The sequence below is a fragment of the Pinus tabuliformis genome, chromosome 1_2, assembly GCF_031772625.1.
Source record: "Pinus tabuliformis cultivar Carrire ecotype Pingquan chromosome 1_2, CPIR1, whole genome shotgun sequence".
Classification (NCBI taxonomy): domain Eukaryota; kingdom Viridiplantae; phylum Streptophyta; class Pinopsida; order Pinales; family Pinaceae; genus Pinus; species Pinus tabuliformis.
Window position 1 is genome coordinate 192,073,134 of NC_142298.1, and position 72,089 is coordinate 192,145,222.

The following is a 72,089-nucleotide window of genomic DNA, read 5'->3' on the forward strand; positions in this document are numbered from 1 at the left end:
TGGTATTTTGTAGATTCGATCAAGGGAATTACGGTTATGTTATAATCCAAGGTTAATGGATTTGGGTTTTTGAATGCTTCGACATGTATATATATGTATTGTAACATTGAAATGAACATAATGAAAAAACAATCTCGTAGTCCTAGTTTTGGGATCCAAGGGAAAGTCTCTATTTATATATATGTCTTATGTTTTATGTTCTCACGATTGTTTATTTTCTATTTTTTAAATTGTATTCAGATAATTTCTCTACAGGATTAAAACCTACATTTGGTATCAGAGTTGTTTTGGCTTCAAGGGGACGCCTTTGCTGCTGAGGGGTTTTGCTCGGGCTTGTGGTAGACCCTATTTAGTGGGAGATTTGTAGGATCGATTCTTGTGGTGAAAGAAGATGGTGAACAGTGGAAAGATAGAGATCAAGAAATTTAATGGACAAAGTTTTGAGTTGTGGAAGCTCAAGATGGAGGACCTGCTAGTGGATAAAGATTAGTGGATCACAATAGATTCGGGAACTAACCTACGACAATGTCAGCAAAACATTGGGCAAAGTTGGATCATAAGGCAAAGAGCATAATATAGTTGTGCATCTCAGATTCAGTATTGTTGAATGTATTAGGGGAAGATATGGTGAACGATTTGTGGGTCAAGTTAAGGAATTGGTACCAATCTAAGTCTGTGGTGAACAAATTGTTCTTGCGGAAAAAGTTGTATCACCTGAGGATGAAGGATGGAGACTCAGTGACAGAGCATCTGAATACCTTTAATATTGTGGTAAGCCATTTGTTATCCATTGATATAAAAAATTCAGATGAAAATAAGTGCATCAGTTTGTTGTATTCTCTACTAGATTCGTGGGATAGTCTGGTTGTTGCAACAGGTAGCAATACAACTACCTTGAAGTTTGGTGAAATAGTCTCATCCTTGTTGTCGAAGGAGATGAGACGAAAAAATATGGAGAGCCATAATGGAGATGCCTTGCCTGTACGAGGACAATCCCAAAACATAAATAAAAATAAGTCCTCGAGTGAGAGATCTAAATCTCCAAGAAAACTTGTAAAGGTATGCTGGAAATGTGGAAAGGAAGGGAACTTCAAAAATGGCTATAGATCTAAAGCTCTTGAGAAAGGAAAGGGATCTAATGATGCTCCTTCTACAGAGGTGAAAACCACCTCACATTAAGGTGGAGATGTGTGTTTGTCTTCTTCTTCAAGTACGCATGTAGATCATGAGGCATGGTTGATTGACTCAGGTGCATCCTATCACTTCACTCCCCATAAGGAGTGGTTCTGCGAGTATGATAAATATGATGGTGGTGATTTCTTTTTAGGGGGTGACAAGAAGGATAGAATCATTGGACACGGAAAAGTCAAGCTGAAGTTGTGAGGTGAAAGGATTAGAACACTTCCGGGTGTTTTGCATATTCCTACATTGGCCAGAAATCTGATTTCTATAAGCAAGATGGATGATGCAGGTGTAAAATAGTGTTCGAGAAAGATACTTGCAAGATGGTTCGGGGAGCATTGGTATAAATGCGGGGAGTTCTGATTGGAACTCTGTACAAGTTTCTGGGTAGCACTGTTATTGATGTGTGCAACAGTTCTATGGTTCCTGAAAGTGGAGCAGAAAATCTAGTGGTCTTTGGAGAAAATACCATGCTATGACATCAAATGCTTGGACATATTGGAGAGAAGAGTCTTCAAATACTTCAAGGTAATGTTTTGGTAGAAGGTATGTCTAATTGCTCTCTGGATTTTGATTTTGGTGAACATTGTGTATATGGGAAGCAAAATTGGTTGAGTTTCCCCTCTGGTGCTAAGAGGGTGAAAAGGATATTAGAGCTTGTGCACAGTGATGTGTTCAGACCTATGTCAATTCCATCACTGTGTAAGTTTGTGTACTATGTATCATTTATAAATGAATTCTCAAGGAATATATGCATATATTTCCTCAGGAAGAAATTTGAAGTCTTTGATAGGTTAAAAGAATTTAAGGCTCTGGTGGAAAACTAGACAAAGAAGAAGATAATGGTGTTGAGGACAGATAATGGTGGAGAGTTCTACAAGAAGGAATTTGAAGAGTTCTGTAAGAAGTGTGGTATATCAAGACAAAAGACTACTCCATATACACCTCAACAAATTGGAGTTGTAGAAAGAATGAACATGACGTTGATGGAAAAGGCAAGAAGCATGCTCAATGGTGTCGGGTTAGGACGAAATTATGGGAAGAGGCAGTGGATACTGCATGTTACTTGGTTAATAGATCACCTTCATCAAAGTTGGAGCATAAGACTTTACATGAGGTATGGACTAGTAAGAAACCCTCTCTTTCATATCTGAGGGTATTTCGCTATGATGCATATGTACATGTTTGAAAGGAGAAAAGAACCAAGGTGGATAATAAATCTGAAAGGTGCATATTTAGAGAGGTGAAAGATGTTATTAAACATGAAGTCCTATCAAAGGAACCTGAGAAGATAGAGTTTGAGCTAAAGGAGGAAGAATCAGACTCTATAGCAGAACAAGAATTAGAAGATGAAGAGCCACAAACTCCAGTTGTGAGAAGATCAGTTCGAGAAAGAAGGCAACCAGAAAGGTATAGTCCATCTGCTTTCTGTTCAAATGTTGCTTTATCTATTACTGATGATGATCCTATAACTGTAAGGGAGGTAGTAGATTCAGAGGATGGAAAATTCTGGAAAGAGGTTAGGGTTGATGAAATGACATCTTTGGGAAAAAATGAGGCATGGGATTGGTGGAGTTATCGGTTGCAAGGAAACCCTTTAGAAACAAATGGGTGTTTAAGAAGAAGATGAATGCAGAAGGCAAGGTGGAGAAGTACAAAGCTCGATTGGTAGCAAAAGGTTATTCCCTAGTGTTGGGAATTGATTTTGGTGATATTTTTTCTCTTGTTGCCAAGGCAAATTCTATTAAAATACTATTATCTGTTGAGGTTGCTTCTGATTTTAAGGTAGAACAACATATAGATGTGAAGACAACATTTCTTCACGGGGATCTGGAAGAAGAGATCCACATGAAGCAACCTGAAGACTTTGTGGTGAAGGGAAAGAAAGAACTAATATGCAGGTTAAAAAAGTCTTTGTATGGGTTAAAACATTCATAAGGATGTGGTATCAGAAATTTGATACATATATACGGGGACTTGGCCTCACCAGAAGCAAAGCGAATCATTATGTGTATTTTAAATTAATTGGTGGCCGTGTTATTTATCTGGTCTTGTATGTGGATGATATGTTGCTGATTGGAAATGACAAAGAAATTATCCAAGTTTTGAAGACCCAATTGTCCTCCAAATTCGACATGAAGGATCTTGGTGATGCAAACTATATTTTGGGCATGGAAATTAAACGAGATCTGGCAAAGAGGAAGCTTTGGTTAAACAAAAGGAAGTATGTTGAGACAATATTGCAGAGGTTTAATATACAAGATAGTAAATCAATGAAAGTCCCTATTCCTGTAGGAGTAAAGTTATCTGTTGAACAGTGTCCCAAGACACAAGAAGAGGAAGTTGACATGTCCCGTGTTCCATACACAAGTGTAATCGATAGCTTGATGTATGCAATGGTTTGCACTAGACTAGACATTGCACATGTAGTGGGAGTATTTAGCAGGTTTATGTCAAAACTAGGGTAGTAGCATTAGACAACAGTGAAGCGGGTTTTCAGGTATTTATGTGGCACCAGCGATTGTGGTTTGTGCTACAAAGGAAGACCAGGATTGGACAAATTTTTGGACATTCGTGGCTTTGTTGATGCATATTGGGTTGGAAATCTATATCAAAGAAGACCTACAAGTGGGTATGTGTTTAACCTATTTGGAGGTGCAGTCAATTGGATGAGCAAGAGACAGTCTGTGGTGGCACTTTCAACTACATAGGTAGAATACATGGCAACCACTCATGCAAGCAAGGAAGAAATTTGGTTGAAGAGATTGTGTTAAAGTATGGGGTTAGTACAACGAGCTATAAGGATAGAATGTGACAGGAAAAATGAATTTTCTTGGCAAAGAACCCTACTTATCATTCAAAGACAAAACATATTGATATTCAGTATCACTTTGTGAGGGATATGGTTGAGGACATAAATGTGTTGCTGGTAAAGGTGGACACTTTGAAGAATGTTGCAGATGCATTGAAGAAGTTTGTGAGCATTGAGAAGTTTTCTTGATGTAGAGAAATAATGGGCGTTGCAGGGTTGAACCAATGTTTAAGCTCTCTTGTGACCCCCTATGTGGAAAAGAAAAGAACAAGTGGGAGAATGTTGGGTGTGTGTTATATTCTTTCCACGACTAGTTGCATGCGTGGGGGGTCACAAGGGGGGCGCAACCCCCCCCCCCCCCCCCCCCTGTCAGGGGTTTTCAGGGGGGCGGTAACCCCCCTATACGGGGTCGGGGACAATGTGTCAGGAATTTTTTTGGACCCTATATTAAGTGGGCGGACCTACCTATGGTTTTGTGAATGTGTTTTGCACATGGTTTTGGGCATAATGGTTTTCTGCCCATGGTATTTTGTGGATCCGATCAAGGGAACTACGATTATGTTCTAATCCAAGGTTAATGGATTAGGGTTTATGAATGCTTCGGCATGTATATATATGTATTGTAACATTGAAAGAAACATAATGAAAAATCAATTTGGTAGTCCCGATTTTGGGATATAAGGGAAAATCTCTATGAATATTTGTTTTATGTTTTATGTTCTCGCCATTGTTTATTCTCTGTTTTTAGAATGCGTATGCAAGTAATTTATGTACAGGGTTAAAACCTACATTTGGTATCAAAGCTATTTCGGCTTGAAGGGGACACCTTTGCTGCTAAGGGTTTTTGCTTGGGCCTGTGGTAGACCCTGTTCAATGGGAGATCTACGAGATCGATTCTTGCAGTGAAAGAAGAAGGCGAGTAGTGGAAAGATAGAGATGAAAAAATTTAATGGGCAGAGTTTTGAGTTGTGGAAGATCAAGATGGAGGATTTGCTAGTGGATAAAGATTAGTGGATCGCAGTAGATCCAAATATTAAACCAACGACAATGTCAGCAGAAGGTTGGGCGAAGTTGGATCAGAAGGTAAAGAGAACAATATAGTTGTGCATCTCAAATTTAGTATTGTTGAATGTATTAGGGAAAGCTATGACAAAGGATTTGTGGGTCAAGTTAGGGAATTTGTACCAGTTTAAGTCTCTGGTGAACAAATTGTTCCTGTGGCAAAACCTATATAACATGAGGATAAAGGATGGAGACTCAGTGACAGAGCATACGAACGCCTTTAATAGTATGGTAAGCTAGTTGTTATCTATTGATACTAAATTTCAGATGAAGATAAGTGCATCGGTTTCCTGTATTATCTACTAGATTCGTGGGATAGTCTAGTTGTTGCAATAGGAAGCAATACAACTACCTTGAAGTTTGATGAAATAGTCTCATCCTTGTTGTCGGAGGAGATAAGATGAAAAAATATGGAGAGCCATAATGGAGATGCCCTGTCTGTACAAGGACGGTTCCAAAACAGAATACAAATAAGTCCTTGAGTGGGAGATCTAAATCTCCAGGAAAACCTGTAAAGGTATGCTGGAAATGCGGAAAGGAAGGGCACTTCAAAAAGGACTGTAGATCTAAAGCTCATGAGAAAGGAAATGGATCCAATGATGCTCCTTCTATAGAGGTGAAAACCACCTCATATGAAGGTGGGGATGTGTGCTTGGCTTATTCTTCAAGTAAATATGTAGATCATGAGGCATGGTTGATTGACTCAAAGGCATCCTTTCCCTTCACTCCCCATAAGGATTGGTTCTGTGAGTATGAGAAATATGATGGTGGTGATGTTTTTTTAGGGGATGACAAGAAGGCTAGAATAGTCAGACGTGGAAAAGTCAAGCTAAAGTTGCAAGGTGAAAGGATTAGAAAACTTCTGGGTGTTCTGCATATTCCTTCATTGGCCAGAAATATGATTTATGTAAGCAAGATGGATGATGCATGTGTAAAACAGTGTTCGAGAAAGATACCTGCAAGATGGTTCGGGGAGCACTAGTATTGATGCAGGGAGTTCGGATTGGAACTCTATACAAGCTTTTGGGCAGCACTATTATTGATGGGTGCAACAACTCTGTGGTTCCTGAAAGTGGAGCAGAAAATCTAGTGGTATCTGGAGAAAAGAACATGTTATGGCATCAGAGGCTTGGACATATTGGAGAGAAGGGCCTTCGAATACTTCATGGTAATGGTATGGTCGAAGGTATGTCTAATTTCTCTCTAGATTTCGAATTATGTGAACATTGTGTATATGTGAAGGGAAATCGAGTGAGTTTCCCCTCTTGTGCTAAGAGGGCGAAACATATATTAGAGTTTGTGCACGGTGATGTGTTTGGACCTGTGTCGGTTCCATCATTGGGTAAGTCTGTGTACTATGTATCATTTATAGATGACTTCTCAAGGAATACATGAAGATATTTCCTTAGGAAGAAATCTGAAGTATTTGACAGGTTTAAAGAATTTAAGGCTCCAGTGGAAAACCAAACATAGAAGAAGATAAAGGTGTTGAGGACAGATAATGGTGGAGAGTTTTGCAAAAACGAATTTGAAGAGTTCTGTAAGAAGTGTGGTATAACATGACAGAAGTCTACTCCATACACACCTCAGGAAAATGGAGTTGCAGAAAGAACGAATAGGACATTGATGGACAAGAAGCATGCTTAGTGGTGTCGGGTTAGGACATGAATTCTGGGTAGAGGCGGTGGAGACTGCATGTTACCTGATTAATATATCACCTTCATCAGCATTGGAGGATAAGACTCCACATGAGGCATGGAATGATAAGAAACCCTCCTTTTCACATCCGAGGGTATTTGGTTGTGATGCATATGTACATGTTCCGAATGAGAAAAGAACCAAGTTGGATAATAAATCTGAAATATGAATATTTATTGGGTATAAGGATGGTTTAAAAGGTTATAAGCTTTGGAACCCAAAAACAAGGAAGGTCGTGTACAACCGAGATGTGGAATTTGAAGAGGTGAAAGATGTTATCAAACATGAAGTCCTACCAAATGAACCTCATAAGATAGAGTTTGAGCTAATGGAGGAATAATCAGACTTTATAACAGAACATGAATCAGAAAATGAAGAGCCACAAACTCCAGCTGTGAGAAGATCGGTTCGAGAAAGAAGGTAGCCATAAAGGTATAGTCCATTTGCCTTCTCTTCAAATTTTGCTTTATCTATTACTGATGAAGATCCCAAAACTGTCAGGGAGGTATTAGATTCAGAGGATGGAAAACTTCGGAAAGAGACCATGGTTGATGAAATGACATCTTTGGGAAAAATGAGGCTCCGGATCTGGTGGAGTTGCCGGCTGGAAGGAAACCCATTGGAAGCAAATGGGTGATTAAGAAGAAGATGAATGCAGAAGGAAAGGTGGAGAAATACAAAGCTCGGTTGGTAGCAAAAGGTTATTCCCAGTTGTCGATAATTGATTTTGGTGATATTTTTTTCTCCTGTTGCCAAGGTAGCTTCTATTAAATTACTGTTATTTGTTGTTGTTGCTTTTGATTTTGAGGTAGAACATATTGTCAGGCGGAAAGAGTCGATTGTGCGGACACAACCAACCTCCCTAGGAGCCTAAGACTCTCTAGTGACAAACAAGACAAACAAGATCTATCCTTCTCTAAATATGCATTATAATATGAGATATCAAGTGTTTTGTTCTTACCTTTGTCCAAACGCTGTTGTAGAAGTCCAAGCTTTGTTGATCCGGATGAGCTCCTCCTTTTCTCCAAAACCTGCAATCACCAACAGTCAAACAATTAAATAGCACCTGATTATAACATAAAACAAAGCATATTCAACATGTAGACCAAGGAGCACATGAAATAACTCATAAACAACAAGTTATTGAGAAGAATGGACTCATTTGCATTAATAGGTAACAAAAGAACAAATACAACCTGAGCCTTGGTGTTGTGCAAGTCCTTCCCAGGGTCCTTCAAGAGTTCTCCTTTACTTTGACAAAGCACACCCACTTCCAAATAGAACAAGTAAAGATGGCAATCTCTCCTCACAAGCTTCTAAATGGGAGTCCTAATTCCTGCAGCATTTACCCTTAGAAAATGTATAGCTCTAACCTCTCCTCCTTCTGGCCCAATGCCTTTATTTATAGTGCTCAAGAGGAGGTTAATCAGGTCCACCATCAATGGGATAATCCCCTCTTTGGGTGGGATAGCTCCCTTATTGATGGGATAAGTTCCTCTTTGATAGGAGTGCATGAACCATCTGGAGGCGCCCAATACACGTCGAACAACCTTCTAGAATGCTCTAGAAATAACCACAAGTAACTTTTTAAAGATGAAACTTGCGCATTCTAACTTTTACAGGGGGACGCACCTGTCCCTTTACATACAGAGCGTCCAAAGACGCAGTTTTTGTGAACATAGAGAGCGTCCCCGCAGGTAAGTTTGAGAGAACCTGCGTCCCCAGAGATAAATACATTTATACAAGACTTTCTCTCTTTTTGGAGTTTGACATGGAGAGCAGAGGCATAAGACTTGCCTAAGAGGGTAGCATGACTGTTGATTGAGCCAAACTAACTGTCAATAGTCATGGTGACATTTTTTAGTGTAACAGATTGCCCCTAAAGTGCGAAGCCTGGAATAGATTAGGGTTTGTAAAATCTAGGAAGGGTGAAGTGCTTTATCATTTCAAGGATTATCCCGCGGAGAGCCTAGTCAGAACCTGCAATTTTCAACACAAAATACATGTATAAGATTATATCATCACTGAGGTAGGCATTCCCATACTCAGATAAAAACTTTAACTAACAGACTAACTACTCTGATACAGGAATGATCTTGCAGTACATTACAATCATATACTTTTGTAGACACAGTATGGACGCAGCCATCTGTTTATGATTAGTCTACTTAGATAATGAATACAAAACTCCTCGCAGCCTGGATGGTGGAAACTAGATCCAGGGTCTTCATTTCTACTTCCCGAATTGGTACGATTCTAGCCATGTGAATAAATGAGTTGATGTCGAACATGGTAGAAACCACTTGATTACCAGTCGATGATGTAAACTGTTAACAAGCGTGAGAGAGACCACCAGTAATGTCAATGGTTCTCAAAGTACCCAGTACAATCCATGAGATGTGAATGAATGAGTTGATGTCGAACATTTCACGGAATCCTTCGATCGAAAGTCAATGATGTAAACTGACGTCAAAGGCGAGAAACCTGCCATTGATGCATGCAGACTTCAAGGTACTGACGATTTCTAAGTCATCTCTCTAGATAATGTGCTGATGTCGATAGAAAGCGACCCGTTGCAGGCAAGCCCGCAAGACGAAATCATTGTTTAAGTTGAAGAAATGTTGCTATAAGGACTGACTCAGGGATGGTCAAATGGATGACAAGTATTTTGCAGATGAAAGTTTTGCTTGCAGACCTCTTGAACACATAACGACACGACAGATGGCTTGGTGACGAATAACTCAAAATTAATCCCCGAACCCGGTTAAAGACTTTCAAAGTGGTTTGATCAACTGTGAGGTAAAATATTTCCCAACCCAGGTGAATGAAAAGTGTCGTATTCAAGAGTGGTAATAAAGTTTCTTTTGAGACAAAAGGTAACAAACAGGTTCATTCTTCTCTCTTTTCCCCCACCATTTCTGGCAAGTACCTCTTTATTTTTAACAAGCTTGAGGAGGATAACATATGCTTGATTATAAGCTCATCCTTCGGATGAGTCCAACCTAGTTTTGATTCGAACCCTAGGAAGGAGTGGTTCGTTCCTGTTTGTAATTGAACAGGTCCTTTACTGTGAAATGTTTAACGAGCCCAGTATAGGAGAAACTCGGTGTTTTTCAATTTTAGAGAGTCTGAAAAACTTAAGAAGACTCCAAGTTGAACTTTTTCGTAGATTTGTGTCCCTCAAGCCCGAAAAAGTATAAAATAATACCTGGGGGAACCGCTTGATCTTGCGACCAAGGAGTACTTTCATAATTAGTGCCACTGACCTGAAAAGTAAAAAGCGATCAAGGACACGTCGTTTTATTTCCGTATCGAGTTTGAAACGACAAAAACCCGGCAATCTTTTCCTGATTTTACGGTCAGAAAAGAGCTATAAGGGGACCGTCTTTTAATTCCGTTTTAACGAGTGTAAAAGAAACGCTCGGCAATCTTTTCATATTTTAGGAGTCAGAAAAGGACTTAAAAGATGACTCTGATATTTTGGTTCGTGAAAAATGACAATTTTCCCTCTAAATCCCTTTGTCCTGCACAAAAACAACACATTACTCATACATGTTTAAGATAGGCAAAAATACATCGAAAAACATCTTTTCATGGTGAAAAATGAACAAATTCATCCAAAAAACCTATAAAAAGACCTTTTACCATGTCATTTTTACCGTTTGACTGTTGAGGTTGAAAAAGGAGCTTTTGACAAGAAACTTTCCGTGGTTGCCGCGGAAAATCCGACCGTCGGAATCGAACGCCGTCTTATCCAGGTATTTTACACATCCTACTCTGCATTTCTATCCGTTTAGAATTAATTTTTAGGTTTTAGTTTCATTTTTTGGGGGGGTTTTGGTTTTGGAATGCGCCTCTCGGCGGACGCGGGTGCCCTTCGGGTGACCCGCGTCCCCCGACTTTTTCCTATACAGGAAAACGGTCGGAAGACGCAGCCCGCCTTCAGGCCAGCCGCGTCCGGGCGCCCTGTGCTGTAAAGGCGGGGTGCGTCTTCCGTGAAACGCGCATTTCAAAACCCCAACCCCCTCAAATAACTATCTAAAAATTCCCAAATCAATTTCTAATGACTATTTCTGGTGTGCAGGGCATTAACCATGTTAGATTGGAGAGAAAGAGAGCATGTAGAGGATGATGAAGCTGCAATAGAACACCAACCTTCCCTGGATGCCCTAAAAGCATGCGGGTTATACAAATACTGGGCCATACCGGGCATGAGGGCTCAGGTAAGATTTTTAGAATGGCTGGTTGAGAGATGGAACGTTCAAGAGCAATGCTTTTACATAGGAGGGCACCAGCTCGAGATAGAGCCCTCGGATGTATACTTTCTTACTGGCTTGCCAAACAGAGGTGAACAACTCAATCTAGCCGGGACTAGGCCGGGTGGCCAATCCCTTGATAGTCTCCGGGAAGAGTGGTGCACACCTGGGGCACACCATTCGAAAGGCGTGGAGATCAAACACATCTCTCTGCGTGAACTCAAAGTGATTGCTTTCACGGTTACCAGGATTTGCGGCGCGGCCGCCTTGCACATTGCTTCTGGGTCCCAAATGCGGATGGCAATTGACTGTTACCAAGGCACCATTTTCAACTGGTGTGATGCTGTGTCGGCTAATATGAAGAGCCAACTGACTAAGGCAAAGAACGGACGACTGAAAACTTTTGGATATGGGCCTTTAGTCGTGAGCTTTGCCTTAGAGAGAGTTCCGATGCTGATCCCTCAGCAACTCACTGTTGATATCTTGGGTCCTCGGGAGCCAAAGCTGGTACGATGGGTTACGGTGATGGCCCGGCATCCTGACGAGGGCGCGACAGTTGTTCGATTCACAGATAGCTATTTTCACTGGTTAGAGGACCAGGTTTTTTCGATCCAGGACTTTCCGTACGCCAGAGTAGACTTTCGACATGATTCGGACATGGTTCTTCCACAGGGAGAACAATGGGATGACAGAGGTACTTTATTTTTCACAAGTTTTCAAATTATGTATTTTTTTTTGTTTTTTATATATATCGTCTCAAAACTGACAGTAAAATTTTCAAAATGCAGATGTTGGTCCACAGCGCCCAGCCAACCTCCGGCCTTTTGAGAGGAGACATCCAGTTGCACCGGTACCGGCCCCACAGGACGCGGCCGCAGAAGTACTAGCTGAGTTGGAGCATGATCTAGAGCGTCTGACGGCAGATATGCCTGAGACTACTATGGATGACATTCTTATCAGGCTACAGCGCTTTGTAGTCGCAGTCCCTGGACCGTTTAGGAGATTTTTGCGTAAGGTAGCCCGTGCAGTGGTGTCGTATAGAGAGCACCACCAGTGATTGACTAGTCACTTTTGTAGACACATATGACATTTTTGGCTTTTTGTACCTATCATTTTTGCCGATCATAAGGTGTTTTTCAACCTATGATCGAAGACGATGTATATTTTTTGACACACTCCTATCTATATATATATCACTATTACCGGCTTATCTTGTTTAACATATGTGATGAAATGTTTTTAAATTTACTTGCATGATTATTGTAAAAGTCTGTCCAACATTCGAGAAGCAATTGCATCCGCTAATGTATTTAAAGACCTTGGAATATGCTGATATTCAATGTAATCAAATTCACGTTCCAAGAGACGCACTCTCAAAAACAACCTTAATAACACAGGATTTCTAATGGCATAAACTCTATTAAGCTGTAATACAACAAGTTCAGAATCTAACCTCACTATCAAACGTCAAATTCCAAATGAAATAGATTCGGATAATAATTCAACCACTGCACTGTATTCTGCAATGTTGTTCGTTGTTTGACCGAGGCTTACCCCATGCATAGAAACTAACTCGTCAGAGGGCGAATAGATAACCCAAGCTGCGGAAGAGATATTCCGTGTACTACGACAAGCACCATCAGCAAATCCAATGTATGTTTGGAGAGGCGTCGACATCTGCAATATCAAGAGTAAAACCAAGATAAGCCAGAATAACGACGAAAAACACACTCTCTAAGCTAAGCACACTGACTAAACTAACAAACATGCTAGCTAGAAAGAAAATCTAACCTATCTAAAAATTTCTCCATACCCACCATTTAAGCATAATACCTCTTTAGGTAAAGTCCATTTCTGGGTTTACCCAAAGAGTCCCCATCAAAATCAACCAGCTCATAAGCCCCTTTTGCTAGCTTTCGCTTTACAATGTAGGGTCCATGCCACATAGGAACGAATTTTCCAGCACCTAGCTTATCGTTAGCTTGATCATATAATAGCACTAGGTCTCCTTCCGAAAAACTTCGAGGTGTTACATTTCTATCATACTGAGCTTTCATTCGTTTCGCGTGAGTCTCGATTGCCAATGTAGCGTCACGTCGAGTCTCATCTAATTTAGCCAAGTACAATAAACGTTTCTCCTCTTCGGAAGTAGCTGGAAGTAATTCGACAGCCATTTGAAGTGATGGGATTTCGCATTCAATGGGTAACACGGCTTCCAAGCCATACACTAGCTGGAAAGGAGTGAACCCTGTTGAATTTTTCACTGAGGTTCGGTATGCCCATAGCGCTGAAAATAACATGTTGTGCCAATTCGACCGATGAACACCAATGGTTCGTCGGATCATGATAACTAGAACTTTGTTGATAGACTCAACCAAACCGTTGGCTTGCGGATAATAAGGAGTAGAGCTATCGTGGCGCAAACCAAGCTGGCTTGTAAGCTCAGTCATCATGATGTTTCGAAAATGGCTCCCATGGTTAGTAATGATTGCTTGTGGGACACCAAACCTAGTTATGATATGATTGAATACGAAAACTGCAGTTGTTTTGCCGCTTGCGTCGAATGTAGGCATCGCCTCGGCCCACTTAGTAAAATAATCAACCGCAAGGATGATATACGCATGCCCCCCGGCCGAGTGAGGGTTACAAGTAATAAAGTCGATACCCCATTTGGCGAATGGACCAACGGCAATTATAGGGTGGAGAGGAGCAGGTGGAGTGCGCATCTTGCGATCAAACACTTGACAGTTGTGGCATTTTCTGACGGCAATGATACAATCTTTAAACATAGACGGCCAGAAATAGCCAGCGCGCAACACCTTCTGAGCTGTGGCATACCCAGACATATGACCACCACATGCTCCAGAGTGACAATCATTCAAAACCCTCTCAGCCTCTTCGTGAGTTAAACAACGTCGAAAAACTAAGTCTGCCCCCCGGCGATAAAGTGTATCTCCAATAATTTTGAATTGCTGGGATTGAAACCGAATTTTTCGACGTTCTTCCTTGGAAGCTTCAGGCCGAAAGGTTTGGGTTTGGAGATAGATGATTATATCCCCGTACCACGGATCTAAAGTACTGATAAGAAACAAAGATTCGTCCGCAATGGACTCCTCTGCCACAGTCTCTGTGTCAGTACTCGGGAAATCACACATCAATTCCGCAAAAACTAAGGATTTCTTAGACTTGGACTTCTCGAACTCCAAGTCGAACTCTTGCAGGATAATGATCCATTTAGAGTACTTGCCCCCTAGCAGTTGTTTTGTCAAAATATAAATCATAGGGTTGCAATCCGAAATAACTGTAGTTTTACGGAGAAGAATGTAGTGACGGAAACGCTGGACAGCTTGAACGGCTGCCAGGGCCAATTTCTCCACATGCGAATATTTTAACTCAGTGGGATTTAAGGTCCTACTAAGATAATATATCACATGTTCCGCTCCGAACTCATCTTCTTGAACTAACACCATTCCAATGGTGGAATGCGAAGCTGCGAGGTATAAAAAGTAGTCCTGGTTGTAGTTGGGAGGATGCAACAACGGTGCATGGGTCAACGCGTGTTTAAGTGCATCAAAAGATTGTTGAGCAATCTCGTCCCAAAAGAATTGTGCGTTCTGTTTCAACAACCGTGTAAAACCTTTAGTGACCTCGGCGTAGTTTGGGATGAATCGGCGTAAAAAGTTCGCTTTCCCTTGCAAACTTTGGAGTTGGCGCAAACTCGAAGGAGGAGGCAATTTGATGATAGCTTCAACCTTCGAGGGATCGACGCGAATGCCTGTTTTTGAAACAACAAACCCCAGCAATCGACCTGTTTCGATACAGAAAACACACTTGTGGGGATTCAACCGAATTCGATAATGCCTACACCTCATAAAGATTGCTCGTAGGTGGACAAGGTGATCAGCTCGATGTAAAGAATGAGCAGGCAAATCATCGAGATACGGTTGCACAATGTGCTTGATGTCGTGAAATGCATAAGACATCGCCCGTTGAAAAGTGGCCCCGGCATTCTTAAGCCCAAAAGGTAACTTGCAATAAGCAAATGTCCCCCATGGACAAATGAATGCCGTTTTTGGTTGGTCGGCAGGTAGAATATTGATTTGATTATAGCCCGAAAAGCCATCCATAAAGGAAAACATTTCACTTCCGGCACAATCATCAATAATTTGATCGATATAAGGCGTAAGATAGTTGTCTTTTGGACAAGCTCGATTGATATCCCTATAGTCGATACAGATTCTTATTGTTCCTTATTTCTTATTGACCGGAACAATATTCGATACCCAATCCGTTAACGGGATCGGATAAATGAAACCTGCTTTCAACAGCTTTTCGACTTCTGCTTTAATCGCAGCCGCTTTTCGAGGGTGAATCTGACGCAACCGTTGCCGGACGGGTTTAGCATCCGGGTAGGTTTTTATTTCATGAACAACAATGGCAGGATCAATTCCCGGCATTTCCTCGTAAGACCAGGCAAACACGTCGCGGAATTCTTGGAATAGGGCCTTGTAAGTTTGGATTTCATGTTCTGTACAAGCGGCACCTATATGAATGTTTTCCTCGATTCCGGGCTTCACTGAAATATCAATGGGAATAGTACGAGAAATATTCCCTAAATTCAACTCTGAATCAGAATGTTTCGTTGGATCCTGAGCGTCTTTGACATATTCAGCGGTAAAGATAGATGAAAAATCATTTTCAAATACATCATCCTTAGGTAAAAACGAAGATCTGTGATGGAGATCCTCCCATGGTAGATCATCTACACTTAGGATTTCGCGAAGTTGTTCGTCAGATGACACGACTTCGGGAAACGCTATCCGTTCTAAGGTTGAGGTGAAAAGTGATTCTTCACTGACCACATTCATTTGGTCGATTTCGGTTGAATGCGAGTCGGTAAAAGACATGACGGCTTCATAAGCAATTTCATATGGACTCAAAGGCATAGCATCACCGAATGAGTCTATCTCAGAGTCAGATGGGACAATCCAAGGATCGTCATAAATAATGTTTTCTGATGTAATCATATGAATTGTTGCAAATGAAGGGTCTACGTTGAGTGGAGGGAGAGGAAAGGTTCCCAGTAAACCGGAATCCTTAACTAAACCTACACCAACGTCCCTATAAGGGATTGTCGTCTTACCGACATGCTGGATACTCTCTGAAGAGGCTGGGTTGGATGAAAAGTATGTCAGCTAATCAATAGTCACGATCTTACCGTTATATGGAAACTTAATTACTCTGAAGACCGATGAAACGACCGTTGTCATAGCATATGACCAACTTCGACCCAAAAGAAGGTTGTAGTCTAGAGGGACATCAACCACTTCCACATCCAGACTAACGGTTTTACCTTCTACCCCTATAGGCAATTCTTGTAGAATACCAAACGGACGGAACCCACGGCCATCAAAGGCCTTAAGGATGGTGGGGGATTGGTTCAACGAAGGAGAACCAAGCGATCTCCAACATTGAATCGACATAATACACGTAGAAGCTCCCTCATCAATCACAGTCCGATGAATAGGCCTGTTTTTGACTACCACTGGAATTTGGAAAGCCATTTGATGGGGGAGACGCGGCGTACTATTTTCTAGATCAAAGATTATCAGGTTCGGATCCTGAACATCAACAGCTCTGATAGCCGACAAAAGTAATTTTCGTTGTGCTGGGCATGATTGCAGCACTTCTAACGCCGACATTGCTGAGGGTGAAACAGCTAAGTCCTCAACAATGTTGTAATTCTGGGCAGCTCTCGCATGTGGATTGAAAGCAGACCTTCGAAGTACACCCTTGGCGGGCGGTTTAATTACTAAGTCCGGGTTAGGTTTTTCGATCTGTAGTGGATCGGAACCGGGAGCTGAGGTTGATGGGTTAGAATGAGAAGATTCTGCTTCCTTACCATCAACAGGAGCCTTACTACCATAATCTTGCGATCGAGTCGCAATCCTCACATGAGACATCATCAAAATGGGTTCTTCACTGGCATTCGAAGAAGAACCTATCATCTTATTCTCCTGCTTCGGAAATGGATTTTTTAACACAACAGGAGTGGGAGAACCTTTGAATATTTTCACAACCTCGGCCCGATGAGGGCAATCTCTCGTAAAATGATCCTCTTCACAAATAAGACAAGGATATCGAGGTTTGCGCTTTTCGTCATTGGTTTCCGACTTTTCAGTTTTCTCCTTTGGAGCCTTGTCTGCTTTAGCCTTCTTCTTTCCTTTCTTCTTCCCACCGTTTTTTGATTTGGCCGTAGATGACTCTATAGCGTGAATGTCGGCGGTAAGTTCAGGAGAAGACTCTCCTGTCGGAGAATCAGGCAAAGTGATAATTGGAGTAGTTGAAGCCTTGGAAGACTTCTTCTTGCTCTTCGTAGTCACGATACCAATCATACCATCAGCGGCATGAGATCCCGAAGGAGCAGCAGCGATTTGATTCGACTTTGGAAGATCCGGAATCTTCTCGTGTAACGTACCCGACTGAGTGTAAACTAAGTCAAGGTATTGTGCCTGAGCAATGACTTGCTCCTCAGTAACTACTCCGGCCTTAGCTACATCTTCAGTAATCTTCGGTAATAATGATTTGACAAACCATTCAGCTAAGATTTGGTCCGGGATAAAAACTTTCACTAATCTCCTTCGACGTCTCCACTCATGAATGTGATCAGAAATATACGTGGACGTCGATTGTTTTAGTGAAGTTAATAACTCCGTGCCGTTATCGTATCTGACCGGCAACTGAAAGTGAGTTAAGAACGAGGTAGCTAACTGGCTAAAGTTGTAAAAAGAGGCCCGTGGTAACTCAATGTACCACTTGGCCGCGAGACCAATGAGTGTACGCTGGAAAAGACGTAAGCGGATCGAATCATCTGAGATAGAATTTGAAGCACACCAGAGGTGGTAAGTCATCACGTGATTGGATGGATCCTCTCCAGACTTACCTTCGAACTTGGGTATATCACTGGGCAACTTATTTGGCATTGGCGGCCAGAACTTAAGATATTGAATTGGATCGTTCGTTAGGCGCGTCAAGTCTGGTAAATCCAAAGTTGCGATAAAAGGTGTCGTATAGAGAGCACCACCAGTGATTGACTAGTCACTTTTGTAGACACATATGACATTTTTGGCTTTTTGTACCTATCATTTTTGCCGATCATAAGGTGTTTTTCAACCTATGATCGAAGACGATGTATATTTTTTGACACACTCCTATCTATATATATATCACTATTACCGGCTTATCTTGTTTAACATATGTGATGAAATGTTTTTAAATTTACTTGCATGATTATTGTAAAAGTCTGTCCAACATTCGAGAAGCAATTGCATCCGCTAATGTATTTAAAGACCTTGGAATATGCTGATATTCAATGTAATCAAATTCACGTTCCAAGAGACGCACTCTCAAAAACAACCTTAATAACACAGGATTTCTAATGGCATAAACTCTATTAAGCTGTAATACAACAAGTTCAGAATCTAACCTCACTATCAAACGTCAAATTCCAAATGAAATAGATTCGGATAATAATTCAACCACTGCACTGTATTCTGCAATGTTGTTCGTTGTTTGACCGAGGCTTACCCCATGCATAGAAACTAACTCGTCAGAGGGCGAATAGATAACCCAAGCTGCGGAAGAGATATTCCGTGTACTACGACAAGCACCATCAGCAAATCCAATGTATGTTTGGAGAGGCGTCGACATCTGCAATATCAAGAGTAAAACCAAGATAAGCCAGAATAACGACGAAAAACACACTCTCTAAGCTAAGCACACTGACTAAACTAACAAACATGCTAGCTAGAAAGAAAATCTAACCTATCTAAAAATTTCTCCATACCCACCATTTAAGCATAATACCTCTTTAGGTAAAGTCCATTTCTGGGTTTACCCAAAGAGTCCCCATCAAAATCAACCAGCTCATAAGCCCCTTTTGCTAGCTTTCGCTTTACAATGTAGGGTCCATGCCACATAGGAACGAATTTTCCAGCACCTAGCTTATCGTTAGCTTGATCATATAATAGCACTAGGTCTCCTTCCGAAAAACTTCGAGGTGTTACATTTCTATCATACTGAGCTTTCATTCGTTTCGCGTGAGTCTCGATTGCCAATGTAGCGTCACGTCGAGTCTCATCTAATTTAGCCAAGTACAATAAACGTTTCTCCTCTTCGGAAGTAGCTGGAAGTAATTCGACAGCCATTTGAAGTGATGGGATTTCGCATTCAATGGGTAACACGGCTTCCAAGCCATACACTAGCTGGAAAGGAGTGAACCCTGTTGAATTTTTCACTGAGGTTCGGTATGCCCATAGCGCTGAAAATAACATGTTGTGCCAATTCGACCGATGAACACCAATGGTTCGTCGGATCATGATAACTAGAACTTTGTTGATAGACTCAACCAAACCGTTGGCTTGCGGATAATAAGGAGTAGAGCTATCGTGGCGCAAACCAAGCTGGCTTGTAAGCTCAGTCATCATGATGTTTCGAAAATGGCTCCCATGGTTAGTAATGATTGCTTGTGGGACACCAAACCTAGTTATGATATGATTGAATACGAAAACTGCAGTTGTTTTGCCGCTTGCGTCGAATGTAGGCATCGCCTCGGCCCACTTAGTAAAATAATCAACCGCAAGGATGATATACGCATGCCCCCCGGCCGAGTGAGGGTTACAAGTAATAAAGTCGATACCCCATTTGGCGAATGGACCAACGGCAATTATAGGGTGGAGAGGAGCAGGTGGAGTGCGCATCTTGCGATCAAACACTTGACAGTTGTGGCATTTTCTGACGGCAATGATACAATCTTTAAACATAGACGGCCAGAAATAGCCAGCGCGCAACACCTTCTGAGCTGTGGCATACCCAGACATATGACCACCACATGCTCCAGAGTGACAATCATTCAAAACCCTCTCAGCCTCTTCGTGAGTTAAACAACGTCGAAAAACTAAGTCTGCCCCCCGGCGATAAAGTGTATCTCCAATAATTTTGAATTGCTGGGATTGAAACCGAATTTTTCGACGTTCTTCCTTGGAAGCTTCAGGCCGAAAGGTTTGGGTTTGGAGATAGATGATTATATCCCCGTACCACGGATCTAAAGTACTGATAAGAAACAAAGATTCGTCCGCAATGGACTCCTCTGCCACAGTCTCTGTGTCAGTACTCGGGAAATCACACATCAATTCCGCAAAAACTAAGGATTTCTTAGACTTGGACTTCTCGAACTCCAAGTCGAACTCTTGCAGGATAATGATCCATTTAGAGTACTTGCCCCCTAGCAGTTGTTTTGTCAAAATATAAATCATAGGGTTGCAATCCGAAATAACTGTAGTTTTACGGAGAAGAATGTAGTGACGGAAACGCTGGACAGCTTGAACGGCTGCCAGGGCCAATTTCTCCACATGCGAATATTTTAACTCAGTGGGATTTAAGGTCCTACTAAGATAATATATCACATGTTCCGCTCCGAACTCATCTTCTTGAACTAACACCATTCCAATGGTGGAATGCGAAGCTGCGAGGTATAAAAAGTAGTCCTGGTTGTAGTTGGGAGGATGCAACAACGGTGCATGGGTCAACGCGTGTTTAAGTGCATCAAAAGATTGTTGAGCAATCTCATCCCAAAAGAATTGTGCGTTCTGTTTCAACAACCGTGTAAAACCTTTAGTGACCTCGGCGTAGTTTGGGATGAATCGGCGTAAAAAGTTCGCTTTCCCTTGCAAACTTTGGAGTTGGCGCAAACTCGAAGGAGGAGGCAATTTGATGATAGCTTCAACCTTCGAGGGATCGACGCGAATGCCAGTTTTTGAAACAACAAACCCCAGCAATCGACCTGTTTCGATACAGAAAACACACTTGTGGGGATTCAACCGAATTCGATAATGCCTACACCTCATAAAGATTGCTCGTAGGTGGACAAGGTGATCAGCTCGATGTAAAGAATGAGCAGGCAAATCATCGAGATACGGTTGCACAATGTGCTTGATGTCGTGAAATGCATAAGACATCGCCCGTTGAAAAGTGGCCCCGGCATTCTTAAGCCCAAAAGGTAACTTGCAATAAGCAAATGTCCCCCATGGACAAATGAATGCCGTTTTTGGTTGGTCGGCAGGTAGAATATTGATTTGATTATAGCCCGAAAAGCCATCCATAAAGGAAAACATTTCACTTCCGGCACAATCATCAATAATTTGATCGATATAAGGCGTAAGATAGTTGTCTTTTGGACAAGCTCGATTGATATCCCTATAGTCGATACAGATTCTTATTGTTCCTTATTTCTTATTGACCGGAACAATATTCGATACCCAATCCGTTAACGGGATCGGATAAATGAAACCTGCTTTCAACAGCTTTTCGACTTCTGCTTTAATCGCAGCCGCTTTTCGAGGGTGAATCTGACGCAACCGTTGCCGGACGGGTTTAGCATCCGGGTAGGTTTTTATTTCATGAACAACAATGGCAGGATCAATTCCCGGCATTTCCTCGTAAGACCAGGCAAACACGTCGCGGAATTCTTGGAATAGGGCCTTGTAAGTTTGGATTTCATGTTCTGTACAAGCGGCACCTATATGAATGTTTTCCTCGATTCCGGGCTTCACTGAAATATCAATGGGAATAGTACGAGAAATATTCCCTAAATTCAACTCTGAATCAGAATGTTTCGTTGGATCCTGAGCGTCTTTGACATATTCAGCGGTAAAGATAGATGAAAAATCATTTTCAAATACATCATCCTTAGGTAAAAACGAAGATCTGTGATGGAGATCCTCCCATGGTAGATCATCTACACTTAGGATTTCGCGAAGTTGTTCGTCAGATGACACGACTTCGGGAAACGCTATCCGTTCTAAGGTTGAGGTGAAAAGTGATTCTTCACTGACCACATTCATTTGGTCGATTTCGGTTGAATGCGAGTCGGTAAAAGACATGACGGCTTCATAAGCAATTTCATATGGACTCAAAGGCATAGCATCACCGAATGAGTCTATCTCAGAGTCAGATGGGACAATCCAAGGATCGTCATAAATAATGTTTTCTGATGTAATCATATGAATTGTTGCAAATGAAGGGTCTACGTTGAGTGGAGGGAGAGGAAAGGTTCCCAGTAAACCGGAATCCTTAACTAAACCTACACCAACGTCCCTATAAGGGATTGTCGTCTTACCGACATGCTGGATACTCTCTGAAGAGGCTGGGTTGGATGAAAAGTATGTCAGCTAATCAATAGTCACGATCTTACCGTTATATGGAAACTTAATTACTCTGAAGACCGATGAAACGACCGTTGTCATAGCATATGACCAACTTCGACCCAAAAGAAGGTTGTAGTCTAGAGGGACATCAACCACTTCCACATCCAGACTAACGGTTTTACCTTCTACCCCTATAGGCAATTCTTGTAGAATACCAAACGGACGGAACCCACGGCCATCAAAGGCCTTAAGGATGGTGGGGGATTGGTTCAACGAAGGAGAACCAAGCGATCTCCAACATTGAATCGACATAATACACGTAGAAGCTCCCTCATCAATCACAGTCCGATGAATAGGCCTGTTTTTGACTACCACTGGAATTTGGAAAGCCATTTGATGGGGGAGACGCGGCGTACTATTTTCTAGATCAAAGATTATCAGGTTCGGATCCTGAACATCAACAGCTCTGATAGCCGACAAAAGTAATTTTCGTTGTGCTGGGCATGATTGCAGCACTTCTAACGCCGACATTGCTGAGGGTGAAACAGCTAAGTCCTCAACAATGTTGTAATTCTGGGCAGCTCTCGCATGTGGATTGAAAGCAGACCTTCGAAGTACACCCTTGGCGGGCGGTTTAATTACTAAGTCCGGGTTAGGTTTTTCGATCTGTAGTGGATCGGAACCGGGAGCTGAGGTTGATGGGTTAGAATGAGAAGATTCTGCTTCCTTACCATCAACAGGAGCCTTACTACCATAATCTTGCGATCGAGTCGCAATCCTCACATGAGACATCATCAAAATGGGTTCTTCACTGGCATTCGAAGAAGAACCTATCATCTTATTCTCCTGCTTCGGAAATGGATTTTTTAACACAACAGGAGTGGGAGAACCTTTGAATATTTTCACAACCTCGGCCCGATGAGGGCAATCTCTCGTAAAATGATCCTCTTCACAAATAAGACAAGGATATCGAGGTTTGCGCTTTTCGTCATTGGTTTCCGACTTTTCAGTTTTCTCCTTTGGAGCCTTGTCTGCTTTAGCCTTCTTCTTTCCTTTCTTCTTCCCACCGTTTTTTGATTTGGCCGTAGATGACTCTATAGCGTGAATGTCGGCGGTAAGTTCAGGAGAAGACTCTCCTGTCGGAGAATCAGGCAAAGTGATAATTGGAGTAGTTGAAGCCTTGGAAGACTTCTTCTTGCTCTTCGTAGTCACGATACCAATCATACCATCAGCGGCATGAGATCCCGAAGGAGCAGCAGCGATTTGATTCGACTTTGGAAGATCCGGAATCTTCTCGTGTAACGTACCCGACTGAGTGTAAACTAAGTCAAGGTATTGTGCCTGAGCAATGACTTGCTCCTCAGTAACTACTCCGGCCTTAGCTACATCTTCAGTAATCTTCGGTAATAATGATTTGACAAACCATTCAGCTAAGATTTGGTCCGGGATAAAAACTTTCACTAATCTCCTTCGACGTCTCCACTCATGAATGTGATCAGAAATATACGTGGACGTCGATTGTTTTAGTGAAGTTAATAACTCCGTGCCGTTATCGTATCTGACCGGCAACTGAAAGTGAGTTAAGAACGAGGTAGCTAACTGGCTAAAGTTGTAAAAAGAGGCCCGTGGTAACTCAATGTACCACTTGGCCGCGAGACCAATGAGTGTACGCTGGAAAAGACGTAAGCGGATCGAATCATCTGAGATAGAATTTGAAGCACACCAGAGGTGGTAAGTCATCACGTGATTGGACGGATCCTCTCCAGACTTACCTTCGAACTTGGGTATATCACTGGGCAACTTATTTGGCATTGGCGGCCAGAACTTAAGATATTGAATTGGATCGTTCGTTAGGCGCGTCAAGTCTGGTAAATCCAAAGTTGCGATAAACGGTAACTGCCGGTTAGGATCTCTAAAACTCTGGGTCACAATACCAGCCCCAGGAGGAGGATATCCAGGATAACTAGGAACAGGGGTCGCATTTGGGATATTATATCCTCCTGGAAAACCAGGATTAACCGGACCGTACTGGGGTTGTTGAGGTTGTTGATAAGTGTACCCAGGATACGGTTGATACTGGTAAACCGGTTGTTGGACAGCTTGCCCATGTTGGTACTGTCCCTGGTACGGAGGTTGAACAAATTGAGGTTGAGTAGTAACAACCGTACTTATACCAGGCTGACCTACAGGCATCTGGACCGTGGTTTGAATCGTAGATCCAGACAACGGTAAAGATGTCTGTGGTGTGGTAACAGGGACAGTAGAAACTGGAGCCGTCGATACTCCAGACGTAAGTATGGTAGATGTAGTGGTAGTTGCAGCAGTCGTTTGGGATGGAGTACTAGGTGCAATTGACGGCTGAGTAACTACCGAAGTTACAGAAGTTTGAACATTTGGCTGGACAGGTTGCGGTTGCTGGGTTGGACCAGAAACTACGGGTTGTCCAGCTTGAGGAACCATCTGTACACTTGGCTGCAACACCTGTTGACCCTGTGATGGATCCCACACTAACATTCCAGGGTATTGACCCGTAACAGGTTGAGGATACTGAGATCCATAACCAGATTGAGGGTAGGATTGATAATTGTAGGGTGCAGTTCCAATACTTGGAACATATGACTGACCTTGAGGCGGTTGATAACCTTGACTCGAGTATTGACCTTGAGGTTGATAACCTTGAGGTAAATACTGATACTGGGGTTGACCTTGACCTTGAGGTTGGTACCCTTGAGGTTGATAACCTTGGGGTTGATACCCTTGAGGTTGCCATCCTTGGGGTTGCCATCCTTGAGGTTGATATTGATACTGAGGTTGACCTTGGGGTACATATTGAGGCTGAGGTTGACCTTGAGGCACGTATTGCACCATAGGTACATACTGACTTTGAGGTTGCCCCCCAGACACGATTTGTGTACCTTGAGGTTGCCCCCCAGGCGTTAACTGCGGTTGCCCCCCAGGCGGTAATTGGCCACCTTGAGGTTGGGAAACGGGAACTGAACCTGACATCATGTAAATGTCTCCTACACCCAATGGTATATTACCACTGTTTCCAGCAAATAACCCATGGTCAACGGGTTGAGGAGATGCCCCCGCAAAGGTACCAGAAAGTGACTGATACCCAGTGGGAACAGAAGGACCGCCGTGTAAAAAAGATTCAGGACTTTGAGTAAACACGGACGACTGACCAAACATATTGACAGGAGTATAAATACCTCCAGGTGGAAAAGGAGTACGAGGTGTAGAAAAACCTACTGAGTTGTCTAAAAAATTGGTTAACGCAAGGTACCAAGAAGTACTTCTAGGAGGACTGTAAAAGATGGATTCACGCTCCCTTAGATCAATAGTAAGTTGACCTTCAAGGTGAGAGACACCTATATCCTCTTCTGGAGCAAGTTCTTCTATAGCAATCAAACCAGAAGGTAGATTTTCGGTGATAATTCTTTCTATTCTCGGTGAATCTGGAACACTAGAAGTTGGAGTAACAGGTTCAGATATTTCTGGTTCTTCGCCTGTATCACTAGCAGACGAAAAACTACCAACAAGTTCAAAAACTGAAACAGCTTCGGGATTATAACCTGTCTCTAAACTTTGGTAATCTGGATGGACTACCAAGGAAGATTCTCCTTCTTCAGGTGAACCTACTCTACTGTCACTAGGAGGAGTTACAAGGACCTTTAACCCTTCGTACTGACCCGGAATGTCTTCAGGAGATTCACCCCGCGATTTACGGAGTTTTCTTAACAAATCTATTCCGGTAACAATCTCAGGAGACTTGCCCCGAAGTCTACGGGACTGTCTCGGTAATTCCGCCACAGCTAAAGACTTTTAACTACTACACACGAAAACAAAGTAAAAATTTCAAATCAAACCACCTAAAGCCGCTAAAGAACCAAACAAATTTTGATGCACACGCCTAAAGAATCTAGGGCGTCAAACCACACACAAACAGTAGCCTTCCGGACCGAAAACACTAGTTGGAGATGAAACCCAACATCGTCGAATTCAGTATAGAAGTGGAGGGTGGAACAGTTACCCCGACAACCTGCTTAATGAATAGACCGGCACAAGTTCCTCCACTTTAACCGTCTCGAAGTGAAGCGAACCCCCCGGAAAATCCAAGTGAGTATAACCGACGTCTGCTCCAGGTACAGTGGGATCTTCCCTCCACCGTCACCTTGGGTAGAATCCTAGAGATTATGGTCACTAAGGTTACCAACGGCCACAAGTACACCTGGGGGAACAGTCTAAACTCTGACAGCACGCAAGGGCAGAGTAACAAGCTCAATCCCCTTACCGGCTCCTTGACAATAATCCAAGGTTTACCGATAAGTGACCCCTGTCTCCTCGACAATGGTTAATCCGAGGTTTACCGTTTGTAATACGTACTGTCTGGCGTCGTTCCCAACGAGGGAGGATTGATCCCCTCACTGGTTCGGACACGAGATCATGCTTCTCCTTTAAGAGGAGCTTTCCCAGAGTGTAAATGTAACAATTGGATTTGATTCTAACTCAATATCAGCTACTTGTTTGGTTTTACTGTCTTGGAGAGTTAAGTACTCACCTACTCCAAGACACTAGCCTAAGCTAAGTTGGTGCTTCAGAGCCCTAGTAAAAGAAAAATTACTATGTAAATTTTACTTTAAGCGTGAATTTTATGGTTTTTCTTTAACTCAAAAGGTGGCGCAGATGAAACCAGTGGTGTGTAGACTCGACTCAAACCACTACAAAAATGCACCTATGATGATTTATTCTACTTTCTCTTTTTCAATGAAATTCTTAGCTAAGAAAGTTTAGAGAATGCAAATTTATAAAAAACAACTCTCTTTTGCAATGAAAATCAAAGAAATAAAGCTCTTAATCTTTCCAAGCATACAAACATGACCACTCTTTACGTGCACGAAAAACTCTTTTTCTCTTTCAAAAACAAAAAGCTACTTGAAACAAGACTTTTAAAGAAGATGTTTTTGTATTTTTCTTTAATAAAGCAAATAAATCTAACTCAACAAAAATCAATTTTAACAACTATTAAAATCTACGAAAATTCACTCACAAGCAAACTAAAAGGTAAATTTACTCTAAGCAATCTTAACGAGGCCAAAACCTACAAAGATGTTTCTAGGTTGTTTTACTTGACCAAAATCAAATCAAGGACCAGCTATTGCAGAATCAAGAGCTGATCAAAACAAAACTCAAATCTTTTTGTTCTTTTTGTAAAATGGAAATCAAGACTTAATCAACAAGCACTTTGAAATTTGACCAAAGAGACAACTCAACAGGTTGGTTGCTCACACGGGTAGACTTACGACAGATCCGACTCTTAAGAAGGTTGACCAAACCAGAGAGATCTAAGGCTTGACAACTTCCACCATTAAAGTCACTACAGGATCTACTCAAAAATCAAACCCTAGGCTTAAATTTCAATGAAATCCACTAAAACACTTAATGCTACGAAAACCAATTCAGGTGAAGGATCTTTGACAGGATACTAATGGATCTGGGCAGCAAAATCTATAAAAAAGCAAAATTTAAGAGGAAAAAATATAAAAAATGGGATTTTCTCAAATTTTGGTAGAGGACGCAGGCGACCCGTTAGAACAGGTGCGTGCCTGCTCTGTGCGCACAGCAACAGTGCGTCCAGGGACGCACTGTGCAATACTAAGAGGGTGCGTCCGACTGTAAAACTCAAGAAAAACTAAATCTATTTTACTGCTAAGCTAATCCACCCAAACACAAATTCACACAGTTAAAAACCAGAAAAAGAAATCAATTTTCTCAGAGCAAAGTTCATTCAAAGGAAAAATCTTTTTCATTCATGGATTCCCCAGTGGAGTCGCCAATTTGTCAGGCGGAAAGAGTCGATTGTGCGGACACAACCAACCTCCCTAGGAGCCTAAGACTCTCTAGTGACAAACAAGACAAACAAGATCTATCCTTCTCTAAACATGCATTATAATATGAGATATCAAGTGTTTTGTTCTTACCTTTGTCCAAACACTGTTGTAGAAGTCCAAGCTTTGTTGATCCGGATGAGCTCCTCCTTTTTCTCCAAAACCTGCAATCACCAACAGTCAAACAATTAAATAGCACCTGATTATAACATAAAACAAAGCATATTCAACATGTAGACCAAGGAGCACATGAAATAACTCATAACCAACAAGTTATTGAGAAGAATGGACTCATTTGCATTAATAGGTAACAAAAGAAAAAATACAACCTGAGCCTTGGTGTTGTGCAAGTCCTTCCCAGGGTCCTTCAAGAGTTCTCCTTTACTTTGACAAAGCACACCCACTTCCAAATAGAACAAGTAAAGATGGCAATCTCTCCTCACAAGCTTCGAAATGGGAGTCCTAATTCCTGCAGCATTTACCCTTAGAAAATGTATAGCTCTAACCTCTCCTCCTTCTGGCCCAATGCCTTTATTTATAGTGCTCAAGAGGAGGTTAATCAGGTCCACCATCAATGGGATAATCCCCTCTTTGGGTGGGATAGCTCCCTTATTGATGGGATAAGTTCCTCTTTGATAGGAGTGCATGAACCATCTGGAGGCGCCCAATACACGTCGAACAACCTTCTAGAATGCTCTAGAAATAACCACAAGTAACTTTTTAAAGATGAAACTTGCGCATTCTAACTTTTACAGGGGGACGCACCTGTCCCTTTACATACAGAGCGTCCAAAGACGCAGTTTTTGTGAACATAGAGAGCGTCCCCGCAGGTAAGTTTGAGAGAACCTGCATCCCCAGAGATAAATACATTTATACAAGACTTTCTCTCTTTTTGGAGTTTGACATGGAGAGCAGAGGCATAAGACTTGCCTAAGAGGGTAGCATGACTGTTGATTGAGCCAAACTAACTGTCAATAGTCATGGTGACATTTTTTAGTGTAACACATATGGATGTGAAGACAACATTTCTTCACTGGGATTTGGAAGAAGAGATCTACATGAAGCAACCTGAAGGCTTTGCAATGAAGGGAAAGCAAGAACTAGTATAAAGGTTAAAAAAAGTCTCTATATGGGTTAAAACTGTCACTAAAGACGTGGTATCACAAATTTGATACATATATACGGGGACTTAGCTTCACCATCAACAAAGCGGATCATTGTGTGTATTTTAAATTAATTGGTGTCTGTGTTATTTATCTAGTCTTGTGTGTGGATGATATGTTGCTTATTGGAAATGACAAAGAAATTATCCAGGATTTGAAGATCCAATTTTCCTCCAAATTCGACATGAAGGATCTTGGTGCTGCAAACTATATTTTGGGCATGGAAATTAAATGAGATCAGGCAAAGTGGAAGCTTTGGTTAAACAAGAGGAAGGATGTCGAGTCAATACTGCAGAGGTTTAATATGCAAGGTAGTAAACCGGTGAATGTTCCTATTCATGTAGGAGTAAAGTTATCTGTTGAACAATGTCCCAAGACACAAGAAGAGGAAGAAGACATGTCCTGTGTTCCATATGCAAGTGCAGTCGACAACCTGAAGTATGCAATGGTATGTACTAGACTGGACATTGCACATGCAGTGGGAGTATTGAGCAGGTTTATGTCAAAACGGGGGAAGGAGCATTGGACAACTGTGAAGCGGGTTTTTAGGTATTTGCGTGGCACCAGTGATTATGGTCTGTGCTACCAAGGAAGACTGAGATTGGACAAAGTTTGGATATTCGTGGCTTTGTTAATGCAGATTGGGCTGGAGATCTGGATCGAAGAAGATCTACAAGTGCTTATGTGTTTAACCTATTTGGAGGTGTAGCCAGTTGGATAAGCAAGAGATAGTTTGTAGTGGCACTTTCAATTACAAAGGCAAAATACATGGCAACTACTCGTGCAAGCAAGGAAGCAGTTTGGTTGCAGAGATTGTGTTCAAGTATGGGGTTAGTACAATGAGTTATAAGGATAGAATGTGACAGACAAAGTGTAATTTTCTTGGCAAAGAACCTTGCTTATCATTCAAAGACAAAGCACATTGATGTTCAATATCAGTTTGTGAGGGATATGGTTGAGGTCAAAAAGGTGTTGTTGGTAAAGGTGGAAACTTTGAAGAATGCTGCAGATGCATTGACGAAGTCTGTGAGCATTGAGAAGTTCTCTTGGTGTAGAGAAACAATGGGCATTACAGGGTTGGACCAATGACTAAACTCTCATGTGACCCCCCATGTGGAAAAGAAAATAACAAATGGGAGAATGTTGGGTGTGTGTTATATTCTTTCCACGACTAGTCACACACGCGGGGGGATCACAGGGGGAGCGTAGCCCCCCCTGTCAGGGGTTTTAAGGGGGGCGGTAGCCCCCTTGTACGAGGTCTAGGGCAATGCGTGGATAATTTTTTTTGGACCCTATATTAGGTGAGCGGACCTACCTATGGTTTTGTGCATGGGTCTTGCATATGGTTTTGGGCATGATGGTTTCTCTGCCCATGGTATTTTGTAGATTTGTCCAAGAGAACTACGGTTATGTTCTAATCTAGGGTTAATGGATTGAGGTTTATGAATGCTTTGACATGTATATATATGTATTGTAACATTGAAAAGAACATAATGAAAAATCAATCTGGTAGTCCCGGTTTTGAGATCCAAGGGAACTCTATGTATATTTGTTTTATGTTTTATGTTATCGCCATTGTTTATTTTCTGTTTTTAGAATTTGTATGCAAGTAATTTATGTACAGGGTTAAAACCTACAAAGACTTTAAATGTATTGTTAACTGGCTATGTTGGAAATTTGATCTACAAGTTTTAAATTTATGTTATTGGAAGTCAAAGATAAAGAAGTTATTACAAGGGTTCCAATACTTATCCTTCTTTCATATCTATAGGGAGTTCAACAAGTACGCTGACGATCCCTTAAAGAAAGGACTCCATGCACAGACTAAATCAATCAACCTTGAAGAATTGATGAGAGGAGAATGCCTCTTTTATGGTCTTTATCAACTTTTTTGAGCCTTCGGTCGGTTATGATCATTTTCTTTTTGTTGTTTGTATCTACAACTAGTTATAACTTTTTGAATGAATCATATGTTGATTCTATGTATCAATGCTGTAAAAATAATGTCTTTATCTCTGTTTTACGTCTTGGACAATTTTTAGATTATGGCTGGAAGCATCTATGGGTCATCTTTTCTGGACCATCAATGTATGAATGATGAGTTAGTTCTTTTGATAGTTTCTCAAGAGCTCTCATATCAGTTTTGTGTCATGTAAATATAAACCACTGTTATAGCTAGATCCTTTGCGGTTTCGTTCATATGACAGAGCCATATTTTTGTATGTATCTTAGATTCCTTATAAATAGCAAGATACTGCTACAGTTCGCATGAAAAGCCTCCAAACACTCTTGCTAATGAAAAAACAAAAATGTTCTTAAAACACCAATCCTCCCAACAACATTAAATTATACATTATCATTAATTAATTATTATTAACCAATTGTAAGGTCACGACCAAGCCAGACACCAAATTGGTGTATGAGACCCCCTTGTTTGTGGGACAAGGGACCCACCTCCACGCAAACGATTTGACTACTAAATCTATGAAAACATACATATTCTACCTCTCTAATTTGAACCTGTAACCTCTTAAGATGAAACACATACTCTTAACCATTAAACCCACTCAAATTATATATTAATATATGAATATTTAAAAATTCCATATGAAGATCAAGCCACCTTGAAAGGCACCCACACATAGCAATAATGCTAACCCTTTTTACCATGTAATATGGTGTTACGACATATGGCATTCTCAAAGCGTCCTCCTCAATTTGTATAAATGCTTTTCAATGCAGTTTAACTAGTCATTCCAAAGCCCAATAACGTAATCAACCGGTATGTCTAATCATGGTCAAAGCGGCTCTAAGAGCATCCCTTAGACTCCCTAACCGCCTTAAAACCGAGGCAGTCGGTCGCTAACCCTACCACTGGCTCAACGAGGTCATCCGGTTCAATTCCCCGGCCACCGTACAAAAGTTGCATGAGGGCGTGCGGAGGTCATATTAATCGCACGGGATTTACCTGCTACTGGCGGTGGAATGCGGTTTTTGCGGACATTCTGCGCTGGTTATGTGCTCTGCTGCTGAAAAGGGTCGGAAGGGATTTCGTCGATGGTTTTAGAATTTTAATGGAGGGGATTAGTGCAGAGGCAGATAAGGGCAAGGAGATCTGAATACAGTGATCGATCGGGCAGGTGTGCCGTTCGTGGCTGCTGGATCCCTCGCCACCTCGTCGTCTTTCATCATTCGCAGATCGATCTTCTGTGTAGCGCTTTTCAGCAATACAAGAACCTCCACAATGAACTTTTAGGGTCTGAGCATTTTTGTTACGCGTTTCCGGTTCGAAACCGATAAAGTGTAAGTAGTTTTTGTATATATATATATTTTTTTTTTTAATTTAAAATTGTGGGGTTTCTCAAAGGGTTTTATTTGTAAACCCTATTTTTTAATGAAATTTCTTTTTTTGTTTGCATTAATTTCTGCAGAGACTCAAAATCTTTTTATATTCATTTTTCACGGCAAAAAGAGAGAGAAGGTTTTCGTGTGTTTCGGTAGGGTTTTAAAGCCTGCGCGTTATTATTCTCGAATGTTTTGATATCGGTATTTTTAGAGGTCGTTTGGTAGGTTTTGTAATGCACTGAATTGTATTTACAACAGAAGGCCTTTTCATATTTGCTAGGAAAAGGGCTTTCTTTCAGTTTTAAGTCAGCTCTGGAGAACAGTTTGGGGGCATTAATGCTTTAGCAGTTCGTGTGGAATATATTTTTCAGTTTATAGTTGTGTCGCTTTTATTTTTGAAATTGGTATTTGCGTCTCTGTCTGCGGTATGCTTTCTCTTGAAGCTGTCAATTTCATGCCTGTGGATTGTGTGTACACGCTTAATATTTTTCTTGAAGTAGTAGTAAGAAAAAGAGAGAGTCAAAGTGATTAAAGGTTGTTCATTTCTTTCTTGTGTTTACAGGGATTTGGAATGTTTATTCTTCGTGAGCTGTGTTTGCATTGATACTGGGTTGTCCGAACACTTTTTTTTTTCCTGCAGACATTGTGCTATTTCTTAGCTTGTTTCTTTCTTTCGCATGCCTGAGCTCCTTATTGTCTTGTGCATATACAGGTTGAAGCAAGTGCAAGTAGCTTTTGTTTTAGTTTGGCAGCCACTGAGTTACGATGGATTTTGACGAGTACGATTATTTGGAGAAGACCGTGGAAAATCCAGAAGCAATCACTGCATATGAAGATAATGGCAAGGCTGGAGATACGTTGGATGAAAAAGATCGAAGTAAAAGCAGCTCCAAACGCAGGAGCGATGAGGATGGTCATGGTTATGATCACCGGTCCAAAAGGGCAAAGTCCGACGAAGAAACGAGAGAGAGAAGTGAAAGAGGAGGGCAACGAGTAAGGGCTTCGCGTGACAGGGGTGAACATGATAGGTCCAGAAGAGGATCTTCACACCATAGGTCTTCCCCGGAGTACAGATCCAGGGATTTGGACAGGGTTGAAAAAGACAGGTACAGAAGTAGCAGAGAGCGCCATGAAAGAGGCTCTCGTGACGTAGAAAGAGATTACGACAGGGAGCGGGTTGAAAGAAATGGGAGGGATAAAGATCGGGAAAAGCTGGAAAGAGAACGAGACAAAATCAGGGATCGTTATTGTGAAAGCGAGAAGGAGAGTGAGAAGGAGAGGTCCCGTCGAAGCAGAAGCCGTTCTGAGCGACGCCGTAGTGCTGAACGTCATCGTACTGAACGAGAGAAAGAACGGGGCGAACGAGAGAAAAGCAGGGACCGATTGAGGGAAAAAGAGAGAGAAAGGGAGCTCAGCGAGAAAGACTCTCGGTACTCTTTTTTCCCATTTTTTTTCTTTCAATCTATTTTTTGTGTGTGGATAAAAGTCGATTTTTTGTCCTTTTTTGATGATCCAGATTAATAGTCCCGAATAATGTTTTGTTGTGTAAAGCATAGAAATTACTTGACCTAGCTATTTGGATATTCTTCTTATCATCCACCCTTTAAGTGCTCCACCTAAGTGTGTACAAAAGCTAGACAGTGGATGGAAGTTTGGGACGTTACTCGATATCTACCGAGGACAGCAGTGGGGCTTAGCATCAAGCAAGGGAGGATTTAGTCCCGGTGTCAGCGTTCTAATTTGCTAATGATTTTTTTTGTTATCTTTTATTTGGTATTATGAAGATTTTAAGCAGCGAATACTTCCAAGTTTGCGAATGCTTTTTTGGGCTAGTTTCACTAACATGACTTTGGAATACAACTTTGGGGTGGTTGTTCCGATTCCTTAGCGAACTTAATCATCGTGGATAATCATATTACGATCTACCATGGTGATGCACCCACCGATTCTTGTGCTTAGTTGAGGGTGTAAAATAGGATTTAACAACATCAGAATGTTAATTTGGCTATTAGGTTTCCCGTGCCCATAGCTTATTAATCAACTAGGACTTCAACATGTTAAAATTGTTATAGATTTCTTCTCTCTTGTTGGATTTTAGATTTGCCATTATTTTTTAAAGAATCAATGCTTAAATCTACATGAAATTACAAGTTATTCATTCTTAATGCTAATAACAATGTCACTAAGGAAGTTTAAGGCAGTCTTACTGTATGTTATTTTATATGTTCTTGCAAATAAATATAAGGCAGACTTATTATATGTTATTTGTTTGTTATTTTATTTGGTCTATTTTTATGAAAGTTTGAATATTGAATTTTAGGTTCTGGAAACGCGCAGATATATGCTAGAGCAATCGTCAGATGAGCAGTCTCTGGCAACTGAGCCAGGCCCACAAACTCAGGTCATGATGGGTCTTGAAAATTTTTGCCGGCCATTTCTGAAATCTGTTATAGGACCAATCAGTATGACATTTCGAGTTGGTCAGGTTGGATTATAAGTGGGGTGATGTGGTGATGACATATTGTGATTTGAATTATACTGTGGAACACAGTACAAATTTGTTTAATTGAACTTATTCTGTTGCAGACATGCTGGTTGGGGGCTTCTTGGGCTTTGATTCACAGAACCACATCCATCTTTTGATGCTTGTGAAGGCAGTGGGTGTTCAAGTGACTTACAATTACAGGCACGACCTTGGAGAAGAGTCTACTGTTGCTAACTCAATTGAGCAAGAAGTTTTATAATGCCATATATATGTCGGACTAGTCCATCACTGCCATGTTTAGGATATTTTGCCTTTTGACCAGCTAAATGTTCACTTGATGTTTGAAAATGGTCAATTGATTGAATAGGCTAGTGCAAGTTGCAAAGAGTCCCTTTAAATCCCAGATCTGTTTTCCACGATGCTTAGTCAATCCTATTTTATTGATGTTGCCACTTATATGTAAGTCTAGTCTGTTGCCACCATGTTTAGGACATTTTGTCTTTTGACCGGCTAAATGTTTTGATGATGTTTGAAAATGGTCAATTCGTTAAATAAGCCATAGTGAGTTGCAAATATTCCCAATAAAACCTAGCTGTTTTTTCCAGTGTTTATTCAATCCTATTTCGATGGAGTTAATTCCTGGTCATCTAGTTCTGTACATCCTCTTCTTGGTTTTATTTCCTTGTTTATTTTGTGCAGGCCTTGTTGAAAACTGCGTAATTAATCTAATGCTTTTCTCCTTTTGCGTGATATGGTTTTTTATGTGTCTTACTGGCATCTTTTGGTGTGTTTTCTTTCAATCACTGCATTTCTGTGTGGTCATGTTGTGAGCATCCTTGTTATCAGGTTTGTATTGCTTCAATTCATAGCAAGTACATTTTTGCCTGGTGATGCTGCGAGCATGATGCATTTTTTTCCCTTCTCCCATGCTTGTATTGATTTAATCTTTGTTGCGAATTGTATGGTTATTACCCGAACAATTTAGGCCATTGCAAGCTGCAAAGATTCCCAATAAAGCATCTCTTTATCTGCAATGTTTAGTCAATCCTATTTTGTTGGTGTTGATTCTGGATCATCTATATTTGTCTTCTTGGCTGTAATTGTTTATTTCATGCATGGGTTTTTGAAAAGTGTAGAGTTAATCAGATGCTTCAAGTGTCAGTTTTGCTTAATATGGTCCCTCACATGTCCTGCTGGTGTCTTTTTGGTGTGTTTTTGTTCCATTCGTGTTGCATTTCTGTCTGGTAACATTGTGAGCATATTTGTAATGAGGTTGTGTTACTTCTATACATAGCTAGCGCATTTCTGTCAGGTCATCTCACAAGCATGATGCATCTTTTGTGATTTAAATTTTTATCAGTTTTTTAGTTATTACCAAAGTATTTAAAATAACTAGGAGATTAGATTGTCATAGTTAGAAGCTAAGGGTTAGTATCCATTGGGCCTGTGCCTCGTCTCTTGCTTGTCGATTTTGAAGACACTATCTAAAATATTTAGAAGCTATGGATAGCATTCATTGTGGCTGTTGTGCCAATAGGCAGTGTAGCTTTCACTGTGTTTCAACTTTCAAAACAATTGCATTTCTGTCAGGTCGTGTTTAGAGCATGATGCATTGTCTGTCTTGTCTTTTGCTTGGTATGATTTGTTGTTTGTTAGTTTTGTAGTTATTACAAAAGCTATCAAATTTTTTAAATAACCAAGAGATTTTGATTGTCATATTTAGAAGCTTAAGGGTTAACAGCTGTTGGCTTTTTGCCTTTACACAGTTCTCACTCTCTTTGAATAAGTTGTTGAAATGGCAATAAATGATAGCTATTGGTAAGCACAATTAAATCATAAGAATTTTTCAAATGATTAGAACGTACTAACATTATTCGAAATCATTTTGTGGATGGCAGAAAATACACTTGACAATTTAATGTCTTATACTGATTTAATTCTTCAGACGCTAATGATGTAATGACATGATAAGTTCACTGGTGGTCTACCTACCTTGTGCAAATAACAAGGTTCTTCTTCAATTGATTTTCTTACATGCAATGCTAGAATATCTGAAAATATTCCATATTATGCAGGCGTTTTAAGGAAAGAAAGGAGGAAGCTGCAGAACCGGAAGCTGATCCAGAGCGGGATCAGAGGACAGTGTTTGCTTATCAGGTCTGGTTCCATTTCTTTACTATGCCTGACTTCACCATAATGGTATTGGTATTCCGGTTTGTGCAATGTATCTTAGTTCTTTTAGTGAGATGGCGAATTTCTCTCTCTGGTCTGTTTGGGCTGTTATCATATCATTCTCGGTTATTTTCCTCACAGATATGCTTGAAGGCGGATGAAAGAGATGTATACGAGTTTTTCTCAAGAGCTGGAAAGGTGAGTATATGTAGTTTTGTGATTTCTGTATCAGATGACATTTACTGGCATGTTCCCAAGTGCGTGTATGTTGGTAGGTGAAAATGTGATGTGTCTCCTTAGATGATTGGAAAAGGTTTGATTGATAATTACTTACAAACTACCCATGGTTTGACCATACACCGGCCTCCTTTTACCAATAGTTTGTACAGTAGATGCATGCAATACAAACAAATCTAAACACCAATCATTGAGATTTATTTGCTTCTTATTGCAGTAAATGCACCCATCTGCCTTCAGTGAAGCGTAGTATTATCTATTTTTATGGCTTCAGCATTCTTTGCATGTGGTGAGTGTGAATTCATGGCCTTTATAAAAAGTGGATGGCCTGAATAAATTGGCTGGCCCATCATGTTGATGGCCTTGTCATCTGTCCTGTTGGTTAGCCATGTTGTGCTGGAGTCCCCATTGTTGTAAGTTTTAGCTTCCAAAATGTTAGGAAATCAATAAATTTGTTTCTAAATGTACTGACTTGCAATTCCTACAGGTACGTGATGTGAGGCTCATAATGGACCGTAATTCCAGGCGGTCAAAAGGTGTTGGGTATGTAATTTTCTGATTAAATTCATCACTGGTTTGCTTAAGTTAAAATTACTACATTAGATTTCAATTCCAAAGTGGTAAATTGACATTTAAGAAATGCTGTGATATTGATTATAAATTAGGGAATTGGATTAATATTGGATTTGGATTGGTTTTTGAATCTAAACATTTCATTTGTAGGTATATTGAGTTTTATGATGCCATGTCTGTTCCAATGGCAATAGCATTATCTGGTCAGTTGTTGCTTGGTCAGCCTGTAATGGTGAAACCGTCAGAGGCTGAAAAAAACCTAGTTCAATCAAATGTTGCTGGAGCTGTTGGAGCTGCTGGTGGTTTTATTGGGCCCTATTCTGGTGGAGCCAGAAGATTATACGTTGGTAATCTCCATTTCAACATAACTGAAGATCAGCTTCGGCAGGTACACAAATTTAATTCTTAATTCAATGTAACTTCAGAGTGAATGAAATTGGTAAAGCAAAAAATGCCTTAAATTCTTACTTGTTGATCTGTTTCTCTTTGGTGGATCATGGTATTTACAGGTTTTCGAGCCATTTGGTGCTGTTGAGCTTGTTCAATTGCCTACTGATCCAGAGACTGGCCAGTGCAAGGGTTTTGGATTTGTTCAGGTCAGTGCTATTTTAACTTAATAAGCGTGTTTTGATGTGCTTTTTTCTCGTGTAGTAACTAAAATAAGCTAGCTAAAATTGTCTTGTGATTGTAGTTTACAAAACTTGAAGATGCTCGAGCTGCACAGAATCTAAATGGACAGCTGGAAATTGCTGGTCGAATCATAAAGGTTTGAGCAACCTTTCAGCGAAGATTTTGGTGAAGCATTGTTTTCCTCATATTTAGATTATCACTTTATTTATGCTTTGGGTTCTTGTATACAGGTGTCAGCAGTGTCTGATCAAGTTGGAATGCAGGAGTTTGGGGCTAATGCTGCTGATTTTGATGATGATGATGGAGGTGGCATAGTAAGTTCATACTGTTACCGAAATCTTAAACCAGAAGGGAACCAGAAAAATGAAGATTTTGAACCAGACTGCAACTGAGAAAAAAATCATTTAAAAATACATAAAATTTTAATTTAAAAATAATATTTTTATCTACGTCAATGAAAATCAAAACCATAGTAAATATTCAAACTATTCTTGATTATATGCCAATATGGTATGTAAGGGTGGAAATACTAATTGTAAAATAACAGCAAGAAGTATACACATTTTAACCAAAATACATAAACGTTTTAAGTTTTAACCAAAATACATAAACATCGAGACCATAAAGGGCCTTTAGAGGAATATAACACGCTACAACAAATTACTACTACATATCATCAAAATCAATGATCCACTGAAAACAGTGCAATCAGCTTCAAGCTCATGCTGAATCAACTTTCATTGCCATGGCATGGAAATCATGCTCACAAGTGATCAGTGTGAAAAATATTTTCAGTGGCCTACTAGTACTCCATTGAAATTTTGGAATAATTTTTGCCTTTTAAAAGGGTGCTATTACTGACACATTTTTATTACCGACACTAGGCATTTTGTTTTTTGTTGAACTGTGGTGTGCATTGTTGAATAGCCAGCTCAGACACCTATGCTGAATACTATTGGCACTGTGTTGAGATTGTGTCCAATCCATCCTCATTTTTGGTCTTGGTAAACAGATTCTGCACTGTACTACAATTCCTCCGGGAACCTACCTAAAAACAACTGAACTGATCAAAACTGCTCTGTTAGTAAATGCTATATTATATAAACACATGTAGATAACAATGAACAGAATTTATTGTACAACTGTCAAAGTCACTGCTTTTATTATTTCTGAACATGAAAAAAACTGCCACAGGAAAAATGCATTTAAAACTGCTCCCCACTGAACTCAAGAATGAGTAAATGAATCCTTATCTGTTGAAATTTAGTGAAGGAATGGATTCCTTGATTTGTGCCTTAATTCAAGGAATCAAATTTTGTGATCTTAGACATGTACAAGTTCTAGTGATGTGGTTGAGTTCAAGAACCAGTTTGACTAGTGTGAAATTGTGGAGGACTGAGTTATCTGTTCTCTAGTCTGAGTTAGTTTGGGAACTGAAAGATTAAGTGGGGTTAGCCTCCTAAATTTTAGGAGGGTCTAGTTAACAACTTGTGTTGTCTTTTGTTAACTAGAAAAGCTCCAGTTTGACTCCCTAAACATAGAACTTACTAACAATAGCCAAATCGAAGTGCTTATAAGGAGATCGAAGGAACAACTTGTAATCACAATTTGTGTGAGCTTGTGGAGGAACGAGCCAAGAAGTTTTCTCTTGTGCAAACTGGAGAAGGAAGACAGCCTTGTGAAGTGTGCTGAAAAATAGGAAAAATTCATATTTCTTACGAGGCTGGGAATGCGCTAGGAAATCAGAATTTCGTGGAAATTCTACATGGTATCAGAGCTGTGAACATGAATTTATCAGCACATAGTCTTCAAGATGACAACTCACATAGGATTAGGATTGCGAGAGCAGGATAGACTGGATGGCCTTCAAATTTTGGTGTTTGGAAGGTCCGAATGTTGTTCCTGCTGGACGAGTTTGGGCTGAAGGATTTGCTGAGAAAGGTGATGCAGAACCTTTAGATCCAGACGAGTTGAGGCTCTTCCAAAGGCAGAGATGACCAAGACCAAGAAGATGATCCTAGTCCCTCACGTTGTAGGTAAAAATACAGCTAAGGACTTGTGGGATGCCTTAATCAAGCTCTACCAGAATTCTATAGAGAACTGGAAGATGGTACTCGAAGATAAGGTGAGGACAATCAAGATGCAAAAGGGTGAGTGTGTAACAACCTTTCTCACTAGAATTCAAGAAGTTCGTGATGAGCTAGCAGCTGTTGGAGGGCAACCCATGGACACAGAGCTAGTTCGTGTGGCTTTGAATGGGTTTACCAAAGATTGACATACTTTTGTTCAAAGCATTATTGGACGAGATAAGTTGTTGGATTGGGAATGTCTATGGAGTGACTTCATCTAGGAGGAGTTGAGGCTCAAACTAGTTGAGACTTCTTGCAACAACTAGTTGAGACTTATTGCAACAGTGGCATGGGTTTCAAGGTTGAGAAGGAGGAGGAAATTTTTTCTCTTGCAGGATGGGGTTGAAGATCCACCGGATAGACGTGAAGACATCCTTTCTCAATGGAGCTGTTGAGGAAGAGATCTATATGGAGCAACCAAAGGGATTCGACAGAGACACACATGTGTAGGTTGAAGAGATCTCTTTATTGGCCCAAGCAAGCTTTGAGAGCATGGTCCACTCAGATTGACAATTGCCTTTGAGGATTGGGCTTCACCATGAGTGAGGCAGATGTTAACCTATACTACATCATGGTTGGATTGCTTCTGCTCATTCTAGTTCTCTATGTTGACGACCTTATGCTGGAGATGAGAGCTTGATCCAGGATTGCAAGGAGGACCTTGCAAGGGAGTTTGAGATGAAAGATATGGGACTTATGCACTATTTCCTTGGCTTGGGGGTTTGGCAGGGTGATGGTGAGATCTTTGTGGGACAGGGGAAGTACCCTACATAGGTTCTTCAGAGATTTCATATGTAAGATTACAGGCCCATGGGCACGCCTCTAGTCACAAAATGGAGGAAGGTGGATGCTAGCAGAGGAGAGCGAGTGGATCCTACAATATGCAAACAACTCATTGGGTCGTTGATGTATATGGTCAACACACAACCTGATATTACACAAGCTGATATTTGTTTTGCAGTCAATCAAGTAAGTTCATGGTGGAACCTACTAGAGTGCATTGCGTTGTTGCAAAGCATGTGTTGATATATCTCAGAGGCACAACGGATTGTGGATTGTGGTACAAATAGGTTGGAGTGAGGCTTGAGGGCTTCATAGATGCAGATTGGGTAGGGAGCTCGACAGACAGGAAGAGTACTTTGGGTGGCATCTTCGGCATTGGGTCAACAGGTGGTTCTTGGTATAGCATGAAGCAAAGATTAGTTGCACTTAGTTCAACAGAGGTCGAATACGTGGTTCCTAGTCAAGCAACTTGTGAGGCTATTTGGATGAGGAAGTTGCTCGTGGGACTTTTCAGACAGAGGATGGAGCCTATCATTGTGATAATCAGAGTTGCATTAAGATATTTGAGAACCTAGTGTTTCATGATCGCTCAAAGCATATCAAGATCCGATATCACCATCTAAGAGCGAGTGTTGTCAAGTAGCGAGGAATGGATTCCTTGATTTTTGCCTTAATTCAAGGAATCAGATTTTGTGATCTTCTTAGCCATGTACGAGTTCCAGAGATGTGGACGAGTTCAAGAAGCAGTTTGACTATTTGAAATTGTGGAGGACTGAGTTATCTATTCTCCCGTGTGAGTTAATTTGGGCACTGAAAGAACAAGTGGAGTTAGCCTCCTAAATCTTAGGAGGGACTAGTTAACAACTTGTGTTGACTTTTGTTAACTAGAAAAGCAACAGTTCGATTTCCTAAACATAGAACTTACTAACAATAGCCAAATGGAAGTGCTTTTAAGCAAGATCGAAGGCACAACTGGTGCTCACAATTTTTGTGTGAGCTTTTGAGCTTGTGGAGGAATGAGCCAAGAAGTTTTCTCTTGTGCGAATTGGAGAAGGAAGGCAGCCTTAAGAAGTGTGCTGAAAAATAGGAGAAATTGCTATTATTAGGAGCTGGGAATGTGCTAAGAAATAGGAGCCTATTTGCTAAGGAATGCACATAGATTTAGGCGCTTGGGTTTGCACAGTTTTCGAGAAGCAGATCAGCATTCTAGCAGGTGTTTCAAGCCTAGTTTAAGGTAGACAGAATATTGTATTTTCTGATTGAGACAAGCTGGTTGTAAGAGGTATGTAGCTTATTCTTCTTCAATAAAATTCTGAAGCGAGCGAGGGTTTTCTCGGTTGGGTTCCCTAGAAAATTGTTGTGTTTTATTGTGTGAATTTGTGCAATTATTTCTGTTCCTATTCCACTGCTTTTAGTAGAGAAATTCTGTGATTATATGAAAAGAAAATTGTTTTCAGATTGTTCATATTAGCAGATCAGAATTTCGTGGAAATTCTACATTATCTCTGCTCTCTCTTTTAAAGATCTGAGAAGGGTATTCTTACAGGAAACTAAAAGCAACAGAACTAAGAACCTACACAGCTCTGTTAGTAAATGGTAGAATCTGTGAACTCATGCTGTAGAAAACTATGAACAGAATTCAATGTACAACTGTCAAAACCTGTCACTGCTTTTGTTAATTCTTAACATGAAAAAATTTGCCACGGGAAAAATACTCTAACTGCTCCTTACTAGATTCAAGTCTGAGGAAATGAATCCTTACCCCTGCTCTCTCTCTTACAGATCTGGGCAGCACATACAAGGGTTTACAAAAATAGGTTTGCATGTGACAGCTCAAAAATATAACTTATTAAAAATTAAAACCAAACTGATTTTTATTTTGATTCTAGTATATCTGTAACTGGTGGCACGTCTCTAAGATTAGTTGATGGTGATATGTGCCTTATCTAGTGCTATCTGCCACTCTTCCTTATAGAAATCAAGAATGATTCACCCAGATCTGTTGCTGTGGAAAACTGTTTGTAGTTGTCAGGTGATGCATGTGCGCTGTCCCTCAGATTAGTTGATGGTGGCATGTGCCTTATCTAATGTTATCTGCCACTCTTCCTTATAGAACTCAAGAATGATTCACCCAGATCTGTTGCTGTGGAAAACTGTTTGTAGTTGTCAGGCGATGCATGTGCACTGCCCCTCTGCTACCTCTTATTGAGGAAAGTGTTCTATACCACACCAAGTTGCTCTCAGAACATCTTGAATTTCCCATTTGCAAGTGACATAGTCATGATATCAGTGGATCACTGTTCTATTGGAATGTTTTTTTGAAACCACAGCACCCTTTTGAATCCTGTCTCTGTGTGTGTATAATACTTGTAATTAATGTTACTCTCGACTAAAGGAGACCCTATGGTAACACCACCTTGTACAGGTACTTGTCCAATGTAGAGTGACATTTTTTTGTTTTTCTTTTAATAATGTTCCCAATTGGGTTGACCATGTAACAACCAGGTCAAAATTAGCGGGTTGTACAATTAGGGATAGCGGCCATCTTATTAGAGTTTGCTGCTTTGGGTTGGAAGCCCAAGTAATAAGCATGTGAGTGCCGCTGACAACTAATTTTTCATTTTTTTCCCTCCCTCCAGATCTATTGTTTTGATAATGTTCAGCCAATGATGCCAAAGACATGGTGACTTTATTACCAGCCAGAGACAAATGTATTGACTCAGATCCCACAATTCCTAGAGCCCTTTTAAAATAGAGGAGAAATTGTTCTCTAACTTTTAAAAGCAGCAGGAGTGAGACACGAGTGTGCACTCCTGACATTACGCAGAATTACAAATGTTTACAGGGCGGATCCCAGTGGGGAGCTGGATCCGGATCTGTATCTGATCTGGGAATCCGTGGACCCAGCTGCTGGAAATGGTGGATCTGGTAACATAGATCATGAAACACTGATTTTTCAGAGAGTTTGGTACTACTCTGAGTGTCATAGTAAATCACAATAGCATTCAAAGTAGATTCTGTTAGCTCAGCTAGTGACTTGAGAATCCAGATGGCTTCACAACTAGAAGTGTTTGCCATATATTCTGCCTTTTCTGAACTGAGTGCTATAGAAGTTTGTTTTCTACTGAACAAGGGAATCATACTTGATTGTAAACTGAAACAACACTTGGAATTGCCCTTCTTGAGTCTGGAGAACCTTCTAATGCCACCTCTTCACCAACATATCTCAGTCCAAAATTCCCCTTCAAGTATTGGAGAACATGTTTTGTGACAACCCAATGAACCAGATATTGACTCAAAGTAGTTATGGGCTTGCAGTCCACCATGCGAAATCTCTTTAGAATCTCACCTATGTATTTATCCTGAATGAGGGAACTTTTACCTAGAATTTGCCACACCTCTCGATCAAATATGTAGTGCATCAAGTCCATGTCCTTCATGGCACTCTTGCCAACTTTACCTTTGTGCTGTTCTGTGAGTTTCTTCAAATTTCTTGCAAGTATAAGATTGTCTACATACAAGACTAGAATAAACAGATTAGAATGATCAACCAAATAGTAAAGATTAAAATCTGTGTTTGTTTTACTGAGAGCTAAAACTGAAAGGTGCTTGTCCATCTTGTAATACCTCCTTGAACTTTCAAACATGGGTTTCGTGCCCATGCACCTTAAAGCCTCTTGGATGGTTTATGTATACGTTCTCAACCAACCCATTAGAAAATGCTCGTCTATACATCCATTTGATAGAGGTATACTTGGCTGTAGAATACTATCTGTGGTGGGGGCTTGATGCATGTGACCTGTCCCTTTGTCCAAGGAAGTTTCACTAACGCTCCTTACTGAGGAAATTGTTCTCCACTACACCAAGTTGTTCTCAGAAGTTTGAACATCTTGAATTTCCCTTTTGCAAGTGGCATAGTTAAGGTAGCAGTGATTCATTGTTCCATTCGAATGTATTGTAGAACTAGAGATCCCTTCTGATGTAGGGGAACTCAATCTCAATATGCTTGGATTGATCATGAAATACTTGTTTTTTTCAGTCTGATACAACTCTGGTTGTCAGAGTAAATCACATTAGCATCCAAAGCTTGCTCTGTTAGCTCATCTGGTAACTTGAGAATCCTGATGGCTTCACAACTAGAACTGGTTGCCATATATTCTGCCTTTGCTGAACTGAGTGCATTAGAAGTTTGCTCCCTACTCAATGAGGGAATCACACTTGATTATAAACTGAAACAACTCTGAGGTGCCTTTTATTGAATCTGAGAAACCTTGTAGCACCACCTTTCCATCACTAACATATCTCCTGACACCAGAGATGGCATTAGATGACAGGCATGAAACCATAGAGAAGTATGTCTCAAGATTGGATGAAGGCTCAACCACTCCAGGAGTTTGAAGTTTGAACACCCTAAAATGGGTGGATACATTCTTTATTATTATAAGTCAAATTGGAAAACAAGAGTGTTTTTTGTTAAATATTTTCCGTGCTTACTTCTTAGTGTTTGTGAAATTGGCTATTTAACAAATGTAAAATTGAAAATGTCTTTGGTTTGCTTTGAGGTGAGTTTCATATTGATATTAGTGAACTGATTGCAGTCTCTTGTGGTTGCAGTCACTTAATGCTCGTTCTAGAGCTATTCTCATGCAAAAATTGGACAGGAGTGGTATAGCTACAAGGTATGCTGGTTTATACATTTTTTGATCATTTTATTGATTAATTCTAAATATTATTTGTGCGTGTACTTATAATGACATGGCTGGATCATTGTGCTCTTGCACTCCAGTTTATGACATATGTTAGCGTAATATAGATTTTAAGCTTAGAGTGTATATATACTCTAAGCTTATATAGATAGACACACACACACACACAGTCTAAGCTTTTATATATATACACACACACATATATATATCTTGTAACATGTGTGTTAGGCACATATAACTGACAGTATTTGATGAGGAGTCTAGAGTAAATTTTTTGCTATAGTAAAACAGAGTTGACTACTCATGTTATGTGCCATAAAGGAAAATCCATAATTTCTGTTGTGTGGAATGTACCTAGTTGTTGAGTTTTAGTAATTGTATTTCAATTCACATCCACATGCTAGTGTCAATAAGATTAAATGACATTACACCTTATTATGGTTGGGAATTTAGTCGTGGGCTTGGGGGCATCTGTGAAATTTCAAGCTTCCTCAAAGCCGCATATCAGTGTTAGTTGGATTAAATGGCATTACATGGCTGTCCTATTACATGATATAACGCTCAGATTACTAAATTTTGTTATATTCAGATAGATCTTCATATTAGATGCCTTATATTTTATTCCCTTCTTATTTATGTGAAATAACAATTCCTATAATGGCTGGGGGATAAGCTTTTATATATATATACACACATATATATATCTTATAACATGTGTGTTAGGCACATATAACTGACAGTATTTGATGAGGAGTCTAGAGTAAATTTTTTGCTATAGTAAAACAGAATTGACTACTCATGTTATGTGCCATAAAGGCAAATCCATAATTTCTGTTGTGTGGAATGTACTTAGTTGTTGAGTTTTAGTAATTGTATTTCAATTCAATTTTTGTTTAGTATCTGTGAAATTTCAAACTTTCTCACATCCACATGCTAGTGTCAATAAGATTAAATGACATTACACCTTATTATGGTTGGGAATTTAGTCGTGGGCTTGGGGGCATCTGTGAAATTTCAAGCTTCCTCAAAGCCGCATATCAGTGTTAGTTGGATTAAATGGCATTACATGGCCGTCCTATTACATGATATAACGCTCAGATTACTAAATTTTGTTATATTCAGATAGATCTTCATATTAGATGCCTTGTATTGTATTCCCTTCTTATTTATGTGAAATAACAATTCCTATAATGGCTGGGGGATAAAGTGATTTATGCAGAATATTTGTCAAATTCACTTTAGGATGGTTTAGTGTATCTGCCCAATATGAGATGATGTTGCACCTCATTATGGTTGGAGAGTTCTAGTGGCAGGAAGTTTTTTTGGATTGATCAACTACTCATGGGCATATATGAAATTTTAAGCTTTCGGCATATGTGAAATTTCAAGTTTTTGGTATCTGAAATATCAAGCTTTCTCAAAATTGCATGCAAGTGTCGGTGGGATTATTAAATGGCATTACATAATGCCCCTTTGATTAGGGATAAAGTGATTTTTCAGAATATTCGTCAAATTTGCCCAGTGTTTCTTTTCCCATGTATATACCCTACAACATTTATCTTCACTCAGCACTGGTGCAATCACTAATGTTAGATACAAAGTAGATAAGCTGAGTTTATTGCCTAGTACATTTTAGTACATCGTTAGTTTTACAGTGTGCTTTGCATCTTCGTTTTTAGTTATTAAGAAATTTTATTGGGATATTATTTTGACATGTTTCTTTTTTCGTGATTTATTGCAGTGTTGCTGGATCAGTGGCGCCTGTGCCCCTAGCTAATCCATCCTTGAGCCTCCCAGGGCCTACTGTTCCTGGTATGTCTTCCGTGGTAGCACCTCTTGTGCCTTCTCTTGGACCAACTACTATGCCTGGCTATATGGGGGTACATGGCTCTGCAGTAGCTGTGCCTGCAGTTGCTGCCCCAGTTGTGGATCCTATTGGAGTTCCGAGTGACTGTTTGTTGCTTAAAAATATGTTTGATCCAAATAATGAGGTTTGTGCAAACTCATTCTGTTTAGCTGAGATATCTTTACCTGGAGTTTTGTTTTTCTTTGCTTCTTTCCTTTAGTCGCCCAGGCTTTTCTTCTAAGAAACAATTTCTTAAATTGCAGACTGAACCTGATTTTGATTTGGATATTAAAGAGGACGTGCAAGATGAATGCTCCAAATTTGGTGCAGTGAAGCACATTTTTGTGGACAAGTAAGTTGAACATTTATTGGAGAATTGATTTGTTCGAGTGTTTATCTTTCACTGCTTGTTTGTTGTATACCTTTATGAATAATTGCTCATTCAATAGTCATTTCTATTTGTTAAATTAGTTTTAGTACTAGACTATTTGATTCAGTTTTTGGAAGTCAGGATCTTATTTCTGATCGTGTAGTGAGTTCTTTTTGTTTTTCACATACGGATATTTCATTGATTGGTTTATCCTAGTTTGCCTTGTAAGATTCTCTATGTATTGCAACAATTGAGTGTTTGTCAGCTGTATTCTCACTTCATTCAGCTGCCGGGATTTTGTTATGTTTTGCTCATTAATTTTTGCATACCCACTTGTGATGTCAGATGTAGAGGCTATACCATGAATTCCCATGTAGTTTTCTCAATTGTGACATAAGATGTCGAAGCCTGTACTGTTATGATACAGTTATCCTGCGTAGTTTCATGCAATTAGTCAGCTAAACTAGTATTGCCACATATACATCTTCTGTTCAGGGTAAAGTACTTGTAGTATTCCACTAGGAATGCTAAATTAATATGATTCATCTCCCGCGTTAATTTCTTCGAACTAGCTGACTAAGCTAGTTTTGCCTCATATACATCTCTGTCCATGCTAAACAACTTGCAGGAACCCACCTGGAGTGCAATATATTTTTTCTATTTATATGAATTCGTCTGTTTTTGCCTATTTCTTGGAATTGGCCAGTTAAAGTAGTATCTCCTCATACTGTGTATATCTATCTTAAAGAACTTGTAGGGACAAGTGTTTTAAGAGCAGCCAAACTGGAACAGGTTCGTTTGACCCTAAATTAGGATGTTACAGACCTTGAACTGGCTTCGTTACTGGTTCCGTAGCTAACCAGCCAGTTCAGTATGGAACTGGTTTGTTCGTAAAAAGTTATTTACTGATTCTGAGTCTAATTCCGACTTTTGAAACTTGGTAGAAACCCACTAGGAAATGCTTATATGCTCTTTCAATTTATATCAACATTTTTGGTGTTCTTTCATCTCACTTAATAATTTATTCTGTTTTCTTCATGCAGGCATAGTGCTGGGCATGTCTACCTGCGTTTTGATGGTGCAACATCTGCAATTGGTGCACAGCGTGCTCTTCATGGTAGATGGTTTGCTGGAAAAATGATTACAGCAACATTCATGGTATTGTTTTTTTTATTATAAATTTTTCTGGTATTTTTTGAGTAGTTAATTTGTTTTATGATTTATTTCCATCCATGTGATTGCTTTGCTTGTTTGCCTATTTCTTTTGCAGCCGTCTTATACCTACGAGGCAAAATTTCCCGACAGCAGATGAGCTGGTCGTAAATAAAATATTTTGGGCTGAAATGTCTATTGGTGGAGATGCATCTTTAGATTAGTTTTCACAAAATTAAAGATCAATTGCCAAAGTCTCTTGTGGTATTGCGTAATGACAACAACACAAATCTACGGATTTATTTTTTTCTGACGGGGTTGCTACTTTCAAGGAGCATGTATGAACCAGTGAAGTTAGTCTGGATATACAATCGAGATTAGCTTTGCCACTTGTTGATTTTGGTGGGAGATAAATTCTTTACTTGCCTGAACTTGGGCATCCTTAGCTACCTTGTGTATATTTTTAATTAAAATTTCCCTATTTCTGTTCTTTTGTAGTGGGATTTAGTTTGTTCAATACAGTTGGGCTTTTAACGAAAGAGTGGGGGGACAAGCGTTTTAATGCCAGCAGCTACCAATGTCTGAACGCTTCTAGGCATCTATTGTTACAGGGAATGATACAAAAGTTGGTCATTGATATCTTATTTTGGATTTATTCGCAAAAGGATTTGGATATCAGAGAATTTAGTGCCTTTATGATCCGTTTCATGAAATTTTCTTCAGCCATATTTTGTGAAGATTAGAAGTCTCTTCATAAAATATCGTGCATTTTACGTCAGAAATATTCTTGATAAACATGCTATAAAAAGTTCTTGTTCCAGCATTTTGCTCTAATTTTCAATTTTACTGTTGTCGAATGACTATCTATGAAGGTGTATTATTTGGTATAACTCAGGTGCAATCAGTCATTCTATATTTGTTCGAATTACGAACCTCTAGAGGAGCAAAGTGACACATTATTTTTAGATCATCTGGTCAAAGTACAAATGGATATCTCCAGTGAATTCAATCGAATGGCATTTTGTGACGTTTTTTCTGACAACGTGCATAATACTGTGATTGGAAAATTTGGTATCTAGCGAGCACAAGTCTTTTAAGCTGTTAATATGATACTTCTTTAAGAAGGCTTACTATTTTATGAACTTTAGGAAATAGTGCAGGCTACAGGCTATATATGTATATCCGGTTCCATCAGCTGAAAGGATAGTGTGTTCTACTATTTGGAACTGTTAGATGGTCATCAGCAAGTGCAAGGAAATTTGCTAGTGAAAAACAATGCAACCTAATGCAAGAAACTACACTCCGAGGTTTCTTAAGTGCAAACCCAAGGAAAGAGGTTGTTCGAGTCTATAAACGTATGAAGGTACAAAGACATTAAACAGGATCTTGACTTCAATATTAGTGATAGAGTAGTGTACAGCTTTAGTGGGGATAAATGGCCAAATTATGAAACATATAATATGATTGCTATCCACAATGGGGTTAAAGGAGTCTGGGCTAGAAAATCACATTTGATATTTGTAGGGTGTATTACTATATATTGAATACTGTTGTGTATGCAATAGATTTATGCATTCAATTAAAGACATTTAGCGTTTGGGAGTAGGTAGTTTTAGAATTAGTGTGATATTTGACCATACGAGGTTGTGGCAGTCATTGTATTGGTCATTGTAATGAAGTGTTGGTCTTTATTTCGGTGGTTTGCTTTGAAGTTTTAGGTGGTTTGATTTAGTTGGATACGCTGCATTTTTTAACTAGTTGGCTGTTACGAGGATTACGAGGGTTCGAGATGTGAAAGGTTCAGGTGGATAAATATTGTGTATATTAAGGTAAAACATTATGTCTATGAGATGTGAAAGGTTCAGGTGGATAAATATTGTGTATGTTAAGGTAAAACATTATGTCTATGAGATGTGAAAGGTTCAGGTGGATAAATATGAGATGTGAAAGGTTCAAGTGGATAAATATTGTGTATGTTAAGGTAAAAACGTTATGTTTTTATATACACAGGTGGTAAAATAATGAAATAATGGGTGAATGTTAAGGTAAAGCATTATGTCTATGAGATGTGAAAGGTTCAGGTGGTGGTAAAATAATGTGTATGTTAAGGTAAAAACGTTATGGCTTTATATACACAGGTGGCAAAATAATGTGTATGTTAAGGTAAAATGTTATATATATATAGCAACATCACAACATTCGGAAAAATTACATTCTACAACATACATACACCCGCAACACAATATACTCTTTCCGTCTTCCATAATGCCGAGAAAAGACTTGACATTATTTCCACGCCAAAACTGTGTTATAAGAATTATGCTGCAATAATTCTGGGTTGAATATATAACACGGTTTTGGCGTGGAAATAATGTCAATTCTTTTGTCTGCATTATTGCAGACGGAAAGAGTATGTCGTGTTTCGGGTGGTCGTATGTTGTAGAATGTAATTTTTCCGAATGTTTTGTGATGTTGCTTGATTAGATAAATCAACGTATGAAAATAGAATCTGTTTGTGTCTAGTGTCTACGATGTGTCTAGTGTGAGGAGCTAGTTTGTTCGTGCTTATTAAGAAGCATTAGTGACATCGAGTACAAGACTGATGTGTTGGTCAGTGTAATCGAGTACATGACAGGTGTGTTGGTCATAGTGTGAGACATTACTTGAGTGCAAGTCAATTTCTATGTGGCCATGAGAAGGGCCAACGGAACAACTAATATGTTTGACATGTTTATTGATGTCGTTTGTCATTGTTTAAATTTAATTGTATCGAGTATACATTTATAGCAGAAGCTGGTGGACTTATTTTGTTTTACATTTATGTAATTTATTTATTTGCTTATTTATACATTTTTGTAATTTATTTATTTACTTATTTATAAGATTTGTTTGTTTTTGATAATTTTTTTTGGATTAATTACATCACAAGTTTTTGTTGGTGTTTCGAACCATCTAATGTGGTTCATCATGAGGACAAATGTGAAAAAATCAGTCAGTCAAAATGTTAGCAAGGATGCATCTGTTCCAGAGTTAGCCGGTAGGAAATAGCTCTTATAAATTAGCAGTTAAAAAATTAATTGAATAAATTTATTATTATTTTGTAAATATATAATTAAAAATAAGTCTAATATGGTTATTATTAAAAATGAATGATATTCAACAATAATATTTAAATATTATTATATTAAAAGATTGGATATGATTTTATTAGGGAGGGCAAAGAGGATATAAATTGCAATATAAAAATAAAAATAATCAATTATTAATATTTATGTTTATTTAAAATTCTTTTATGAAAAGAGGACAGGGATCGAATTTCTACTTAACATTTGTTTGTTATTTATTTACTTATTTATATCATTGTTTAAAATGAATTGTATTGAAGTATATGTTTATACCAAAGCCGGTGGACTTATTTTTTCTTTTTTACATTTTTGTAATTTATTTATTCACTTATTTATAAGATTTGTTTGTTCTAATCATGTTTTTCATGTATTTGTCATTTTCATGCAGCAGGGAATATCTCAAATATGATTGCTATATGAGTATTCTTTAGATGATTTTTTTTTTTTTTTTTTTTTTTTTTTAACATTTTTGTAATTTATTTATTTACTTAATTATAAGATTTGTTTGTTTTAATCATGTTTTTCATGTATTCGTCATTTTCATGCAGCAGGGAATATCTAAAATATGCTTGCTACATGAGTATTCTTTAAATGATGAATTAAATTATGCATCTAACGAGTGCTTTTGCTCGAAATTGGGGTAAAACCGTAGGGAGAAATTCAAAATACAAATTGATTTTTATTTTTTTGTTCCTTCCAAAAATTTGATGATGTAATTTTATTTTATTTTATTATTTTTGCTATTATTTTATAATATTTCTTATGAAACTCATTTTAGACCTCAAAGTTTTTGTAATGATCTGTCATGCCAAGAATAAAAACACCATAATTCAAAAAAAGAAGAGTTTTTTTCAATGTAAGTTTGTCTTATAAATGCAAGTTTACAACTAGCATGACTAGAAAAATCAACATGTAAAAAAGTACTGGATATATCAAACAACGAGCATGACTAGAAAAATGAACATGTAAAAAAATACTAGATATATCAAACAACGAGCATGACTAGAAAAATCAACATGTAAAAAAGTACTAGATATATCAAACAAGTGAACAGTGGAACATTAATGATTAAGAGTGAAATTTTTGAAAATTTTCAAATAAACTAAGGACTAAATTCACTCTTAATCTATCTATGTTCTGTGAAATTGAAAGTTAATTATTGAACTTATTGAAAAATAAATTGTACCAAATCTCATACTTGTACCACTTGCATGAACGCTGCAAATGAATGGAAAGAAATATCAAAAAGTGGAAGGAAAAACTACAAGCAATATAATTATTGGATACATATGTTAAAAATAAGAATGAAATGTTAAAAATCTTCGGTAGTCAGGATGCGAAGGGAAATGAACAACTTCAAAATGAAAAGGAAGTGTTAATCAAGTATGCAAGAAAATGGTTTGAGAAAAGTCCACAATAGGGGCCTCGAAAATTAATTAGTTTGTTGATGCGTCATGAAAGCAAGTTAGGAGGAGAGAATTAGTGGAGTGCTTGCGCAATAGAAGAATACAAAATGTTGAGCATTATAAAGAATTCCTCCAAGGGTTGGAGGTGTCATGGAGAGCATTGATCAAAATCACAAAGATCAAGCTTTGGAAAAAGATGAACCAACTGAGAAAACTTTAAGAGGTTTGCTGGGTGAAATATTATAAAGAGTAGTGGCTTTCCTGAAGGCTAAAGAACCCATTGGAAGCTCGTGGATTGATGAACCTACTAGATTGGGAAGAGAAACTTGAGTATTTGTGAGAGTTGATGAACTAACAGTAGTTGCCTTGGGGTTGAAGCTTTGGTGGTTGACTCAATGATGAAGTACATGGAGAGGAGATCTCTTACTCATCAGCGATTTATCCACTGATGAATCTCCCCTTGATGTCGACTCTCTTCTTTTGAAAGTGAGTTGAGCTCTCTGTACTATGGTGTCTTGGCATGGAAGTTAATCACGTTTAAAAAGTTTGGAAAGATTGAGTGGAAGCTTGTGTAATTGGTGGATGAAGGCAGAGTGACCTTGTGAGTTCTTGTTTCAATTATCAATATTGGTTAAGTTTCCTCTTTAAAGCACTCCACTTCAAGCACTGTAATCTAGTTTGGCGGTGACAATTACAAGTAAATGTGGCTATAGCTTGTCTAAGGTTGGGTTGAGAGTCTTGATGAAACAGATGCAACAATGTTATCTATTTTGAGTTTCGAGTGAGTTAAAACAAATCAAAAAATTTAAATCCTATTTCCATAATTGGATATGGAGGTTGGGTCATTTGAATAACTGTCTCTTTCTACCCCTAGTCAGGAGGGATAGTGGGGGGAGTGTTGCACATAGCTTCAACATTTAGTCTAGATATCTTGATCAACGTTGCAACAAATATTGGAGATTAGGGTTAGCCACAATTTCGAAGAAAACATATTATTTTTGGGAGGCAGTTTTACTTTTTGCGTGGGGGAGATGTTGGGTTCTTGGTTTTGTTACCTTTTTTTCATTCTCAATCACACTTTTGAACTTTAAAGAATTATTTTGTTTCCCATTATTATCCTTTTTCCATGATATCCTCATTTCCTACAAGATGTGCATATGAAAATGAATTCCAGGGTAAGCTCTATATTTCATCTATTTTTCACATTTGATTTACAAACAAGTCCGAAAATTAATTTAATAGCTTGTTGCTATAGGAATGTTCCTATAGCAACTATCTCATACTTGTAGTGGATTTGATGATCCATATGGTTGCACAAATCCAACTCAGAAACAACCAAGCTGATTCTAGAATCCTTGAAGATGGTTAGGTAATAAAATTGTTCCACAGAAAAACAAGGTGCAAAGAAGCATGGTCAAACCTCAAGATTGTCCAAGTAAATATGTAGCGAATCAACTCAAGGATTAGTCAAATAAATTGAATAAATAATTTTATGCATACTTGTCATGAAATTTTATCGATTCCATGGCATGATAATCAAATCCACCAAATCCCTTGTTCCAATTTTGTAGATTTCTGCCAATTGAAGGATTGCAAGCCAAGGGTATCGATGTAATCAACATAAGTTCAAAGATTTATTTGTAATGGATATATTATACATGACTTTATTTACCTGTGTGTCAATGGGAGAACCAAAATATTGTGTTTGTCCCAAGCTTCTTCTATGTTCAACCATGACTTGATAACTGTGCTTGTAAGCAAGCTCAAGGTCTTCTTTTGTTCGATATTTGTTGAAATCCAACACCTGCAATGTTGCATAAAAACATGAATTCTAGTTCATCGATGCAATTAAATAAAATTGTTAAATTATTATTTGGATGCAATTGATTTTTTATGTTTACAATTTGTGCAGCCAGTTGGGAGTAACCACTCAGGGCAATTTTGTGTTTCCAATGTTTTTGGATTATGGATCTTGTGGCTTTGGATGTATTTGGGAGCCTATATTGGAAAGTTTCAAGTATGTAATTAGATGTTGCAATGATGATGAAGCATCATAATTTCATTATTAGAAGTGTCACATACCTCCATGAGCCGAGTGGTGTCTTTCCTTGTTTCCAGTGTCGCTTCTACTTTGCATCAACCAGGAGGGTCTTCCACTCCCTCTTTGGAATCATTGAAGGACACTCATACTTAGGGATTTTTTCAATATGAACCCTATATTGGTCCCACATATAATTTGAATATTTACTTGCTTTGAGGTGACTCCAAACTTGCTAAAGGAACAATCACCGAATAAGCCAACCAACTTGCTATCGAGCCCATATTTTAACTTGGAACTTTGGAATTCCACCCTACGCATATGGTGGGCACAAAGATATCCAAATTTAGGTCATTCAACTTTTTATAAAATGTATCATTTCCTGCAAAATTATATTATGATTAGTTTCAAATAATCACTCATTATGCATAAATTTCAATTAGATTGTACATAATAATTTAAAAACTTCGTACATACTTGGAACCTTTTCTATTTTCACAGGAATGTGCTCATTGTATACCAAAAAAAAACCGGTAGTGATACCATGCTAATGACAAAGGTAGATCTAGGAAAGCATTTTTCAAAATGTGCAATATCGCTGTTAGCGTCTTATGCACACTTTGGCATGTGGTGTAAATTGATGTTGACCCTGGGGGGTGTACTGGTCCAATTGTCTTGTGTGTCATAGACAAAGATTGAAAATGGGTTCTAGTATGATGCTGGTGTAGGAATGACGTTGGTACCAACATCAACTTCCATAGGCATATGCTAAGGATCAAACTCATCCAAAAACTTTCATAAAAAATAGTTTTTTTTTTGAAGGAATTTTAAGAGTATAAAAATTAAAATCGTAAATAAATAAATTAGATAATTAATATCTTCATGCTTATGCAATAGTCACGATGAATCTTTTGCATCAAGGTTTTAATTCTTTCGTTTGTCGGCTATGCCTTCGGCATAATATCAATAAAAGAAGCGAGCTCATTGTTTGATCTTCTCAGAACATTCTTTATTGTTTGCATAGGGTCTCTGGAGGAATAGATTTCTTCATCCATAATCTCTTCCTTAGGATGATCTGTGGACTGTTTTAACATTGGTTCCTTCCCCTTGTCACCCTGGGACAATGGTGTTGCCAACAATGCACTGTCATATTACTGTTCATAAGCATTTTTTTACATACGAATACCCAATTTCCTTCACTTCCCTCAAATATGCAATTGGGTTGCTTATTTGTTGTCCCGGAGTGTGTATCGTTTATAAACCCTATAATAGTCCCTGATGCTTTTGGCCTTCTGTCAATATATAGATGCTCCTTTATTTTTATCGTTGTCTCTTAGCTGTATATAATTTGCAGCCAATTCGTATATACGCATGCCTCACGTATATCATACCAACTACATCCAATCTCTGTAATTGTAACAAGGTATGACATACTCCATCAATACAGTGAATTTTCCATAAAAACCTTGATGCCGTTTATGGAAAATAGCTCCAAGCCATGTAGCGATGATGGAACGATGAGATATATCCTCTCGTTGAGACAAAAATCAATGTTTACTTGAGGAAAGTCCTTGGGTACTCATCGTTTCACTAGATTATTTTACCTCAAGGGAACCTCGATGTCATTTATGCTCTCAACATATTAAAAACATGACCCCCCTTCAACAAGAAAAACTTCCATGTGTCTATGGAATTTTCTTCTAATCTTCTCACCTCTAGTTGATGATCTTTGTCTGTTAGACGCGCTAGATCTCTGACTTTCCTCCACTCTACCTGAAATTCCCTTGCTCGATGAAAATATATTTGACAGATACCTGTTTGGTTGTACTTACAACGCATTGAATGATAAAAGTAGTGAGTGGATTGATACCTTGTAACATATGCCAATGTGCACATATGATCCTCCCTTTTAAATAGATTTTAGTACTTGATATTTTATTGCTTGGGGATTTAGCGTACAGTGTGTGAATGCACAATTGTTTGTCTTAGGAAAATGAGAATGTTGGTCTTAGGAATCCAAATACCTATCAAGTCGAAAAAATTAGCTATAAAATAAGTTAAGCTTTGGCGATATTAATTGGTTATGAAAATGAGAAATTTGGTGACTAAAGAGATTCAAATACCATTGATTAAGATGAGTTTAATAATTAAATAAAAATCAAGTAATTCTTAAAGATAAAAACGTGTTATGGAAACGAGAATTTTCTGTAGAAAGAGTTAGGCATGGTTGATACTATGTACCCGTGGAAAAGAAATCATCCTTATTTAGTTGCAGGCAAATGATTTCTATGTAAGTCTCTTTTTCTATTTTAAATTATGCTAGAAAACTATGTATTTTGAGATTTGCATATTCCTATATGGGAGGAGAAAGACCCCTCCCTTGATGCCTTGTTAGGATAGAAAGACTCCTTGTGATTCTATAGCTGTTTTAACTTAATCACCAATGAGTTGTTTTCTCAATAAACATGCTTGAAAGAGGATTTGGAGAAAGATTCCTTGGGCTACTATACTTCATGGATAAGATGCTTCCCAAGGAGAAAATATGGTTTCTGAAGCCCTCATTAATCCACTTGAACATGACCATTACAAAATTCTGGAGGTTCGTTCCCTGTTCCTCACCTTGGTGGTTATCACTTGATTCTAGCAAGTCTGACATATGTCAAGGTTATCTTTCTCTTAAGATGATCTTGACTGGGAATACTTGGAATGGTGAAAGCATGCCCATCTCTGCACCATACTTATCACTTTACACTCATTAAAAAACTCCTCACATCCCAAGCTTTGGGATTGGTGTCACCTTGGATTGGTAAGCCATTGAATTCTTGATTGACCCTTGAGCAATTTGGGCAAGGAGCCCTTGAAGAGGTTTATGCAAGACAGAAAGAAATGTCAAAATCCATTGTTGTGCCACACTAAAAATAAAATCATTAGAAGGAAAAAGAGGGTTGGGAAAACATGTATATGAAGCCTCATACCTTAGCATTGATGTCTCATTTTGCCCAAGAAAATTAACCCTAAAATTTTCCTTCCCTAGCCAATAATTCCCTTGAAAAGGATTGAGATTTTTTGGCTAGTTTGAGAGATTTGGCTAGCCCTAGGTTTGAAACACTAGTTTCAACCCTAGGTCTTTTAGCAAGTCTCTTTTCTTTTATGGTTTTAAGAGAGTGACTTGGGTAGGGTTATTTGTGAGTTCATCCAAGAATCATCATTCATCATTTCCCTTCATCTTATTTTACTTAGTGGCCTCCCTTACACTGGGATTGGTTTGCGTCAATTTCAATATTCTCCTTACTTAGGGATCATAAAGTCTTTATCAAGCATTTTTAATTTGCTTTACCTTCAAGACTAGTTTCTTAGACTCAATTTGCCACTGGTCTTATTTGACTACTTACATGACTACTCAAAGCCTGTATAAATTCATCAGACGTAGGAGATGATCCTGTAAAGAAGAAACAAGTAGTGACAGTAGGTGAATATGCGAGCAATGAGCACATTTAAGAGGGATCAACACTATTGCACTTAGAGACACTGTCTCTGTTTAAGGGTGCCTATTCTAGGGTTCTCTAGCTACCTACACATTCAACAACATTCTCATTCCAACTCAAAATTTTCCTTTGACCAACCTCACTGTGAATTTCTTGACACTGGTTAGGTGTTGTTATATTGTGATTGATTGGTTCCTCTAAGAAGACAAGGTTCTTTAGTAGTGTAAACAAAACCTCTATTAAACTATCCATATGCACACAAACTTGTTCAAATAGAAATGCAATCAAATCATAACCTTGTTTGTTCAGAAAGTAAGAAAAACTAGAGTATACTGTGGGTTCCACTAGTGGAAGGTGCAATAACCTAACTGTGCAAGGAGGAAAAACTCCAACAAGAAAACCAAATACTAATTGTCACTCATATGCATTCAAAGTGTTCCTACACTATACATGTCAACATAGATCACTATGGATTGATATAACTCACTGCATATGTATCTTAATGTGCATTCAACGTACCATTATGAAAGGTACTGTGTATGCAATGAATCACTGGGCATTAATGTATTTCATCATGTGCGCAATAATTTACTGTGCACTAATACGTTTATGAAAATAGTTCTCATGTATCTGTGTGATTTGGTTGTTCATGCAAGAAACCATTGTATAAAGATTATTGTGTTTGCAAGGAGTTATTGTAATGGAATAATGCTTCAAACATTCAAGTCCTCTACACTTCAACAACTTATAAAAGAAGTCCAATTCACCCTTAACCCTATATCATATACAATGATCCAAAGTTCCATGCAACAATCAAATTTGTTGGTAAATAAAAGTTCAATCGTTCAAGTTAAGGAAAAATAACATTGTAAGAATAAGATTAATACAAAGGTATGTGATTATGGAGTAATTTATGCTAATCACTAATGCAAAAACCATGTTAATTCATGACCTCCAATATGCTGCCAATTAATTATACAAATGCTCTATGAAAATGATCAGAAAGTATAGCATTGAATCTTGAAACAAAGGAAGAGAAATGACACATAACATGAAGAAAGAGGATGGGTAGAGTGCCTTGTTCCTTCTACAATGAGCCTTAAAGAACAATTTTGCAAAAACCACAATTTTTAGTGAGGGTTTATACCATTCGATCCAAAGTCACCAAAGTTTTCATACCCAAACCAATTATCCAATACTAAACCATAAGATATTGGAATACAGGATATGTATGCTAATATTGAATCACAAAATATGTATGCTAATACCACAAAATGGCTTAAGAAAAATATAACAAATATGATTACTTAAGAAAAATATAACAAATATTAACACTGTCGAAATATATTATGTTACAAGTAAATACCTAATATGAACTAAACCAACGAGATCTCCTCAAAAACCACACATAAGCAAGATATAATGAAATACAATAACAATCAAAACGAAGTTTCCATTAACCAACATGAGATATTACAACAACTACACACTTATGCCTAATCCATAACAAAGTTTTACTGATATTGATAAGGAGTTAATACAATTCTTGTTTGTAGAGGTCTTAACTATGACGACATAACCATGAGCTTAGTTTTTTGCAGGGTTCAATACATTTTCCGTGGATGAATGATAAGTTCAAACCCTCTGATCTTGAGGATTAGAGGGCAAGCTGTTACATTTTTTTCTCAAAAAATGCATTCTTGCACATATTTTAGTTAAAACTTGGATCAGAGCTATGATATCCATCCCTGGTGTTTGAGGTCTAGATCATTGTCTCCATAATTAGTGAAACCTTCTTGGCTGTGACGCAGCAGTTGAGTCGAACCCTTCACAGGTAGGATGACTGCGATCCAAAACTTTTCAAGTTAATTGGGCTAGCCTTGTGCTGCATGTGACCAAACCCTATGCACAAGCACTGACCATGGGCTTTAAAATACTTCAAATTTACAAACAAAGTTAATATTTCTTCATTAGCAAACATATTTTTGGAAAAAGCTTATTATATTACAACCAAAACGAGATGTTGACCAATACATTCATGATCAAGATACATTTATGACAAGAGTGCTTGATTTATTATGATATCAATTATAGATTGATTTCTTTGTGTTAAAGCCTCACACTGGAGATGCATGCCAAAAAAAGCATGATTTTTTTTTACATAAGGTGAAAATGAAGGAAGTGAAACTAAGTCATACCAAAAATATCACAATGTTTATTCAAGTCAAACATCCTCCCAAACCACACACCAAAAAATCAAGATATCTTTCATACATCAATGAGAGGTAAGTAAACAAAGTTTGGAAGCTTAAAGACAAAAGGAGTTAAATGCATGAAATATATAAAGAAATGGGATCCAAGACATAGATGCAAGAAAGAAGATAGTAAAAAAATTATATAAGGGTAGAAAAAGAGGATGAGTTAAAGATTAGATTTGAAGAAAAAAGTTAGGAAGAAGACAAATCACTACATCATTGCAAAATTATAAATGGAATGGAAAGGAAATGGAAATATTATACTTAGAAAATAAAGTCACCTATGGGTTGAAATTAGAATGTGATAGTGATAAATCCATGTCAAAAATATCATCAACCTCAATCTCTTGGTCCCAATAAAAGATGAATGAAGGAAGAGTGCCTCAAGAAGAAACTATTACTCAAAAAGAAAAAACAAAACCTGAATTATGTAAAGTGCATTCCACATCAAGTAATGAACATTCATAATGTTTAAGACAAAAGAAGAAGATGCAACCCTAGAGTTTCACTAGTAACGATGATAAAAAAAAGTTATAAACCATAACCTTGAAACTTAGAGGAATTATAGAAAATAGGAGGTAATGATACTAGTTGATTTTTGGAAGTAGTCATAACTATGTAGAAATCAACTTCATTAAGAATTTAAATCATTTTTGTGTATCCTACCAAGGATGTAAAGGTTATTGTAACTAATGGAGAAGAGGTCAAGGAGACAAATATATGCGATCAAATTTCTATAGAAATACAAAATTCAGAATTAAATAAAGTGTTTTATGCTTTACTGTAAGATCCCTCGACTACCCAACTAGGTCTATAACTTAAGTTACCCAAAATAGGTGATTTTTTCTTCTTCTCTTTTACAATTAATTTGTATATATATTCATCATTACACCATATATATATCTAATTAATACATGTAAGTTTTCAATTAAATCATATAAATTCTTGAGAAATGCTTGAAGTTATAACTAAGTTGTCTCAAATCCAACTATAATATTAAATGCTAATTTTAAATCATAAAATATGACTTCACACATAAAACCCATCCATGTTTCATACAAACATTGAAAATAGATCCATATTATTTCTATATGTTAACAATACTCTATATAGACTTTGTATCATGCTTTTGGCCTTTCATAATACATGAAAACTAAAAACATTAATCCTCACATAAATTATAAGTCTTCCAAAAATGAAGAACTCATCATATCCAAAAACATTCATTCCATGTAACATAAAGTTTAGATATTAACATTTGATCCATTCATTTGAAGAATCTTTCTTTGCAACAATACCCTATATTTTAAATATAAAATTATGCCATTTTAGAAATATTTGATACCATTATGAAACCATTAAATGATCACAACATGGGGATTCATTTCCATTTCCTCTTCTCAATAACTTACTTACTGACATCATTGTCAGAGATTTTTAGTCGTGATGGAAATTCTTTTGGCTCATATATTGTTGACCCCACTATAATACTTTCTTCTTAAATCTCCAGTATTATAACTTGAATAATCTTTCTAATTTCAAATCCATTTATCTTACTTCCCAATTAGTTTTCATATTTACCCCAAACAACTAAAATTAATATCTTTATGTACTCTAAGAATCTTTCATCAATACCATAGCTTTACATGCAAAATATTACAAGGGAATATATATATATTAAAAGGAAAAATCCAACATAATTCTTATTTCAGTTTTTAAAAAGTAAGATACAATTTCCAATACTTAATAAATCACATACAATTTCAATTACTTAATAATATGGTAATATTTATATTACTTTAAAAGCATGAAAAAGAAGATGATGTCATTGAATCTCAAGCTTAGTAAAATAAATCCAATTTAATATTGGAATAACATCCACATCCTTGTCAGGGAAGGATGCCAAGGTGTCCATAAGTGATTGGTGTGTTGGGTTGTGTTATATTCTTTCCATGACTAGCCCACGTAGTTAATTGGGGGGTTAGAGGGGGAGCGGAGCCCCCCTTCATTGCGCCGATTGTGTAGCGGCCGGGGGGGGGGGGGGGGGGGGGGTGTACTCGTAACCCCACTTTAAGGGGTCTGGGGCAGCGCCCCAGAAAATTTTGGTTTTTGACCCTCTGTTAGGATGGGCGGACCCACCTATGGTTTTGTGCATGATTTTCGCACATGTTTTTGGACGTGATGGTTTTCGGTCCATGGTATTGGACGCGATGATTTTCGGTCCATGGTATTGGATGTTTCTGCATGTATAAATATGTATTATAACATTGAGAGGAACATAATGAAAAATCAAGCTAGTAGTCCCGGTTTTGGGATCTAGGGGAAAATCTCTGTGTATATGTGTTTTATGTGTTATGCTCTTGCATTGCTTATTTTTTGTGTTTTAGAATTCGTATGCAGGTAATTTCTATACGGGGTTAAAACCTACATTTGGTATTAGAGCAGTTTTGGCTTCAAGGGGACGCCTTTGTTGTTGAGGGGTTTCGCTTGGGCCTGTGGTAGACCCTATTCAATGGGAGATCTGTGAGATCGATTCTGGTGGTGAAAGAAGATGGTGAGCAGTGGAAAGATAGAGATCGAGAAATTTAATGGTCAGAGTTTTGAGTTGTGGAAACTCAAGATGGAGGATCTTTTGGTGGATAAAGATCAGTGGATCGCGGTAGATCCGGGTACTAAACCAACGGGAGTGTCCGATGAAGAATGGAAGAAGTTGGATTGGAAGGCAAAGATCACAATACAATTGTGTGTCTCAGATTCATTATCACTGAATGTATCAGGGGAAGCTATGGCGAAGGCCTTGTGGGACAAGTTAGGGACTTTGTACCAATCTAAGTCTCTGGTGAATAAACTGTTCTTGCGGAAAAAGCTGTATAACCTGAGGATGAAAGATGGAGACTCGGTGACAGAGCATCTAAACGCATTTAATACTGTGGTAAGTTAGTTAGCATCTGTTGATATTAAAATTTCAGATGAAGATAAGTGCATCAGTTTGTTGTGTTCTCTACCAGATTCGTGGGATAGTTTGGTTATTGCAATAGGTAGCAATGCAACTGCCTTGCAGTTTGATGAAATAGTCTCATCCTTGCTGACGGAGGAGATGAGACGGAAAAATATGGAGAGCCAGAATGGTGATGCCTTTTCTGTACGAGGACGGTCCCATAACAGAAACAAAAATAAGTCATCGAGTGGGAGATCTAAATCTCCAGGAAAACCTGTAAAGGTGGTGTGCTAGAAATGCAGAAAGGAAGGGCACTACAAAAGGGACTGTAAATCTAAAGCTCCTGATAAAGGAAAGGGATCTGATGATGCTCCTTTTGCAGAGGCGAAAACCACCTCAGATGAAGGTGGGGATGTGTACTTGGCTTCTTCAAGTACACATGTAGATCACGAGGCATGGTTAATTGACTCAGGTGCATCCTTTCACTTCACTCCCCATAGAGAGTGGTTCTGCGAGTATGAGAAATACGATGGTGGTGATGTCTTCTTAGGGGATGATAGGAAGGTTAGAATCATTGGTCGCGGAAAAGTAAAGTTGAAGTTGCAAGGTGGAAGGGTTAAAACACTTCTGGGTGTTCTGCATATTCCTGCATTGGCCAGAAATCTGATTTCTGTAAGCAAGTTGGATGATGCAGGTGTAAAAACAGTGTTCGAGAAGGATACCTGCAAAATGGTTTGGGAAGCACTGGTATTGATGCGGGGAGTTTGAAATGGAACTCTGTACAAGCTGCAAGGTAGCATTATTATTGATGGGTGCAACAGTTTTGTGGTTCTTGAAAGTGGAGCAGAAACTCTAGTGGTCTCTGGAGAGAAGACCATGTTGTGGCATCAAAGGCTTGGACATATTGGAGAGAAAGGCCTTCGAATACTTCATGGTAAAGGTATGGTAGAAGGTATGAGTAATAGCTCTCCGGATTCTGATTTCTGTGAAAATTGTGTATATGGGAAGCAGATTCGGGTGAGTTTCCCCTCTCGTAGTAAGAGGGCGAAACAGATATTAGAACTTGTACACAGTGATGTGTTTGGACCTGTGAAGGTTCCATCACTGGGTAATTCTGTGTACTATGTATAATTTATAGATGAATTCTCAAGGAATACATGGATATATTTCCTTAAGAAGAAATTTGAAGCCTTTGACAGGTTTAAAGAATATAAGGCTCTCGTGGAAAATCAAACAGAGAAGAAGATAAAGGTGCCGATGACAGATAATGGTGGAGAGTTTTGCAGCAAGGAATTTGAAGAATTCTATAAGAAGTGTGGTATAGCATGATAGAAGATTACTCCATATACACCTCAACAAAATGGAGTTGCATAAAGAATGAATAAGATGTTGATGGAAAGGGCAAGAAGAATGCTCAGTGGTGTCGGGTTAGGACAAGAATTATGGGCAGAGGCAGTGGATACTGCATGTTACCTGGTCAATAGGTCACCTTCATCAACGTTGGAGGATAAGATTCCACAAGAGGTATGGACTGGTAAGAAACCCTCTCTTTCACATGTGAGGGTATTTGGATGTGATGCATATGTACATGTTCCAAAGGAAAAATGAACCAAGTTTGATAGTAAATCTAAAAATTGTATCTTTATTGGGTATAAGGATGGTTTAAAGGGTTATAAGCTTTGGAACCCAGTCACAAGGAAGGTTGTGTACAACCGAGATGTGGTGTTCAGAGAGGTAAAAGATGTTATTAAACATGAATTCCAACGAAAGGAACCTGAGAAGATAGAGTTTGAGCTTAAGGAGGAAGAATCAGACTCTACAGTAGAGGAGGAGTCAGAAGATGAAGAGCCACAAACTTCGGATGTGAGAAGACCAGTTCGAGAAAGAAGGCAGCTAGAAAGGTATAGTCCATCTGCTTTCTGTTCAAATTTTTCTTTATTTATTATTGATGATGATGGAGTGTGAGATGTACACTATCTCAGTTAGCATACAACGTTATATATTCCATTATGCAACCAAATTAGATTGGTCATAGCAAGGCGCTCATTTTGAGTTACACCAAGTCTAAAACCAAGTGGATCTATTTTCTGCGCCATACATATCCTTTTTTCGGGATTCTATTGACATAATCGGATCATTCGATTGTTGGAAATAATACTGAGAGGGGGGGGGGGGGGGGGGGGTGAATCAGTATTATCAGATCAGCAAAACCTTTACAAATTTCATACTCAGAAATATATACGCTACTTCAGTTAAGTGAACCCGCGTGTACACGCTACTGTGTCTAAAGCAACTAGCGTATATCCAGAAATCTTATGATTCAGTTAGCTTATCTTCAGTAAATGCATCAGAACATTATTAACCATATTAACAGGAAACAGGTGCAGTATAACAGAACAGATCATCACACAAAAGCCACACACATGAACACCATGATATAAGGTGGAAACCCAATGTGGGTGAAAACCACCTGCTGCAATTCGTCTCTTTCTTCTTTAATAAGAAACTTCTTTTACAATGTACTGGTGCAGTCCTTTACCAGCACGCAGGCTACAACCTGCAGAGGGCTACAACCCTCATAGCTCTTGTACTAGCCGATCCATTTACTAGTACGTAGGTGCCAACCCTACAGAAGGCTACAACCTTCACTCGTTTTCCAGCTGCTCCTGGAAGGGAGCTACAACCCCCTGGCTCTTGTACTGGCTGATATGTTTACCAGCACGTAGGTTCCGGCCTACGATCTTCCCGGGACCACGTTTCATACATTTTCATACTGGATCCATGAAACAATCACCATTATAGTACAACCTGCATCATCAATCACTGAAACACCCAATTCTGAATCACTGTAACCCTGTTAACAACAACCAGACAACATAACAACAACCAGATCCAGCTCCATCTTCAAATATCATACTTCACATTGTATACGCTACTTGGATGAACCCAACCTGCGTGTATACGCTCTTTTACCAAAACCAACCCGCGTACAGATCTGCAAATTCTAACTTATAACTCCGCAGCTATATCAGACATCAAAACATACCCAGATCATAACAATAAACATGCGTCAATAGATCTGATCTATCCACAGTCATACCATATGAAGATAATCATTCCAAGCCTTGAGATCTCGTTCCATCATTCGTCATCCTCCACATGAGTGAAACCTTGGTTCAGATCACCAACCCATAACCAGCACTTGGATCTTACACTTCCTCAGATCTTCATCACTCACACACTCTTGCACACATTCTGGCCTAATGATCTTCTCCTTATATAGGCTTAGGCCCTTCACAATACCACGGTCCAAAACCATAGTAATACAATACCATCAACTCAATACTAGGGATCAACACGTCTGTCGAGACTCCATGGTCCAAAACCATAGGCACAAATTCCAAGGACTAACTACCACGGACCAAAAGTAAGCTTTCCGACATGTACGCTCTTTTCCGTTCATGAAACTGCGTGTATACCCTGCTTGGTATATAGCGAACCTGCGTACACGCAACTTGGTATATAGTGAACTAGCGTGTATACGCGACTTGGGCTTAATGAACCTGCGTGTATGAACTTTCTTGGCCTGCTGTACTAAGATCTGTCCTCTGATTAAGTTGCCATCACCTGTACCAACCTCTGAGCACCTGTACCAACCTCTGAGTGAGTTGCCATCAAGGACAACACTTGAATCATAATGCCAACATCGATCTGGAGATTTCCTCCGATACAATAGTTATATGACAAGTGGGTTATTCAGAGGATGGAAAACTCTGGAAAGAGGCCATGGTTGATAAAATGGCATCTTTGCACAAAAATGAGGCTTGGGATCTGGTGGAGTTGCCAGCTGGAAGGAAACCCATTGGCAACAAATGGGTGTTCAAGAAGAAGACAAATGGAGAAGGAAAGGTGGAGAAATACAAATCTCGGTTGGTAGCAAAAGGTTATTCCTAGGTGCCGGGAATTGCTCTTGGTGATATTTTTCTCCTGTTGCCAAGGTAACTTCTATTAGATTACTTTTATCTGTTGCTGCTGTTTTTGATTTTGAGGTAGAACAGATGGATGTGAAGACAACGTTTTTTCATGGGGATCTGGAAGAGGAAATATACATGAAGCAACTTGAAGGCTTTGTGGTGAAGGGTAAGAAAGAACTGGTATGCAAGTTAAAGAAGTCTTTGTATGGGTTAAAACAATCACCAAGGATGTGGTATTAGAAATTTGATACATTTATATGGGGACTTGGCTTCACCAGAAGCAAAGCAGATCACTGTGTATTTTAAATTAATTGGTGACCGGGTTATTTATCTGGTCATGTATGTGGATGATACATTGTTGGTTGGAAATGACAAAGAAATTATCCAGGATTTGAAGACCTAATTTTCCTCCAAATTCGACATGAAAGATCTTGGTGCTGCAAACTATATTTTGGGCATGGAAATTAAAAGAGATCGGGCAAAGAGGAAGCTCTGGTTAAACCAGAGGAAGTATGTCAAGACAATACTACAGAGGTTTATTATGCAGGATAATAAACCGGTGAAGGTTCCTATTCCTGTAGGTGTGAGGTTATCTGCTGAACGATGTCCCAAGACACAAGAAGAGGAAGAGGACATGTCTCGTGTTCCATATCCAAGTGCAGTCGGTAGCCTGATGTATGCAATGGTCTGTACTAGACCAGATATTGCACATGCAGTGGGAGTATTGAGCAGGTTTATGTCAAAACCAGGGAAGGAGCACTGGACAACAGTGAAGCGGGTTTCAAGTATTTGCGTGGCACTAGTGATTATGGTTTTTGCTACCAAGGAAGATCAGGATTGGACAGAATGTTGGATATTCGTGGCTTTGTTGATGCAGACTGGGCTGGAGATCTAGATCAGAGAAGATCTAGAACTGGGTATGTGTTTAACCTATTTGGAGGTGCAGTCAGTTGGATGAGTAAGAAATAATCTGTGGTGGCACTATCAACTACAGAGGCACTATCAACCATGATCAGAGGCTTTATCAACCATGGCACTATCAACCACTATCAACCACTATCTAGATCAGAGGCCATGGTTGATAGTGCACTATACTTCATATCCTTCAATACAATTCATTTTAAACAATGATATAAATAAGTAAATAAATAACAAACAAATGTTAAGTAGAAATTCGATCCCTGTCCTCTTGGAGGATAAGACTCCACAAGAGGTATGGATTGGTAAGAAACCCTCTCTTTCACATCTGAGGGTATTTAGATGTGATGCATATGTACATGTTCCAAAGGAGAAACGAACCAAGTTGGATAGTAAATCTGAAAAGTGCATCTTTATTAGGTATAAGGATGGTTTAAAGGGTTATAAGCTTTGGAACCCTATAATAAGGAAGGTTGTGTACAACCAAGATGTGGTGTTTAGAGAGGTAAAAGATGTTATTAAACATGAAATCCAATCAAAGGAACCTGAGAAGATAGAGTTTGAGCTTAAGGAGGAAGAATTAGACTCTACAGTAGAGGAGGAATTAGAAGATGAAGAGCCCCAAACTCCGAGTGTGAGAAGATCAGTTCGAGAAAGAAGGAAGCCAAAAAGGTATAGTCCATCTGCTTTCTGTTCAAACTTTTCTTTATCTATTACTGACGATGATCCCAAAACTGTGAAGGAAGCAGTAGATTTAGAGGATGGAAAACTTTGGAAAGAGGCCATGGTTGATAGTGCCACCACTATCAACTACAGAGGCCATGGTTGATAAAGCCACACACATGAACACCATGATCAAACTTGCTCATATCGATTTTTGGAATATGGTGGGTCTTTGATCCAACATTAGAGTCTATGGAATCATGATTAACATTTCTTTTGTTCTCATCATGAGTTTCCTTTGCTACACTTTCACCATTAGTGACCATTTCTTGTAGCAACTTATTGGGGTTGAAACCTTTGATATTTTCATCTGGATTAGCTTTCAAATTAGAAAGGTCATTGATCAAGGATGCTATGGTCCTATCATCACAAAATCTTGCAAGAAATACTTCCTAAAAAGTCCCAGACTCTAATTGAACCCGTTGGAAGGGAAAAATACCAAGACCCAGCAGATCCTTGGAAAGTATAAGGAAACAATTTGATTACAACATCTTCATGTGCAATCCCATTGAGATTCATGGCTAACATAAAATTATTCAGATGTTCTTCAGCCGAGATAGCATCATCAAGATTGTACTTAGGCAACCATTTTTCTGGGTTTGTTGGGAGTGCATTTGGATTTGCAACTAGGACAACACTAGGATTTGACCAAGGTTGATTAGCCATAACTTGAGTTGGGAATTGAGAAGATGGGAAGGTCAGTCTAGAAGCAGGTATAGATGGTGAATAACTTACTACTAGGTTAGTACTACTAATGGTAGTACTAATTGGAGAAGTGGATAGTTGAGAAGTCATGGATTGACTAGAAGTGGGTGGGGAAGTGAATGGATGCAAAGGTGATGTGATCTCTTTGGTATCTGATTCATATCTTGATGAAGTAACTTTCCTACATTGTGGAGGGATGGGGAACTCGAAAAGGGTGACCCCAAGTCTTTCACTTTGCAATCTAGTCAATACACAAGTTTGTTGTAATAAGGAGGTAACACTTTCTTCAGAAACTTCGGTCTCTCTGGCTTCTTGACAGAAATGGATATCTGTTCCAATTTCTGTATCAAAGAACGAACTTCAGGAGACTCGGGAGTGTAATCTGGAGAGGGTGGTTGCCTTAATATGTCAAGAGACGAGGGAGATGTTTCTACAACTTCAGACTTCTGACCTGGAGATTCTGAATGATATTTAAAGGTGTGGAAATGGTGGAGGGGTTTTGACTCTTATGAATACTTTTCGAATGATCTTTAGGTTTATATGTCATTCAAAATTGAATGCCCTCCTTCTAGCACCAAAATGTTGTGGCTTCAGAATTCTTCTACCAAAACATGGGGGATAACCACCCGGTTTGAACCTTAAGAAAATTCGTTTTCTGTTTAAAGTGGTGGCTCCGACTGGGGATAATGGGACCAATTTTCCAGTGTGGGTTTTAAGATGAGAGTGGGTGGTTCATGAGTGTTTGCAATAGAATAATGATAATCTAAATGACCTACTCTATGATGCAATTATCTAACTAACTTATTCTAATATAAATGCAGGTATTCCT

The 72,089-nt window shown here is 38.9% G+C and overlaps 1 protein-coding gene across 9 annotated transcripts; it reads left to right on the plus strand.

The window, feature by feature from the left end:
- Positions 1-32,207: 32,207 nt before the first annotated feature.
- LOC149205144 (Splicing factor, CC1-like protein) lies at positions 32,208-50,357 on the plus strand. 9 transcript variants are annotated; one of them, XM_089394909.1, is made up of 15 exons: positions 32,208-32,568; positions 32,697-32,762; positions 33,173-34,040; positions 37,171-37,252; positions 37,409-37,465; positions 37,992-38,047; positions 38,228-38,465; positions 38,587-38,673; positions 38,769-38,843; positions 38,938-39,021; positions 46,234-46,298; positions 48,067-48,316; positions 48,435-48,523; positions 49,585-49,699; positions 49,812-50,357. In XM_089394909.1, exons 3-15 carry the CDS (start codon positions 33,376-33,378, stop codon positions 49,851-49,853), a joined length of 1,905 nt encoding a protein of 634 aa, XP_089251035.1. In that variant the 5' UTR covers positions 32,208-32,568; positions 32,697-32,762; positions 33,173-33,375; the 3' UTR covers positions 49,854-50,357. The 9 variants fall into 9 exon arrangements, with proteins under 9 accessions (XP_089251035.1, XP_089251036.1, XP_089251034.1 ...); XM_089394910.1 differs by having other exon boundaries at positions 33,323-34,040; XM_089394911.1 differs by lacking the exons at positions 32,208-32,568; positions 32,697-32,762 and adding exons at positions 34,948-35,011; positions 35,197-35,296 and having other exon boundaries at positions 33,984-34,040.
- Positions 50,358-72,089: the final 21,732 nt, after the last annotated feature.

Bases quoted from the DNA above. Each gene is read 5' to 3' on its own strand.
- LOC149205144 (XM_089394909.1), top strand. From the start codon at position 33,376: ATGGATTTTGACGAGTACGATTATTTGGAGAAGACCGTGGAAAATCCA. The intron at 34,041-37,170 runs GTACTCTTTTTT...CATATTATGCAG, and splicing joins CTCAGCGAGAAAGACTCTCG to GCGTTTTAAGGAAAGAAAGG. The intron at 46,299-48,066 runs GTATGCTGGTTT...GATTTATTGCAG, and splicing joins AGGAGTGGTATAGCTACAAG to TGTTGCTGGATCAGTGGCGC.